The following is a 71334-nucleotide window of genomic DNA, read 5'->3' as shown; positions in this document are numbered from 1 at the left end:
CTAATATTCCCCGAAATATATTAATTTAAAACTCGGGGCATTACATTCTTCCCCCCTTCGATCGAATTCACCCTCGAATTCGCCCAATCATACTCTAGAACACGGGATATTACAATTAAGCCTAATTAATCCGCTATTAGCAAATGTTTACTGTAGCACAACATTGTCAAATCATGGCGTAATTAGGCTCAAAAGATTCGTCTCGCAATTTACATGCAAACTGTGCAATTGGTTTTTTTCGTCCACATTTAATGCTCCATTCATGTATCAAAGCATTTAATGTGACGGAATTTTTGGAAGTTTGAAGGGAGCTAAACACAGCCAGATTCTAGATATTTGAATGGAGCATCATAAAGGGAATGGTTGGCGTCATACTTTACTCAACTAGTACAACATAGACGGAGCACCTACAAATAGCATATACATATCACTTATCTTGTTTTTTTTAGCAATGATCAGTATGAAAGAAGAGATTGTTAGACATATTTACATAGTTTTTATTCAGTTGAGTACTTGAGTTTAGTGAGTTAAGGATTAAGTGAATAAGGAGATATATAGAATTAACTAGTTTATATGGGAATGGTAGGCACCAGGATAACAAAACACATTTGTTCAATAGTATTTAGTTGACAAATTCTATGATGTGTATGACCGACAGTTCAACGCAGTTTTCAAGAGTGTAGAATCTACTGCCGCTGAGGGGTTTTGTTCCAAGGGGGAACTTCGTACTTGCTATATCTCTTTGGACTTACTACTTGCTAGTATATCACTTCAAGCCTTCTCCCTTCTGGTTAGGATTTTTAAAATAAAACTCAAAAGTACCCCTTCCACTATCACATCGGTTTATACAAATGTAACAAAAGGGTTTCTTATGCCGTTCGATGGCATTCAATTAATCTTGTTCAGTTTCGAGGAAGAAACCGTTGTGAGCAGAGCCCATACAAATTGTGATCTATATCTATCCATGGACAATTTGAGCCAATTTCTAGTAAAAAAAAACAATTTCAGCCAATTCATCCATGAGCATATCTATATGTTAAGATCTTATGTGATTTATATCCTGTTTCGTTGGGCAACAATGAAAGATTAGATGGAACAAGAGTGGCTAGTTTACACAAAGAAAATCCACCATGAGATAAGATGAAAACAAACAAAGAATGCAAATGTTCCATTTCCAACAGTGTACCGCTACCTGTAATGCAAGATTAAAAAGCAGAAATCCAAGCACTCCACAACCTTGCTGGGAGAGACCAAAAAATGGTTGGATGAAGTTAAATGTGGATGGATCCTTTGATGCTGCTTCGGGTAAGAGGTATGATTCTTAGGGATAGCACTGGTAATATCATTTTCACCTCCTGTAGATCACTCGAAAGATGCAATAGTCCCTTGGAGTCAGAACTGCGTGCTTGCGTTGAAGGGCTTAATCTGGCAATCCAGTGGACAATGCTCCCACTCCAGGTGAAGACTGATTGCGCCTCGGTGGTCCAGCTTCTGTAGTGCATAGAAAGAGATCGTTTCGAGCTTGCAAACATCATTCATGAAGCAAACCTGCTCTAGGCTGGGGAGAGGGTTATCTCTGTTAATAAAATTTGTAGTAGTCAGAATATTATCAGCCATTATCTGGCAAATAAGGCTAGAGCTGAATCCTTCTCTGGGTTTTGGTTGGGGGAAAATTGTAATTTTATCTCGCATTTAATGGGGGAGAACATTATGATTGAGTAATATATTCTCTCTTCCCCACAAAAAAAAAAAAGGTACCACCATGAAGAACAATGCGTGGCCACTCGCGACAACAGGACACTAATTTTGAGCCAGAAACGGAGTTCCCTTGAAACTAAGCAAAACATACAAAATAGGAGTAAACATTTTCATCTTCACAATACATTAGATCAAGGGAGCTTGACAGCAATCATGCAAATTGTTTCCAGTTGACGAAATTGAAAAAATGTACAGATTTTCGCAGCTGTTCTGGAACAAGTTAACAATAAGGCCCCATTTAGAAAAGGATAAGTGATCTTTTTTCTTGATTCCAATTGGAATAGAACTAATTTCTTGTCAAAATCTTGCAAAATTCCACTGCGTTTCAAAGGAGACCTAACGCTGGGTTATCACAAGGGAAGACTAATAATCAGCTTACAACATCAAATGAATAACACGCACATACATGGGGACATGGTTATCAAGTCGTAAGTCGAGTTGAGATATCCCTGGACTGACTTGTCGACTAGTCCATGACTTGGTCATGCAAAAAAAAAAGGGATGCAATATAAAATCTTTACTACTATTGTACTGTGCTAAAAAATGTATTAGTATAAACTATGGACTATGGAGTAGCAAAGCAAGACAATAAGTCAGCAAGAAATAAAACTAAAGTACTAAACACAATAAGCCAATTAGCACGGTGAATTGGTGATTTGCTACAATAATCACGACTAATTTATGACCGACTTTAGCACGGTGAATTGGTGATTTGATACAATAATCACGACTAATTTACGACCGACTTTACGACTAACCACGACTTACTACGACTAATCGCATGACTTGCTATTTGATCGAGTCGTGGCTCTTTAGCCAAAGTACGACTAATCACATGACTTGCTATTTGGTCAGAGTCATGGCTCTTTAGTCAACTAATTTGACCGACTTTACGACTAATCGGCCGACTTGATAACAGTGCATGGGGAGCACACAACTGCTAAGGTTCAGCCATGCCCAACCAAACACATACAACTTTATTTTTCTATCATATCATTGTCCATCCGATTGTATCATTTACCAGCTATCGCTTACGCTGTTGTTCCATGACAATTCTATCTACTATATCTACTCTACAAAGAACAAACGCTACATCCATTACAGAAAAAGTACAGATTCGGCTTACGCCGTTTGTTTGATGTCTGTTGTCACGGCCCTTGTCATCTACCTCCAGACAACTCTATTGCTTCCTGGTTGTAGACAGAGTCCTCTCCCCAGTCGAACCGCCGCTGCATCCGCTCGTACTCCTGCCTCCTTGTCACCTCCACCTGCTGCCACTCCTCCCACCGCTCCGCCAGCCCCTCGCCTTCTAGCATCCGAACCACCTCTGACATGGATGGCCGATCCTCGGGCGATGACTGTGTGCACAGCAATGCTATCTGTATCATCATCTCAACTTCCTCGTCGTCATAATTCTGGTTCAGGTTGCGGTCCACAATGGATCCTAGCTGCCCTTCTCTTTGTAGCTTCTTTACCTAAAAGGAGAACAAGCACCATGTAAGGACACAGTTTCCAAAATTTCCCAAGGAACATGGTAGAGTGGTTAATAGTGGTAGAGTAAATAAGCTTTACATGATCGAGCAATAGAACATCGTCCTCTTCCTCCAAGCGTGAGAAGTCAATGGCACGCTGGCCAGTCACAAGCTCAAGAAGCATGATCCCGTAGCCAAAAACATCAGTTCTCTCTGATGACTTCCCTGTGGATAGATATTCAGGTGCTATGTGACCCATTGTTCCACGGACTTGAGTAGTGACAGATGTCTTCTGCACATCCACTAGCTTCGCTAGTCCAAAATCACCAACAACAGGTTCAAAGTCCTCATCAAGCAAGACATTCGCCGCTTTGACATCACGGTGTATGATCTTTGGGTTGCAGTGTTCATGCAGATATTCTAGTCCACGTGCTGTACCAATGGCCACCCGTTTTCTTTCTGGCCAGTTTAAGACAGGTTCTCCAGGCTTAAAATCTGCATCGATTTCAACACAACAAACAATATGCCATGAAGCTCACACCAAATAACTATAAAGGTTAAATTAATTTTATCAATTTTCAAGTCTATAGAAAATACAAATCAACCACATGAGTGCATGACTTGAGGTTTATTTAAAATATTAAACTGAAAAACTCAATGCCCACCATCTGTAACCGTAAATTAAGCAAATGACAAAATTCTGTTCACAGATACTCCAAATAATAATAGCAGCACATTTAAGCAAACTTTATAAGGCAATAGGGCATTAGGGATGGAGAAGTACGATATTGATACCTCGCAATCGGTAGGCAACACTCAAATTCTGCATGAATGGATATACCAGGAGGCGCTCTGTTTGTGTTGTGCAGAAGCCAATCAATTTTAGAAGATTGCGGTGAACTGCAACACTAATCAGCTCCACCTCACGCAAGAAGGCGGCCTCACCACCAGGACTTTCATAATCAGTCAATCGTTTTACAGCAATCTTAGTACCATCTGGAAGAACACCTTTGTAAACTTTACCAAAACCTCCCTGCCCGAGAACATTTCTTTCACTGAAATTATCCGTCGCGATTTGTAGTTCTCGCCATGCAAATCTCTTGAGCTGGCCAAATGCAATTCGTCGATCATCCTCACCTGTGAATCACAATTTTTTTACATTACTTCGTTCAATGCACACTGTCAAGCAAACATGAAGCTAGGTATAAATCACAGAGATACCTTCACATGTTCTATTTAGAAAAAAAGATTAAGGCATAAATCACACACTTATCAAACTGAGGTCACAAATAGGTGCACCTGCTTGTTTTGGTTGATTGAGGACATAGCTTACAATCATCGGCTTTGATCATGCGGATAAGTTACAATTTACACAAGAACATGTAGCATTTGTGTAACCAGGAGACATTAGCAAGAGAAATAATTATGCAGGAACTAATAAACCTAACCACAAAGCCACAAAAGAAGTAACCTGCCACAACCACAAAAACTGATGATAGATGCAGGTACTAAAAATAAATCAACTACAAGAACATGAAAACAAATACCTGCTACATCCACAAAAACTTCCCGCAGATGGCTTTTCCTCCTCCCTTTACAGAACAGAAAGAGAGCAGCTACAATGAGAAGTCCTATTACTCCTCCAACTGTTCCAAGTACTATGCCAATTTTTGAGCTATGGGATCCACCTGTAATATGAAAAATTCTAGAACAATTAAGAAATAGTACAGAATTATAAGGTGACATCTTTTCTAGGAGACAAACTCCGTATCAGTAAATATATAAATAAACTAATGAGGATTTAACCTACTCTGGTAGGACATGTTGGTTGAGCAAGAGTGGGGGAAGTTGGTTCCACAATTTAAGTGATTACCAGAAAAGCTATTCATGAAAATTGAACTTTCATCAGTCACTCAGGTTTTTAAAAAAATTGGATTAAACTGTTTTTAGAGAGATCTTGACATACTTGTAACGTGCTACTTGGAACAACGGACCAGGTATCTGACCAGACAGATTATTGTTTGCCAGCCGGCTGCCATAAAAAAAAAAGTTGTTTGTCAACAAATGGAAGATGAACTAGTGTTAGCAGAAACAGAAATTTTAAAAAAGAGATCATACTTAGCCAAGATGTATACTCTTACATGTCAGTCAAGCTTGAGATTTTTGCTAGACTGTCAGGAATTGATCCATTGAAATTATTATCACTAAGTATCCTGGTCAGGTGACAAAAAGGACAGAAAGCATGAAAAATGATGAATCATTTTGATTGTATGCACCAAAAGAAGAGAATGATGAAATGCAGATATACTTACAACAACTGGAGCTTAGAAAGCTGGCCAAGAGAAGCTGGTATTTCTCCCACCAAAAGGTTGTCTTCTAAATCTAAGCTTGTCAAACTAGAAAGATTACCAAATTGCTCTGGTATGCCACCGGAAATCCTATTACCAGCCAAGGACCTGCAAGATCATACACAACAGCATTTCATAATAGTTGGAGAGAATCGATAGGAGAATCATATTGCAATTAACCTAACCATCAGTTCATGCAGGACACAAAAACATACTCACACCACCTTCCAAAATCAAGAATTAGCAGTTGTAACATTGGTACAATGCATTTCTCTCAGTTAAAAATGGTTTTATGGTTACTGGTTAGCAGAAATTGATCTTTTATACTGAAAAAATCAGTTGAACTCAGACCTGTCATGAAACTACAGTTAACCCCAATCAACAAGAAAGCACAGGAAAAAAACTACCAGGAACAGAACTCCATAGAATTGACCTTAAGATTTTGTGCAGATCTTGCAGAGTTGGGTGCTTGGACTTCTTGATTTTTTTAACTTTTTTATTGCATATTTATTTTATTTTGATCCAATAATTTTCCAGTAGGGTTCTACCTTAGTGTTTGCCTTTTAAAAAGGGATTAAATAGAGGAACTGAAAGCAATATTAGCAACAGTTTCTGGGGTCAGCACAAACTTGTTGGAATTACTCATGCCACCTATTTATAGTTTTCAAATTACAGAAATACTTTCAAGTATTGAGAAAATATTTTTCTCTTAATTTAGTATAGATTGTGGTTTTCCTACCAACTTCATAACCATTTATTGAACACTCATATATTGAATTCCCAAGTATTATTAATCTACATAATAGAATAATGTACTCACAGGACAGTCAAATATTTCAGTTCTCCAATTCTTGGTGACAAAACTCCAGCAAATCCACGAGCAGCCAATGTTCTGTAGGAAAGCATTATCATAAAAAATGAAAACAAACAGGACAAAGAGCAGAGGTGGGAATCAGTATAAAATTTAAGTGTACAAGATGAGAAGGTGCATGAGCTCCAACTTACACTTGAATAACATTGTTGTTATTGTCACAAATTACAGAATTCCATGTACAAGGGTTGACTTGATTTTGGTTCCAATCCGAAAGCTGATTGCCAGTAACATTCAGTTTTTGTTTCATATCATATAAGGCATCTCCTGGTAAAACATACAAAAGGTTTTTGAGAACCAGAGGATAAATAACAAGTTACTCTATGTTCATCAACTAACTTAATACCTCAGGATTACACCAAAGTTAGTGCCAACCAAAGATTCGCCACTCATGAAAATGAGGAATAAATTTTCAAATAATAATAAGCTCGCATGATAGGGGCATCTAATATGAATATTGTTGCCCGTGTTTTCACTCTGTAGAGAAAATTCTTTTCGTTTCCCCTTACAGAAACTATAATCCCTCATTTGCCAACTCAACTTTCACTCCTCTTTTCCCCTTCCAGTTACATTCTGTTAGTATGCTATACAGTTAATCGAATATTCTTCTCACTATTTTGCTCATATAGCAGCTGTACCCCTGATCCCGGCCACTGTCAGTTTCTTCTTTTCCTTCCTCACCTTTTCCTTTTCACTCTCACTTTTTTCTCTCTCCCGTCCGATTTCTTCCATCCGGCAACAATCAGGGCACTTGCATTTTACTTGATTTCCACTATTAGGGGAAAAATGGTTAGGAATTTAGAATAGATAGATCCCATGGTTTCCGTATAGGCCTGATTTCCATGTTGATCTAATCTTCTCTATAACTCTCTCTGTAATCTGTAAATTGCAGCAAATCACATTTTTGTTTATGGCAAGAGGGCTGTGGCAGTCAAGAGATTGGTGAAAGACAGAGCAGTATGTCTGTGGCAAGATCTGATGACACCAGCCATGGATGCTGTGAGCTTGGGAAAGACTAGGTAGGGCCACAAAACTGTCGTAATCTCAACAAAGGCAGTAGGCCATGGAAGGACAGTCATGGTGTCATGAGCTCCAGTGGCCCAGTGAAAAAATGGTGTCATGAGCTCGACGAATGGTGTGGATGGCAGATTTGCATGAGACAGACAGCTTTGATGATCTCTGTTTCTCCGCTGCCTCCCTCTTCTTTGGCCAATTAGCCTCCCGTCCACGGTACCAGCAGAAGACAAGATGGGGAAATGCCGTCCAATGAAGATATATAAGATGGCAATGAAGGAATTGAGGGGGAAGAAGGGCAAAATTGACATGTTCCATCATAGTTCACAGAACAGTTACAGGAGGGTGGTGGGAGGGTCAATAATAAGGGGCATAAACTGAGTTTAAATGGTCAACAGGGGAACATTCATAGGAGCAAATAAGGTAAGTTACTAACTTGTAGGGCAAATAAAGAATATTCTCACTATATAACATATGGGGATTCAAAGAGTGTAATATGTATTGTTGCATCCACAACATGTATTTCCCAGACACAATTCCAAAAATGCAATTATCACATAACATTAATGCTGCAATGAAGCCATTGATATAAACAAAAACAGTCATTTCAGGATAAAAACCTTGACAGTTCTAAAGTTTTGAGAAAACATGTGCCTACTTTCCGCAATTTCTTAATATCTCAAAATATGCAGCATTTTCAAATCCATGCTATTTTTGGATAAACCTTTAGATTTAGACTGGTGCGCAGGCGCCCACGTCAGCCAACGAAGCATTAGTTAGCATGTTGGCGCCTTCTTTTCCCTTTGTTTGGACTAAGCAACTAGCAGTACGTTCACATTTAAGGCAAGTTTTGACCAAAAGCAGTAGTTCCAAGCTATCAAAACGAAAGCGAGCAGTAGTACCTACTGCAAGGTGTGCTATGTATTATCAATTGAAGGTAACCTAAGGTCTGTAGCGTTGGAAATCAATACAGCAATTCCACATGGCATCTGGTTACCTACTTCGCTACCATCGCGACAGTGTGCCACGGCATGTAATCCACAAGGCGTTCGGTAATCTACCATGCGAAAATTGAAGCTACAGTACTGCACTACACTACACTACACTACACAGAAGCTCGGAGGAGACAACCGGGGGGCGTCGCAGGCGAGGCGACTGGGGTCGGAGAGCAGCAAAAAGCTAAGGTACCTTGGCGGTCGGACGCGGAGAAGGACGGCAGCGAGACCGCGATGATGAGGACGGCGACGCGCAGCTCCCTCATCTCGCCTCACAACCCGACGGGGAAAGGGGGCAAGGGGATGGTCGGTCGCCGGTGCCGGGGGGCAGGAGGAGGAGGGCGCCCCGGTGGCCGTGGCGGCTGCTGGTGGTGGCCGGAATCCCGCGGCGGCGGAGGCCGCGGCGAGGGTTTTGGTGGGCGGGTGATTTGGGGCGGCGAGAGGAAGGGGAAAGAGGAGGAGAAGAACTTCTCGAGTGTTTTTTTTTTTCCTTTTTTTTTTTTTTGTTTTTGTGATGGGGATTTGATTGATTATTATTGTTTGTTGTTGAGATAATCAGATTCCCGTGCTTAGCTTAGCTTAGCTTAGCAGGGTCGATTAGCTAGCTAGCTGCTGTCTTCTCCTGATAGAGAGAACCACTTGCGTCAAAAGAAAAACTGCTTAAAAAAACAAGAGGAAAAACCACTTGCTGTGTGTGTTTGGGGGGAAAATAAAAAGAGGAAGAGAAAAAAACCACTTGCAGGTCACAGACTGATTCACAGGTTGGCAAGACCCAATAATGACCATGAGTCCATGATGATGTTTGCTAGCACCTGTGATGGATGGATAAGCCTCCTTGTTTTCCATGCCCAATCCACTGATAGAATAGGACATGTAGAAGCTTTGTTTAGTGCCACTGATGGTGACTATAATCTCGTTGTAGTATAGGATCTTTATAGTATAGGATTTATTTAGTAGAGCTTCAACTCATAAATTTAGCTTTAGGAGTTGGGTCTGGAGTGGAGTTGTAGAGCAGCCTAAACCGAGCTCCACCTCTCTAGTTTATTTTGTCAGAGCGCTCCACCCAGCTCCGCTCCCATTTTAGGTGGAACTGAAACTGTTTGGCTGTGCTCCAGCTCTAGGAGAGGTGTAGCTGAAGCTGGACTTTTGTATATTTATTTTTATCACTACTTATTTTAGTTTTGCTGTTATATATTAGACTTGTATCAATGTTGTTTGGTCACATGGTTTCTCTTCTTCCTTTTTGCTACTCAAGTGAAATAATATTTTTTGAGTTATTGAAGCATTAGAACATCCTGGTGTCGCATGTGTCGTGCTTCTTATGTTTTCCTATGCTCTACGTAAGGTAGCTTAGTTTATTCATAAACTCTGTTCAATGCCTTTGATGAAGACTATAATCTCATTCTAATACGTGCCTTTCTCTTTGTCACTACTTATTTATTATCTTTTGCTTTATTAGACTTACATCAATGTTGTTGTTTGACCATGGAAGTTTTTTTCCCTCTTTTTTGCTACTCAAGTGAAATGATATTTTTAGCAACTAAAGCATGAGAATACCAAGGTAGTTTGATCATCGGCTATGTCGCACATTTTTTATGGTGTTTCATCCTTCATTCTTAGCATCAACGATATATATGAGAACTATTGGATCGTATATAAAATATGGTAGATTAAGATGGAGATGGAAAGTGGGAGAGATATCATTCAATATGTCTGATAGTACATATGAGAACTTTCAAATTTCTCATGACAACTTTGAATGCTACATTGGCCAAAACCATAGTGCATTGTTTTGTTCTATTAGGAAATTAGGAAGAGATCCATTCAAAAAATACAAACAAATTGTTGGATTATGGCTAGTATTTTGTTTCAATTTTTAGTTGGCTATCTGGTAATTCAATAAGGAGAATAATATAAAACACATGGTACTAAATAAGAAAGCTCATGCAGTCTTTTCTGAACACATAGCCATAGAGCGCTTAGTGTTATATTGTTGTTACTTATATTTTTGCATATATCTACCTTCTATAAAATGGAATAAAGAGCTCATAGCTATATACCCTCAAGGTGAGAGGAACAAAGAGCATCTTAGCTAGCTAGCTAGCTATATATCCTTGAGGTGTGATGAACAAAGGGAGAAGATATATCCTTTCATGATTGTAGCATATCGGAGGCGAGTGATATCATCATGTAATACTCATCCTAGCAAGTTGAATTGAATGTTTCAATAGCCACATGTTGAATTCACTGGAAATGTACATGTAAATTTGGTATGCTTGTATTGTGTTCGAGATGATTTTAAAGGTTACAAATCTGGCTCAACGTACATATGAAACTAAAGAATTTTTTTCCTAAAAAAAACTACCTTTATGGTTTAATAGGCTCATGAATTATGCACTCCTAGCTAAATTTAATTGTGGACCCACTAATTAATTTAAAGAATACAATGCTGGTCTCTATACTTATGTGGTTATGTCGTCTGGGTTGCCAAACTCTCAAAATGCATATTTAGTTTCGAGAACTTGTCAAAGCATGTCATTTGGTCATTCCTGTCCCAAATTGCCAGAGTCCTTGAGATCTTATATGGCGCTAATGTGGCATGCCACATGGGTGTTGACATGTCATCACTAACTCTACACTGACAAATGGAGCCTCGGAGTATGATGGAAGAAGAAGAGAAAATGAAATAAAAAAGAAAAGGGAGAAAAAAAAGAAAACAAATTGAGTAGGCCTCACTTCAGTCGGTGTATGATTGAATATGCCACGTCAGTGTCCGTGTGGTATGTCACTCAACACCACTAGGATCTTAAAGGGGCTAAGGTAATTTGGGATTGGAATGACACACTTTGACAAGTCCTTGAACCTGAATATGTATTTTGAGAGTTTGGAGACCGAGATAATACAACATAAGTTTAGGGATCGACTGTGCACTTTACTCTAATTTAAATGATTAAAGTAAGGGGCTCTAACACCACGTGAAGGAAAATCTATTTTACTCGGTTACAGATGGGCATTTTGATATAATGTCATCTTTTTATTTTGCTATAGTCACACTATAATGAAGAGAAAAAAACTGAAACAATGAGAACCATTCCACAATAACATAATAGGAATTCCTCGAGGTCTTGTTCGGTTAATCCTTTTTCCAAGGGGACTGAACAAAAATTGGTGGGGGTTAATCGAACAAGCCTGAAAAGTAATTATTCTACGATAAATGTATTCAATTTTCCAAGCAAGGACAACATATCTCGGCCCAAACTTAATGTCCCTTTTAGTTTATAACAACGTTACAATAAAACCTATTATTTATTTAGATTATTACTCCACTGCCACCGATTACAATAGTTTCAATTCCTATCTTGACCTTGCCCTTCTCTTCATTAACGGTTTGCGTTGCCGTACCTTTAGTACCTTTAGGTACCTTGCAGACACCTTAAAAGTCCTCATCTGTTTTTATTCAACAGAGGACTTTAAAACTCAGAACTTTAGTAGTATGCACAAGTAATATACAATTAATAAATTAGAAAATAGCAGAGTTTTTTTAGACTGCAAATGACACATGGAGAACTTCATTGCGACTGAGTACACTAGTGAACAGTCCTTCACCTATCCACAATTACTAGTCACACTGTGCATGTGAAATGGCCTATATATTTACCTACATGGCCAAAGTCTCTTGATAATTTTAGTAGGGAATGGTAGGTATTGGGATTCATAGTAGCACTATTTTGTTGGAAGTTCCAAGAATACACTTTGCTAGGATGTGTTCATGCTTATTTCTTCTAACAGTGAGTACAGTACTGACCAAGAGAAAGTCAGCTGTAGACAAGCAATCCGATGTGTGAGGCAGTATTGAGAGAGCTTATGCTGCAGTAGTTACACGTTGGATTGCGAGTAACCTGTTGTTCCCCTAGCTTCCAAAGAAAAATGAATGTTGAGAAAGCAAGGTTGGCAGACAGATATTAGTGCTAAGATTTTCAGAACTCTGGATGGTGGATTATGGAGACTCATCTCTGAGCATGCGAGGTATGAGGACTACAATTGTGAGTTGAAGGGATTACATGAGTAGTATGGGGTTAAATAATATGCACTCATTACTCTATATGGCTCGATGAAGTAATCTTTGTTGCCAGGATAAAAATCCTCTGCTTATTCTGTTCGCTAGTTCTTTGGTCTGTTTAGTTTTTCAGACCACTGTAGCTCGTCCAGGAAAAGTTTAAGTCAGAGTACAGCTGAGAATCTGAGTGTAGGTCTTTAGCCAATTCACAAAATCTCTATCGCAAATCATAATGATTATAAGAATGAGTGGCTTGGGCATGTGCGATTTGATGGTGCCGAATATTCTTCTATTTTTTTTACCTAAGTAGTAATCAGATGATACAAAATTAACAATTATACTTTTACCGCATCAAAAGATGAATGAAATAGTACTACCACATCAAAAGATGAATGAAATAGTACTACAGTGCAGAGCAAAGCAGGCTGATAATATACATATAGTGCGTAGAGCTTCGTTATAACCCTTGTTACATCCAACTACTACAATAAAATGGCAGAGGGGTGCATCTGCTATAGCAAAGGAATGGCAGTACAGATAGTTCGTACATGCTTATTAAGTCTTCAATATCTCATCGTCATATGAATGGTAGGTATCAGGATCTTGCACCATTTTCTTCGGTTTATCGTTAGCCCTGCCAACTCCTCCTTGCGCATGCTTGATACATAGTATCTGGCCACAAAGCTTTGTTCTAGCTATGGCATGGTAAGTTTTTTTTTCTTACTTTTATTGAGTGGTGATGCCAAGCTTTGCAGTATATTAAGCAACATCACTAGGGGTTTAACTCTGTGATCGTCCTAGTGACTTGGTAGATTTGGAAACATAAAAAAAAGGTTGCGTCTTTAAAGGGACCTTTCATATTACCAATGTTCTTATGCAAGATACTTCCTCCGTCCCGAAATTCTTGACGTTCTGAGATTTGTCAACCAAATTAGCTTCATATTGTAATGACTAAATTACCCCTATTTATTTAATTGAGTTGTCATTTCAATAAGTCATCATACACTCAACAGGTTACCAAGAATCCCTACATACAATTAATTAATGAATTCTTTGAACACTCATTGGCAGATGACTTGATAGAATGGATAGATAGCGTATACTTTTCTAATCAAGTTCTCCACTGTAACGACATTTTTTGTGGGATATTGTTGGAGATGTAGAACGACTCATTTTCTGGGATGGAGGTAGTATTAGGGATGAGGCCAAATTATGGTGTATGCAAGGGCCAAGGATATAATTAGTTTTTTCCATAAAATTTTGTTTGGTTTCTGTGTTTAACCCTAGCCCTTAAGGGCTTTACGATTCTTTCTAGACTCCTCTCTCTTCTTCTTAATATAGTGATGCATAACTCTCCTGCGCATTCTAGATTTTTTTTTCTTACACACCAGGGTTTCAATCTGACCTAGATCGAGGGGATGCAAGAGTTCTTGCACATAGTAGGGTGCTCACACCTGTTTTATGAATTCATACTTCTATTCTGTAACTTGATAGATATTCGTCAACGCTGGTAATGCCTAACGCTTCAACTAAGTGCTAAAAATAATAGAAAAGAGTGGCGTGAGAAAACTCATCTTTTAATCCATTGCTCAAATGGATAATTGGAGATCGTGGATACGTGCAGCCCATTAAACCTAAGAAATGGACTACACATTTGCGGCCGAAGTCACAACAATCAAGTAAATTAATTTGGGTCTTTAGATCTACATTACCAGTACTAACCAATAGAGAAAATATAGGAAATGGAGATCGAGAGCCAGTCAGTCTACCGCTGCCATTGCAGTCTGCTGCTGGCTGCTGCTGGTGCATGGTTGCTCTTCGCTAGTTTTTGATCTGTAATTTTGCTAATGTTTTTCTCGTGTGTGTGGTTCTGCTTTTGTTGTATGCTGCCTGTTACTGCTGCTGACAGGGATAGCCAGAGAGCATGGAGGAAGAGAACGGAACAGGGAGTTAGAGGAGAAGGAAAAGGAGAAAAAGCAAAGATAAATTCACAAATTTTTGTGGAACTGTAGCATTCTTCTCGAAACTTGGATGTCCTTATTACTGCCAGGGCAATTGTTTTTTTACTCCCTAGAAGTTCAAATTTTCTGTGAGATTGGAACACAAATTTGAAATCTGGTATTATTGATCCATAATAATAAGGATTCAGGTTACTTACTGGTCTAGATAAAGTTTGTAGGTATCGTCATTATATACGTAACGGAGCTGTTTTGGCTCAATTTTGATTTGTTATTTTCACATGCATTTCGTGACTGAGAACCCCCCATGCATTTTTACTGGTATGTTTTGTTATTGACCGTTTGCACAAATAGCTAGAGGGGTGTCGCCGAAAATAGTTTTTTAATTAGTAGTGTCTCTACCTACATTTGATTGTGGATGGACTAGCTAATTTGAATAAATACATAAATGGGACTCTAAAACCATCGAAATAGAAACTTTGTTATCCACCATATTTTGGCCCTTCCAATACAGATAGTTCTTAATTACATGCCAAGTCTTCAATTATATAATCGGCATATGAATGGTAGGCATCAGGATTTTGAACCATTCCTTCCAAAAGTTACCCTCTACTTCAGAATGTTTGATCAAGCACAATGATGTGCCTACACTCAATATTAAAGTGCTTAGTGGGTCACTCAAACTGCGCTGGGCTGGCTCATAGTACGTACTTTAATGCATAATAGTGCTAATGAAAATGAAAGGAATTTGTCGTGGGCATGTGGATCATGGAGGTTCAATTCTACATTTTTATTGCTGAGCTAGCATCACCGTTGTTCTCTCTAGTGATTCAATGCGATGACAGTACAGAAATGTGCATATTGCTGAGCATAGGAGAGTCAATACAGCATATCCTTATATATGCGCACTATAGTTGTATAGATGAAAGAAATAGCATGGTACACGTACCAGTACAAACTCATATACTATCGGTAGAGAACTCTTAAATATGTGTCGACACATGTTACTCCTACCACTAATCAACACTTCATTATTTGTCACCTAGACATGTGAAAAACTAGACTGAAAGAAGGGTACAAATATATAACTGACCAAGAGAAAAAAAAATTAGAGTGTCAAACCTATAATCCTAGGTGAATCTAGGTTTGAAATCAAAGAGACACATAACTTTGATATCCCTTTTCTCACTCGCTCTTGTGGCTACAGGTATCACACGTCCAAATATTTGGCTATAGGTATCACACCAAGATGTAGTATGTGCATGCATGTAAGATAGAGAAGTGCGGTTGACATATGAGTAGCTTTGACTGATTCTATAAACTTCCTTTGTAAATTAACAGCTAGTTAATTAGATTGTGTGAAAAAAAGAGAGTACAGATAAAAGAAATGGTATGAGAATGGTAGGTATCAGGAAGACAAAATGCCACATACAAACTTGTGCTCGCACTAGAACTCACCTATAGCGAGATTCAGGAGATGGGCATGACTCATGAGGGAAAAGCCTAGCTCATGTCAGTACTCAGTACACAATAGAGGGTAGTGGTGCAAGCTAGCTGATCTAAGATCCCTGTGTGACCAGTGTCATCCTTTCATGATTAATTAGTATGACATATTGGATAACAAAATAGATGAGATGTTGTCTTGAGTTGAAGTCACGCACATAAGGGTTTCATATGATGATTATCAAGAGCTGGATGTTAAAACATAACATCTCCATGCGGTGAATTCCACGAAAGCTATGGTACTTGCAAATTTGGTGGGCTTTTATTCAATATGCTTTTAAAGGTTACTAGAAATATCTAGCTCGCTCAGCCTAGATTAGCTGTATTAGGGTTGTAATTTAGGCTTGTATTCTTTCTTACAAACAAATAAAGTTTAAACCGGGGGACCTGTTGTGCCCTTTTCAGCATGTGAGAAACTCGCACTGGACAACTAGGAGATAGTTCTAATGGGGGAATGACATCAGTCTGGCCCACGTGCACGGTGCATTAGCCTACCAAAAGTTTTGTACATTGAAACCTTACATATAGAAATTTTGTACACAACAAACATTGATTCGAATTGGAATCAGAAACATAAACTTTCAATGCATAAATTTTCAACATATAAATTTTTGGTGTACATACTTAGTAGAAAAGGAAAAAATACCGTGCCAGAAAAGAAAAGCTTGGGGTCTTTACGCTAGTTCAGTGCGCGTGAATGCTTGTGAATTAATTACTAGCCCTTTCGCTGGCTATATGTATGACAGAGTAGAGCGGTTGACATATATATGTGAGTACGTACGTAGCTTGTGCCTTGTATATATTGCTTGACTGATTCTGGAAACTTCATTTGCATATTAACACCTAACCTTAGATGTATTGTGTGAGAAAAGGAGTACAGAGAAAACTTGGTATGGGAATGAAAGGTACCAGGAAGACGGAATACCACTTATAAACTTGTGCTCCTACAGGATTTCTACCATAAAGAGATTCAGGAGAGGGGCATTGTGTCCCTCGTGTCAGTAAAGGGTAGTCTCAGATGCAAGCTAACCGATCTGCATGACCAATATGCATCTCCTTTCATGATCACTATGACATGTTTGGAGAAGAAAATAGATGAATTAACAGTCTTGAGTCTGAAGTCGTGCACAAATGTGTAGAGAGGAATATATACGTCATCCAATTCGTGTCAGTAGTTATCCAGAGATGAATGTTAAAAATCACTCCATGCGCACATATAGTCGTATCGATCAATGAAATAGCATGGTACACCAGTACAAACTCATATACTATCGGTGGAGAAACTCTCTTAAATATGTGTCGACTTGTTATTTGGCACCTACAAGTGTTAAAAACTGGAGCGAAAGCACTACTACCAAAAGGAAAAATCAATGGTGATCAAAACAACATTTTGCAAACGGCCGAGAATCCTGCCTGCGATTGAAGGCAAGTGAAAATCTACCATCTTCATGGGCGGGCCTTCAACACCAGCAAAAATTGATTTTTGCACACAGCTAGGTTAAGCCGGCCACTTGTGAAAATTGATTTTTAATGTGTTGAGGTTAAGCCAGCCTCCAGTGTTATAGATTTTCTGTGAAAAAAAAATCCAAAAACCTCAGGAATCCTAGCTCCGGCAGATCCATAAAATCCAGAAATTGGTGTCATTGGTGGATCCGCCTCCTCCAACATCACCGCCAATCTGCCATCGACAAGACACCCCAAGCCATGGATGAACTCGCTGGAAGCCCTCATCACCGTCACGGCGTCACTAAGCCCTCTTCACAACCCTCGTGGCTGTCACCGAGCACCGTCGCTGTTGGATCCACCTCCTCCTTTGTCGCTGCCCCTCACATTCGCCGTCGTGGAAGCGGACCCATTGGTCCTTTGCACCGCCACCGCTAGATCCACCTCCTCCACCGCCACCGCCCCTCTCCTTGCCATCACGGAGGTGGATCTAGCGGTCTTGAGCACGGCGGGCCACCCCCTCCCCTCCACCGTCACTGCTGCCGCCTCGGATCCATGTCATCAAACATCTCTGCTGCTGCGGCCTCTACCGCTGCTCCCCTTCTTCCACCATGTGATCTAGCCCCTTGGCCACCGCCACCACCCTTTTACTGTTGTTGACCACCACCGCCATCACTCCTTTGCCTCTTCCGGCCTCCTCCATTCGACTAGATTAGGAAGAGGAAATGGAGGCGGCTAGGCTGGATCAGCCTCGGATCCATGTCCTCGATTTCGTCACCACCACCCCTTTGCTGCTGCCAAAAGCCGCCACCGCCGGCCACCACCACCACCATCGAAATCGAGAGAGGGAAGAGTGAGGGAGGTGTCAGATCAGAGAGAGAGAGAGAGGTTGGAACTTGGAAGAGCTGAAGTGAGGTGAGGGAGGAAGGTGAGTTGAGGTGAGGTGAGGATAGGGAGGAAGGAGAGAGCAAGTGGGGACTGGGGGAAGATGGAACTTTCTATATATTCTTTTTTCATGTCGGCCTCTTCGACGTGTATTTTTTATGGTTGTTGTCTAAGAGAACTTATTTTCTTTAAAATTTATTTTCACATGTGTCTCTCTTAAACGTTTGCATGTAAAAATAGGGTTATTTTCACAAGCGGCTACTTTAGGACGGCCTCTTGTAAAAATCGACTTTTACAAGCAGTTACTAACCAGGGAACCCTGGTTATATTTTCACTAGCATTTTTTATTTTATCCACCTAAGAAAAAAAATATTTAACACCAAAACAAAAACCGTTTTTAGTAGTGAAGGGTGCAATATATTACTGACCAAGGGAAAAAAGTGTCAAATCTATTGTCCTTCGAGAGAAGTCACTAGTACAGTAATGATTTTTCCGTGCGGTCGGAATTGGTTTTCTCATGTGGATCTTCCACCCGTCTGGAACGAGGTGTCTACAAAAATCACAATTTTTGCGTGGGGGCGCTTAAGCCACCTGCACAGGAAAATAAAAAATCAAAACAAAAAAAAAGAACCCTAATCCAGCGGCTGCCGCCGCTGTCTCGCCGTCACCACCGTCGTCGTCGCTGCCTTGCCCGAGGCCCACCACCGTCGTCCCCGCGGTGGCCGGCGATGGATCCGGCCTCCCCGCGGTGGCAGGCGACGGATTCGGCCTCCCCGCCGTGGCCGGCGATGGATCCGGCCTCCTCGCGGTGACCGGCGACGGATCTGGCCTCCCCACGGTGGCCGGTGACGGATCCGCTCCGCCGCCACCACCCTAGCCGATGCGTGCCGCCACTGTACTCACCGATGCCGCCGCCGCCATCGATGCCGCCGCCTCCGCTGCTCTAACCGATGCCGCCGCCTCCGCTACCCTACCCGAGGCCGCCGTCGTCGCTAGGATTGGGAGATGGGAGGAGGAGGAAGAGGAGGGGGAGGAGTCGAGGGAGAAGTCGAGGTGGGAGGAGGAGGGAGATGGGAGGACATGGGAGTGGGATGGGCGGCGATGGCGACATTAAAAATGTGGGTGGGTATTTTCGTGTGCAGGTCTCTTAACATGTCCGCACGTGAAAATTGGTTTTCCCGCGCGGTTATTTTAAAGAGCGGCACGCGAAAATGGAGCTCGATTTTTGTAGACGCGACCACTTGCGATCTGTTTGCAATCTAAAATGAATCCCATCCAGGAAAATCATTCCTGTACTACTGAGTTAGATATATAAGAGTCGAATATAGGTTTGAAACCAAAGAGACACAGAACTTTGATAGCCCGTTTTACTCTTATGGCTACAGGTATCGCACGCCCAGATGTTTGGGCTATAGGTATCACACACCAAGATAGGTGCATGCATGTAAGATAGAGAAGTGCGGTTGACATATTGGTAGCTTTGACTGATTCTGAAACTTTGTAAATTAATAGCACGCTAATTAGATTGTGTGAGAAAAGGAGTACAGATAAAAAAAATGGTATGAGAATAGAAGGTACCAGGAAGACAAAATGCCACATACAAACTTGTGCTCACACTAGAACTCACCTGTAGCGAGATTCGGGAGGTGGGCATGACTCAGGAAGGCATAGCACACCTCAAGTCAGTACACAATAGAGGGCAGACTTGATTCATCCTTCCATGATTAATTAATATAGAAGCTGCGTGTTGTCTTTATAGTTAAAGTCATGCACAGTACAAGGGTAGTGAGTGACATGAGGTGTGCTAAATATTGGAGGAGAAAATAGAGAAGCTGTTGTCTTTAGTTAAAGTTATGCACAGTACAAGGGTAGTGAGTGACATCATCCAATTCATATGATGATTATCCAGAGCTGAATGTTAAAACATAACCTCTTCATGAGGCGAATTTCCAGAAATGCTAAGGTACATGAAAATTTGGTGGGCTTGTGTTCAAGATGCTTTTAAAAGTTACTAGAAATATCTAGCTCGCTCAACCTACATGAACTGTATTAGGGTTGTAATTTAGGCATGTAGCCCACCATATATAGACACGAGAATTGTAGGACCCCTCGTCCTGGAATTTATTTGCAGACAAATAAACTGAGCGATGAATTCGCCTATGAGGCCAGGCTGTGAGGTACATCAAGCTATATGGTTGAAGTAAGCACTGTGAAGATGGGCATGAATGATGAATTTGAGAGCAAAGATCAACCTAGGATGATTAAGTGATTCACTATTTGTTCATTAGGGACTTGCAATGGATCGAGAGATGCTCCTGCTTGACTCCCTCGTGACACAATACAAAATTGAACTAGGGTTTCAATTTTCAATTTTGTACTGTGTTGGCATGTTGTATTGGATTGAACTCCTTTTTGTTTGATCAAGCAATGGTGCGTGACACTCAAAAGTTAAAATGCTGAGTGGGTCACTCGAACTATGCTGGAGGCTACTCATACTAGATACTTTTTGAAATGCATGATAATGCTAGAGAAAATGAAAGGATTTTTTTTCAGGGGATCATGCATGCAGGTTCGACACTACATTTTTATTGTTGAGCTAGCGTCAGAGATGTGATCTCTCCAGTGATTCAGTACGGAAATTAATATGCATCTTAATTGCTGATCATAGGAGTCAATAAAACATATCGTTCTTATATATGTGCAGTATAAATGAGTTAATAGCATTGTACACCATTACACAACCCATATATACCGTCAGTAGAGTAACATACATGTTACTCCTACCTCCTAAGGTCCTTTGAGAGAAGTTGGATATATCATACTCGTAACTAGTTTCGAAACCAAAGGTCACACAGCTTTTGATATAGCCCTTTTCTCACTCACCAAATGTGGCTATAGGCCTTAGGTATCACATGCATACCAAGATATGTCACACATGCCAAGATAAGTCTAACAGAGAAGAGCGGTTGCACTTGCACATATATGTGGATACGTAGCTTGTATTGCTTGACCGATTCTGGAAATCTCCTCAGCAAATTAATAGGTAAGCTTAGATTATGTGAGAGAGGAGTACAGAGAAAACATGGTAAGGGAATGGTAAGTACCAGGAAGACAAATTGCCACTTATAAACTTGTGCTCGTACAACATCTCTTCGCCATGGATGTGTCCAGGTGATGGGCATTGCACGACTGTGCCAGTTGTTAGGAAACGATCGGCAAATAAACGATAAAGAACGATAGATCAATCACAGAAGAAACGAGATTTAACGTGGAAAACCATCCTAAAGCAGGAGAGGGAAAACCACGGGCGCTAGCCAGCAAATATCTTCACTATATCGGGGTGAGGTTACAACGCCGAACAGCGGCCTACAGGAAGTATATATAAATTAAAGGTGAAACCCTAAAAGCATAACAATCCATTCTGCGGGGCCCAAGCCTCCGGCGACGGGCCTCTGCTTCACTCCGTCCGAAGTTGGCCTTTATACGTGTATAAATGAATTTGGATCACAACTAAACAAACTCCACCTTGAGACAAATTCCTTCTTGTAGCATAAATCAAACCTTCACCCTAAACACAACAAAGAAAACACTTTTGGCGCCAAATAGCCTCTTGGGCTAAACCATTATACCAACTAAGCTTGAGCAAAACTCAAACTTAACAATAGGAACTGACTTTGTCATCATATCAGCATGATTATCATGAGTGCTTATCTTGCATACATTTAGCTTACCTTGTGCAACTACATCGCGAATATAATGATACTTGATATCAATATGCTTTGTCCTCTCATGGAACATTTGATCTTTAGTGAGGTATATGGCACTTTGACTGTCACAAAACAGGTTATTGTAAGAATCAACTCCTTTTCGTTTGATCAAGCAATGATGTGTTACGCTCAAAAGTTAAAATGCTTAGTGGGTCACTCGAACTATGCTGGAGGCCTCATACTAGCTAGATACTTTTTGAAATGCATGATAATGCTAAAGAAAATGAAAGGGTTTTTTTTCAGGGGCATGCATGTATATAGATCATGCATGTTCAACACTACATTTTTATTGTTGACCTAGCGTCGGAGATGTGATCTCTCCAGTGATTCAGTACAGAAATATACATATATTGCTGAGTCAATAAAACATATCGTCCTTATATATATGTGCAGTATAGATGAGTGAATAGCATGGTACACATGCATGTTACTCCTACCTCCTAAGGTTCTTTGAGAGAAGTTGGATATATCATATTTGTAACTAGTTTCGAAACCAAAGGAGACACAACTTTTGATATAGCCCTTTTCTCACTCACCAATTGTGGCTATAGGCTGGCCTTAGGTATCATATGCCAAGATATATCACACGCCAACATAGTTGTATGTCTGACAGAGAAGAGCGGTTGCACATATGTGGGTACGTACGTAGGACGTAGCTTGTATTGCTTGACTGATTCTGGAAATCTCCTTGCAAATCAACAGCTTAGCTTAGATTATGTGTGAGAGGAGTACAGAGAAAATATGGTAAGGGAATGGTAGGTACCAGGAAGATAAAATGCCACTTATAAACTTGTGCTCGTACAAGATCTCTTTCACAAATGTGTCCAGGCAATGGGCATTGCACGATTATGCCAGTAGAGGGTAGTGTCAGATGCAAGTTAGGTGATGTGTGTGAACACTGCATCCTTTCATGATCATTATTATGACATGATGGAGGAGAAAATAGATGAATTAACTGTTTTGAATTGATCCAAGTCATGCACAGGGAGACATCATCCAATTCATGTGAGTGGTTATCCAGCGACGAATTTCCAGAAAAGCTAAGGTACATGTAAATTTTGCAGAAAACTAGCTAAGTTAAGATGTAATTTTTCTAGAAGTCTAGCTCGCTCAACCTGCATGAACTGAATTAAAAAAAGGAAAATTGTTATGGCTTAATAAGTGCCTCTACCTACATCTGACTATGGACGGAGTAGCTAGCTTAAATAATTAAATAAATAGGAACCACATCGAAACAAAAGATTCATGCAACTTAGAGCAAGTTTAATAATAGCGTGCGCTGCTGACGATGATTTTCCACGTCACTTAGAGTCAAACTAACAACAGACATTTACAATAAATAGTATGTAACATATTTGCCCATCAGTTGGTAGTGATACTATTTTATTCTTTAATTAGTTATCATATTCTCTCTCTTCATTTACTTTTTCTCGACCAATGGCGACGATTATCAGCTCCTGGAGTGCACAGCAGCGGGCCCACTTCTCTTGCAGTGCGTGAGTTGCCGGCTTGTTCTATCTTTCATCTTCTCTCCGCGCCAACTTATCGTCCAAGCCAACATGGCATTTTTATCGTCGGTGTTCAAACCTTATTGCACCTGCTCTTACTGTAACTCAAGTGAAACAATCTCCATCGATTGAAAAGATTCCTGGAAAATGTAAACAATTCTCCTTAATTTTAATGCACCTCACGTCTTCAACTCACCACACCTTCGCCGATTAAACACACATTAATCGCCAACCCGTGCATTACAGGTTATTGCTATGGCTGTAGCTATACCTTAATTATAAATATTTGTATTTTAAGCACATACTAAATATATTGGTTATGAAATATTGTTTATCAAATTTGTTTTAAAAACAATTTTCTTTTATGTTTTGTTTAAAATAATAAGTAAAATTTACTCACATCCACTACTACAGAAAGCTTTTTTTGCATGTGGTCAAAACATATTTTTTCCATGCGGTTGAACCGCCCATCTGGCAAAAATAGCGATTTTCCATGTGGGTGGTGCACTGGCACGCGCTTATGTTGTCTGCGTGCGTTGCAGCCCAGCCTCCTCGAAGACCTCCGAGCCAACTATAGTCCCAGTCAAATAGGACCAACCTTTTTATACTCCTCCTTCCTCCTCTAGCCTGAGCCATTGCTGCAAATTGGAGACGGAAGGGAGAGAGGAAATGGGAAAAAAAAAGTTGGACACAGATGGAGCACAGGCACCCGATAAAAAGGGAAGGCATCGGTAACCAGACACAAAGCAATCTATCTATCTATTATATACTAAAAGTCCATTAAACTTTTTACAAACGCTCTTAAGCCGCCATGTGGGAATCCTAAAAACGCTCCTAGATCGCCACGTAGCATTCTAATATATTAGAAATATCTGGCCTTCGATTTTCACTTAAATAGATGGGTCCATTATTTTAAACCATTATATTAGCTCAGATTAAAGAAAAAGTTAATTAGTCCTCCCCTCATCTGACGAGCGCGTTCGTACGCCTCCCACCTAATGGCACGCATGTAACATACTTGAACGTGCCCCACCTTTTTTTTACTCCCCCCAAACTTTTTTATTTAATTTTGTCTGAAATACCTTACAATATAGGAGTATTTATATCATCTCATTTTTATGCCATTGATATTTTTGAGCGTATATTTATATGCATCTTAGTATTAAAAATATTTGAGAATAAAATAAAACATTCGATCCTCGATTTTCACGTTAAATCAGATGGACAAGTTATTTTATACATTAGATTAGATCTATAAAAAAATAATACCTTCCAAACCATGTACGTATAAATATATAGCACTATTCACCTGAAAAAAGCCAAAAAGAATCATCCTGTGTACGTACTTACTCCATTATTCACTGAATAAAAATATTTTTACAATGTGAGATATAAACTGGTGGGTCCATTATTTTAGATTTAGATTAGATTAAAAGAAGAGTTAGTCCCTCCCTCTCATCTCACCGTGTGTACGTACACCTACTTCATCCCGTTTGTACCCAGGTAGGTATGTGCCCTCCTTTCTTTCACTCCCCCCATTTAACCCTTTTTTACCCTACAACCTCTATTTTTTAGGATGTTTTAAATAGCGGGCTAATACATTTAGCGGTTAGCTTCTCAAATAGATATAGCAGCAGCTATAGTGGGCTAAATAGAGCTATAGAGGCTAAATTATACATGAGAGCAAATAGCTAAAACCCTTTTCAAACAACTATAGCGGGAGATTTAAAACCCTGCTTTTTTATGCTATTGACATTGTTTGAGTGAGTGTATATTTGATCATTCATCTTCGTATTAAAATTATGTAATTATAATAGAAGATTCTAGAAATTCCGACCTTCGATTATCACTTAAATTGGTGAACCAGTTATTTTATAGCATCTTCGTACAATGTAAATGCTCTAAAAACGCTCCTAAGTTGTCATATGGCGTTATAATAAATTATAAAAATTTATTTTCATTAAATCGGTGAACCCATTAATTTTAACCATTAGATCTCTCTAAAATTCAAAATTCCAGTAGCCAGCACATACTCCCTCCCTCTAGCCACCCCCAACTCTTCCCTTCTCCTTTATTTCTAACTAACATAGATCTATCTTAAGATTTTGAAATTACGCTAATCTGGAAAAAGAATCACATGTAGAAAAAGTCCTCCGAAATTCCTAATGCGCGATCGCTCACCAGGCTCGATCACCCCCTTCTCAACGTGATTTCTTTTCTTGGCACTGCATTACTTTCCTATTTTAGTAAATTTTTGAACCTAAAGTTTGTACACCTCAAGTTTACATATCTAAAGTTTATACACCTAAAGTTTAGAGACCCAAAGTTTATAAGTCAAAAGTTTATATATCCGATTCAAATTTGAATTTGAATGCAAATATTTTTTATATGTAGTATTTCTATACATTTAAAGTTTATACACCTAAAGTTTATAGACCCAAAGTTTATAAGTCAAAAGTTTACATACCCGTTTCAAATTTGAATTTAAATTCAAATATTTTTTATATATAGTATTTCTATACATAAATCTTTCTAATTTTGTTTCTTTAATTTTTTTTAAAAAATATGTTGTAGTAGGAAGAGAAGAAGGGGAGGAGGAAGCGGGAGAGGAGCTTATAGGAGGGGATGGGGGTTGATCGCTCTAGGTGATCGATCGCCCATTAGCGTCACCCAAAGTCCTCTATCTCTCCATGAACGTGCACGTACATATGTACCTACCCTCTTTGTTCTTTCCTTTTTTTCCCTTCTAGGTTAGATGAGATAGAAAATCAATATTCGTATTAAACTTAAAATATACTCTAATAAATTAGAAAAAAAAATCTAGAAAATGTGAGAAAAAACTAAAATATCTAGCCATCAATTTTTATTTAAATTGATGGATCTGTTATCTCCGACCATTAGATTAAATCCTATTTATAATCTCTCTCCTAATCTCTCTCAGCGCACCGACGAGAAAGGTACGTACTTACAACTTGTAAAAAAGCTGAAAATACATATACAACTGTAACGTACATTTAAAAAGATAAAGTGGAAAAACATAAAAATATAAATTATGTCATTAAAAAGTACATTTGCTTCCTTCCTCTTCTTTCTCTTCTACATGTATAGACAAAATTGTAATTATTAGTAGTGGTAATAAATTTGAAGAAATTATAACTTTATAAACATAGATTATATATATCATCATATATATGTCTAAATTAGCTCCACAAATGTTTGAAAATAAATTTTATAAAACTATATTATTTTACCCTTTATATTAACAATATAATTTTTTTACTTAATCCGATGCATCTATTATATAAATCATTATTTTATATGAAAATTTTAAAAACACGTTGTTTAATATAAATGTTACGCAATAATATTCTCTACCAGTAAATTGCCCATTTATGATCTATATTAACTAATATTTTACATTAATTACTCAACCCACTATTTTATACTATTTTTAATAAAAATATTTTGATATCGGTTTCACTTAAATTGATGATCTATTAATTAGACCTATTAAGGACCTATTAACAAGCATGCCATATCTATCTTTTATAAAAGTAAAATGAAACTTCTAAAGACCTCGCACATGTGTATGTTTGCCTTCTGCACGTGTGACGAAGCATCGTACCTGAGGCAGCTAAGGTGATTTGCCAAGGTGATCCGATAAAAACTATACATACAAATTAAATTTATATAATTTTGCTCTTATTTCAAACAAATATCGTTTCGAAGAAAACAATCAAACATGCGAAAAAGAAAAAAAAAAGAAAACTTCAAACAATTGCTGATATTTTGCACTACCCAACAAAGCAATTCTGCAAATGATTTGTGTCCTAACAAAAATTCTTTAAAACTTTAGAAAAGAATATGAAAATTTTGAACTTCTACGAAGGGAAAAACAATACAACCGTTAATCTATCCTAATTTGGTTGTCACTAAATCATGCATCTTCATGAGACGATTCGATCACACTAATTTTGAGTCCTTGCTATCGCAATTTTTACTTGTAGCAATATTATATGGTCTGTGTTCAAATGGTGTACATAATATTTACTTTTCGCGAATGCGTATACATCATATTTACTCACTCAGTTCAAAAATAAATTCAAATGTCATTATGACCTTGATTTATCTTCTAAGTCAATAAATGGTTTTCAGATATGCCCAACCTATAGTTTGCCCTTATAAGATATAATTTCTATAGAAATTATAATATTATAGAAATTATAATATTACGTTATGATAGCATGGATGCCCGTGCATCGCGTGGGCCACCTTCCTAGTTTCATCCAAACAGTGGTATATGCATGTATAAAAAATTAGTGAATTAGAATGATAAAGTGTAAATGGTAGATGGAGAACTTCATTGTTACTGCATGCATGCCCTGGTGATGGTCTTCCAGACTTCTGTCTGCAGTTAACATCTGCATCTATGGCATCTGTGAATTAGGTAAAATTTGCTACAGGACACTCAGAGGTTGTGGTCTTTGCTATGAGACACCCGAAGATCGTGTATTTGCTCGTGAACACTGTAAAAAAGTGGTAATTAGCTACAGGACACTCCTCCCATTATTTTATTATTTTTGATGAAAATGGTGAGAGAAACTTTGGTTAAAGATGAGTTTGCCCGTAGGCCCACTTGTCAATCTCTCTTTCTCTATTCTTCTTCCTCTCTTTCTCTGTTCTTCTTCGACAGCAACGCGAAGGTTTTGCCGGGGGGCGCGAGGCGCTCTACCTCGCTCTACTACGGCCTCCTCGACCGCGTCCACGACTCCGCGAGGCACGGTGGCAGCCGTTCGACGGGGACCAGCTGCAGCTGGCGGCGTCTGTGGCGGGGAACGCCGCGGGCGACGGGACGGCTGTCCGCGCCGCGCCCGACGGCGGCTGCTGCGTCGCGCACGGCGGCGCCGTGCGCGTGTACAACTGGGTGATGGAGGAGCGGCGGCGACCTGCGCGTGTACAACTGCCTTCCCGGCGACCTGCGCCACCTCTTCCGCGTCGCGCACGACCATGTCCGTAAACCTCCATGTCCGTTTGCTGCTGGAAAAGCAGCGGCTTCTCGCGTGGTGCTTCGATCTACCGTGGAGTCACCAGGTTGTTGTTAATCACATGAGTGCAGCAAAAATACCGCCAAATGGATCATGGAAGCATGTTTACTGAGTGATTAACTTGGTGTGTTTTCTGTCAATGTTTTCAGGCATCATCAGCACGGGAGATGGCAGGCGCGAATCGGCCGCGTCTCGGTCAACAAGGACCTTTACTTGGGGACATTCAGTGAGTGTTCTTCTTCCTCCCCAATCTCTGCAACTGCACCATGATCCACTAGTAGTCCGACGTGGCCTGGTTGTGGTCCGACGTCGGCACGCCGGCGTCGCTGGAGGACAAGCACGTGCTGCACGCCATCGCGATGGAGGACAGGCGGTGCGCGCGCCCCCTCTCCTGCCGCTCCTCACCCCCGCTGCCGTGCCGCGCGCCGCTACTCTCCGCCGCCGAGCTCGCCATCGCGCCGGCCGTCTCTCCCCCCCTCTCCAGCGCCGCCGCCCCTACTCCGCCGCCGGCCGCCTCACGCGAGTCTGCCACCGCGCCTACTCGAGAGAGGAGAGAAAGAAGAGAAAAGGAAAGGATGTGGGGCCTACACCGCCCCGCCGTGGCTGAGCCGTCCAGGCTCGGGCCAGCCGCCGTCGCACCTCTGCTCTGCTGCAAGGAAGAAGGGGAAAAAAGATTGAGAGAGAGGAAGAACAGTGTCCAGGGGTATTTTGGTACTTACACAACTCTTTCTCTCTCTATTTTAACCGGAAATAATAAAATAATGGGAGGAGTGTCCAACAGCTAATTAACACTTTTTTACAGTGTTCACGAGCAAATACACGATCTTTAGGTGTCTCACAGCAAAGACCACGATCTTTGAGTGTCCTATAGCAAATTTTGCCTGTAAATTAAATGGCCTGAATATTCACTTATATGGATGCAGAAATCTGTTGGGAATGGTAGGCATTGGGATTCATATTATCACCAGTGACCAAGATGTGTTAGTTGCTACAAGAACACATGTCACTAAGATGTGCTAATGCTAATTTCTTCTAACACCAATTTAGATATTAATCAGGAAAAGTGGTGGAGAAAAAATTCAGCTGCAGATCAGCAATCGAACATGTGAATCACGAAAGATAAACCTGCAGGAATTGGATTGTGGGTCTGATGCATCACTCGATCAGAAGTTCAGAACCATGTACAGAGGATTTGTGCAAACTATTGCGCATCCCAGAAGAGTTGCTGTCATAACATCTGATGAATGCGAAGATCCAGACATCTTTTGAATTAATGTTTCCGGGAATCCGGCTGGGTTAAGAATTTCGTTTACCAAACCATTTTTTATGTAGGGGGAAATTGTTGTTTTTCAGAAACTGAACGAGCAAAACAGAGAACATTGTTCATGCTTACATTGTGTAATTACGAGGAATTCAAATTTTCATCCATTGAGTGATGTGTATTGAATTCAAATTATTGATTAGGTAATGAGATTTATATTGGGATGTATGAACTCCTTCCTAAAATAAACTCATGATCTATAACAAGAACTGGTATGAGGTTTTTCAACTCAACCACCTAATTAACATCAAATGCATGGGGGTCTGAGGTCTTGTGCGTGAAATCTGTATATTTCCAAATTTCTCACATAAATATTTTTCTTTTGAAATTATCATTGTTTAAGGTGTGTATACGGTAAGTTTGTTACTTTACAAATGCTTTTCATCTATATAAAAAAAATACTTTCACTAATTAAACAATCAAAATTTGAATCTTTAAGGTCGATAAGGTATAGCAAAATACCAATCCTTCAACTTATCGAATAGCCACCTGATCGATTTGTTGGCCTATGAAAAGATGTATATAAAAGATTCTTCTTGTGATGATGCATAAAACGAGTGCAACCGGGTTCAACGTTATATATGATTTTTGACTTTGTTTTGGTTTGTCATTTAAATTGGCAATTTTTATCAATCGTGAAAATTATCTTCACCGGAATTTATTTTTATTGTTTTACTCACTGGCATATGGTCCCCATTTAGGTTTGTTTTTATTTTAGTGCCACGTAAGCGCTACGTTGATGTCACATAGGAGTAAGATGAAGACAAAGTCAATCCGCCACGTAAGTGCTACGTAGGATGAAACCATCTCTAAAACCGCTGGGGAGTCGATTTCTTGAGGATAAATTATACCCGGTTCTACGGTTGGAGATATGATTCACCAAGGACATCAGTTGAGGAATGTAAAATAGACTTATTCCTTTTTATAATAATTAACCTTATCAACCATATGCCAACCATTAAACAGAATGTTTTTGCTCCGGTCAGAGAAAGCTAGCCTAAATAAGAAGCGGCTGCACTATATACACGTCAGTCCATTAGTAAATACTCCTAAGGGTGTGTTAGCTAGTTAGTTAGGAACACTTGTTCTACGCACGAAAAACGGAGCGGTCCATTAACACGTGATTAAGTAAGCATTAGCAAATTTTTTTTACAGAAATAGATTAATTTGATTTTTTAAAGCAACTTTTATATAGAAATTTTTGCAAAAAAAAAATACCGTTTAGCAATTTGAAAAGCATGCACGCGGAAAACGAGAGAGGGGAGTTGGGAACATGAGCTTCCGTTCCAAAATAATTGTCGCTTTGAGTTTTTGTTTGTAATTTTTAATCATTCGTCTTATTAAAAAATATAGAATTATTATTTATTTTGTTTGTGACTTGGTTTATTATCGAAAGCACTTTAATTATGACTTATCGTTTTTATATTTGCACCAATTTTTTAAATAAGACGAATGATCAAACGTTAAAAGAAAAAAAATTAAAACGACCACTATTTTATTATGGAGGTAGTAAATGAAATAACGAATGTACCCATGAAGCAGTCAGTCAGCCCTCTCTGTTGGAGTATTATTATATTACCGAAAACACGACGCCACCAAAAGTCAAATTACACACAAAAACTCAAATTACAAGTGTACTTTATATTACTCCCAACAGCTATGGTACTCCCTCCGTCCAAAAAAAAGACAAACCCTGGTTGCCGTGTCCAACGTTTGACCGTCCGTTTTATTTGAAAAAATTATGAAAAAAATTAAAAAAGATAAGTCACACATAAAGTATTAATCATATTTTATCATCTAACAATAATGAAAATACTAATTATAAAAATATTTCATATAAGACGGACAGTCAAACGTTGGCACGGAAATTCAAGGTTTGTCTTTTTTTTTTTAAGAAGGGGGGAGTAGATGACAGCGTGGATCTGGTGGGGCCAGGTTGGCTGAGTCCGTCGCGCAAACTTAACCCCCACGGCATATGCACACCGCACCGCCTTAATTATACTACCAATCCCTCACCAAATCCAATATTAATCCAGCCGCGTCGCGCAAATCCGCGAAGCAAACAACACACACGCGAGTACGCGACGCGAAACGGTCGCTAGTGCGGCGCGGCCCACCAACACTTATAGGAGTACGTACCAACACAAGAGTAGTTTACTACTTCTACTCCGTATTAGGGCTCCCAGATTTCCTCTCCTTCCTCGCGCCGCGGCGATCGGTTTCCGGCTTCCGAACCGCCAAAAATCCCCAAATCCGCCGCGAGACGAGAGGCGGGCGGCGATGTCGTCGTCGTCGGGGAGGTCGAGCAGGATCGCGGTGGTGACGGAGGACCGGTGCCGGCCCAGCAAGTGCGGCCAGCAGTGCCGCAAGCGCTGCCCCGTCAATGCCACCGGTATACATGTTTTTTTTTTTTTTATGTGCTTGTGCCGCCCCTCGATTATTCCAATCCGTTCTTGTTGATGATATCTCTGTTTTGCGCTAGCTGCCTCGGGGGGTTTTGGGTAGAGAAGCGGCAATTGGTATGGCTGCCTTGTGATTTTAGGTTGGTTCCCCTTTGTGGTTTGCATTGGTTGAGGCTGAAGCTCGATTTAATGATGCCCGTTGAGAAAAATAGTTCTAAGGATGTGGTGTGGCCTTTTGAGGAATTAGGATGGATTGTTTGCTTATAAAATTGAAATTGCAATAGTTGAAAGGGTTTAACGATTCGTTCGTTCACCACTGCAAATCCGCAATAGGCATCTTACCTATTTTGACAAAAGTATCATATATTATATTTGTGTTTATAGAACAAATATGGTGAGACAACAATACACGCCTGTGATGATACTTGATAGAGTATCATATATTATGTGTTTATAAAACAAATGTGGTAAAACAACCATATGCGCGATCGATGTTACCTGCTAGGCTGCTAACTCTTTGGCCCTTTGTTTGGGAAGTTTGGACTACCCTCCAGCGATGTGTTAATGCTTTAATCTAAATGTGTTGCAACATCTGGAAAGAATATTCTCCCCATTTTAAAATCTAAACAAACTAAACTAGTACCAGAGACTTCACCATTATGAAATTGTTTGGCATCGATTATTTCTTGTAATATGCACGAATATATATTTCAAGTAGTCCAAATGGCATAAGGGATCCCCCTCTGTTGCAATGCCATATTTTTCTAATATCTATTTATATTCATAGATGAAATGAGCTTTATTTCATTCAAATCTGCTCCTACTTCGTGCCGGTAATAATATGCTTTGAATTAGTCATTTCGCAAAGACATCACACATGAATGAAAGCAGTGACATCCTATTACCTGCTCCCAAGAGTAAGTGGGAACTTTCAGAACAATGAAAATCTTATTTTTCATGTCAACATGCTGACCTATATGTCTACTGAAGTTATTGGTTTAGTTATGCCTTCAAGTCACACACTTTAATGCAGTTAATTATTTTGGTATTCGATCTTTTTGAGATAAATTTTGAGTTTCTCAGATAAATTCATTCGTACTCTGTACACTAGGATTTATCTTTTGTTGTTCTATATCCATTAATTTTACTGCATCTGTACATTTTCCTTTCAGACAAAGGAAAAAGGCTTTTTATTTTGTTGATAGAGAAGATACTTATTTGTGCATGTGGCTTATGATTCTTTATCTACATTGGCAGGGCGTCAGTGCATAGAAGTTACTCCATCATCGAGAGTATCCTTAATTTCTGAGGAACTATGTATTGGATGTGGTATTTGTGTGAAGGTGTAACTGCTTTTCCGCTTGGCCTTCATTTTTTTGTATTTTCTTTCCAAATGTGCAATATTCTTAGCCTTGCTTCCTTTTTGTTATTATTATTTCAGGTATGTCCCTTTGATGCTATCCAGATTATAAACTTGCCAAGTGATCTTGACAAGGAGACGACACATCGCTATGGACCAAATTCATTTAAGCTTCACAGGTACAAAATCCTATTTTTAATACTAGCCACCTAGCTTTCTTTGAGTTGTATTTGATTTTTTAACTTTTTACACTATTGTAGTAGCTTAATGTTGTTTCCATGAAACTATTACCGATACACAATGGTACGATGCTTCTCACACATAACTACCTTCCTGAAACTTGATTTGAATTTTTTTTAAGGCTGCCTGTTCCAAGACCAGGGCAAGTGTTGGGCTTGGTAGGGACAAATGGTATTGGTAAATCAACGGCACTTAAAATTTTGGCAGGGAAGGTGAAACCCAACTTGGGTAAATTCACAGTAAGCAACACAGAGCACTATTTGTTATACTTGTTAATGGAAGTAATTGTAGGTTATGAAACTATTTATTGTGTTTGCAGGATCCCCCAAATTGGGATGAAATTCTGAGGAATTTCCGTGGATCTGAACTCCAGAAATACTTTACTCGTCTGCTGGAAGACAAAATGAAGGTACATTACAGAATTTATCAGAAAATTTCCCCTGCAGATGTAAAATTACAATGTTCTGTTTTCTGGTGCATATATGGTTATTACCTGTTCCCTCATTTGATTTATCATTTATCAATCATCTATATTTGACTAAATTTGAAACGCGTTAGATGGAATTCGAATATAGATGGACTGCAGATGTAATGTAACTATTTAGGATATTTCCCTTAAACATGTTCAGTTCTAGATTTTGTTTCTTAGTCACATATCATCCAAATTATTCATTGCTCTGATGATCATGGTTCAAGTATTTAAATCTTTTCAGTTATCCAGAAGCTAAATACTGACGTGGAAGATTTAACTGCCATTTAACTTGCTTTATAGTTGTACTTACATAGTAATGGTCAGATTTGTTACTGTGACACATTCTGTCTAATGCGTTCTAATTGATTACAGGCAACTATGAAACCACAATACCTTGATCACATTCCTAAATCTGTTAAAGGGAAGGTTGGAGATCTTCTTAGCAAGAAAGATGAGAGACATATGAAAAACCTACTGTGTGATACTCTCGAATTGAATCAAGTTCTTGACCGAGATGTCTCAGCTCTATCTGGTGGTGAACTCCAGAGATTTGCAATAGCTGCCCGTGCTATGGAAGAAGCAGATGTTTATATGTTTGATGAGCCATCCTGCTATCTTGATGTGAAGCAAAGGCTGAAAGCTGCACAAGTTATTCGCTCTTTGCTTCAGCCCAAAAAGTAAGAAGAGTCCCATTTGACCAAATCAGAACATTTAAACTGCACACTTTGCATTTGGCAAGCAAGTTTTCCTTTGTTTTTTGCAGCTATGTAATTGTTGTGGAGCATGATCTTAGCATACTGGACTACCTATCAGACTATATATGCTGTCTTTATGGGACTCCTGGAGCATATGGTGTTGTTACTTTGCCCTCTTCTGTTAGAGAAGGAATCAACATTTTCCTGAATGGCTTTATAACAACAGAAAACCTACGTTTCCGCGAGGAGAAACTTACATTTAGAGTAAGGGCTATGATTATGAGCACCATAACTTCAATTCTTATGTGTTCTGACTCTAATGCAATGCTATTTGCTTCCTTAGGTTACCGAGTCTACTGAGGAAATCGTAGAGGGTCAGACATACCAATGCTACCAATATCCTACAATGACAAAGACAAGGTGTGGCTTTAAGCTATCAGTCACTGAAGGCAGCTTTAATGATTCCCAGATAATTGTAATGCTTGGTGAGAATGGTACTGGGAAGACGACATTTATCCGTATGCTGGTACACACCTTATTTTTGTCAAATATATTTTGCAGTAATACGAAGATCTCTACTTTTGATTATAACCCTCAAGATTGTTCTTATCTGAATTTCAGGCAGGACGAGTGAAGCCAGACAAAGTAGGAGACGAAGAAGTTGATGTGCCTGAATACACTGTCTCATACAAGCCTCAGGAATTGATATCTAAATATAGCTCTACAGTGAGGGATCTTCTATTCGAGAAAGTACCTGGATCATGCACTCAAGCCCAGTTCAGATCTGATGTCATGAAACCACTGAAAATTGAGCAACTCATGGACAGGCAGGTTCCAACTCTTTCTGGAGGGGAGCTGCAAAGGGTTGCGCTTTGTCTTTGTCTTGGGAAGGTAATAACTTTGGATTACCCCGCTACAGTCTCTTTTCAAATCATTGTTGTGGGTAGAAAAGTTCCTTATGTATTTTAAGCCCTTCAGATGTTAGACAAAAATACCTTGTTTGCATTAACCCAATGCTTTATTTTGAGAAGAAATCGGGACCTTATCTCAAAAATTCATTTAGGCTGTATAGTGTAGGAAAGAAGATCTGTGCACTACTACACACTCTGCAAAATCAACTATCTTTCATTCGCTACATTCTTTTTCCACATCAACAATAGGAGGGCAAGTTTACTTTGCTACTTTTATGGTGAACTTTACAGTATGTTTTAAACTTTCAAGCATAGACTCATATGTTGCACTATTTCTGTGTCCTCCTGACCAAACTATCCCACAAGCATCAGTGATGAGTTTATTATTCATCAATGTCTCTACAACTTAGGTGGGAAAATAGTTTGGCAATACTGATTCGCAATGCCTAGAACTGCAGATTACATTTTGTGGATTGTTGGTATATTTTTCTTCTCCATTTTTCTTTTGAGGAAACTAGATGAGCCATAATAATGTAATTATATTATTTTTAAACAACACTGCAGCACATTTGTCTAGGCTATGAAGCTGACACATATTTCTTAGACTATTGTAAGAACGTTCTCAAGTTTTGACAGCAGATCTAGGAGAAAAGAGAACAACTACCAGTACATTCTTTCTATTAAACATGTTTATTGTTAATGATGCATATAGATTGTAATTTAAACCATGAATCCCTAGTTAGAAAAGTTTATGCTCAAGGAATATACTCCCTCCGTCCCAAAATATAAACATTTTTAGCATAGTGACAAGTCAAATATTTTTAACTTTGACAATTAATAGCAAAAAAAAAAGATATTTATCATTAAACAAACTATCATAATATGCAACTCTTTTTATTTAAAACATATTACTTTTATAGATATTATTGGTCAAAGTAGCATCTCGAAGACCATATTAGGGTCCAAAAATGCTTATATTTTGGGACGGAGAAAGTAGTCTATATAACTATTGGTCATCTCGACAGTGCATCAATTAGTATTGATTTTTACATGGCATTTTGTTTGCAGCCTGCTGATATTTACCTCATAGATGAACCAAGTGCCCATCTTGATTCAGAGCAGCGCCTTCTTGCAACGAAGGTCATAAAAAGATTTATCCTCCATGAAAAGAAAACTGCTTTTGTCGTTGAGCACGATTTTATCATGGCAACCTACCTTGCTGACAAGGTGGTGGTTTTTGAGGGAAAACCTTCTGTTGACTGTATTGCAAATGCACCAGAACCCCTGGCCTCTGGGATGAACCGTTTTCTTTCAGTAAGTTCAAATCCCTCCTTCTACTGCCTCCTGCGTTATACCAAGTGAGGATAGTGGATAGCCCTGAAAATTTTCATGCAAAGGTTTCCTGAAAATAACATGGACATAGTCAGAATGTTGCTTTTTTAGAGGATCAAGTGATAAGTACTGAATATTTCAGACGGTATTATAAGAATTTTAGTGGGAAGTACTTGAATTTAATTTCTCTGTGTTCCACAGCATCTTGATGTCACCTTTAGGAAAGATCCTACAACCTACAGGCCTAGGATCAACAAGCTGGGTTCTATAAAGGATGCTGAGCAGAAAGCTGCAGGATGTTACTACTACCTTGAGTATTAACGTAAGATAAAATTCCCCCTCACTCTGTTAGTTATCTAACAACACTGCAATAGCATGCCGTTCATGTACTTTTCCTCGTGTTAACAGAAAGCTTTCGCAAGGGGCAACTCTACTTCAGCAAAAGCTCCTTCGGAGCAGAACAGCTCGGCTCGCGTTATCATGCACATACTTGCACGCATACATGAGTCTGCCAGTGCTCTCGGTATGTCTTTGCACTGCTTTCCAATAAGCATTATAGTAGATGCTCTTTGATGTTTAAATTGACATGCAGATTGGTCATCTATCTTTACAGGAATGTTTTGGCACGGCACCAGGGTATGCCCCGGAACTTCGTGGGCAGGATCGATTTGAAATGACATCTGAAATCTAAGCACAAGCACTATATATAGCATGGGAGGTAAGTTTCTACTCATTTGCATTAGGAACTGCATTAATTGGGATAATTTCACCAAATATCCCCTGCTCTCTGTAGGTTGGGTTGATGAAATTTTATGAAGATCGGGGTGAAGCTATTGCCTGAATTGGACGGGGTTTGAACAAGTGATCAAATCAGGGTTGAATTGTATTTTTGAAGTTGTCGAGAAAATGCAAGTTGTTATCGCAGTCTGCAGTTAAATGCACGTTTCAGTGACTTCTTATTAGTCTATTGTTGGATTAATTAGTATCGTTTATGGCTTTTATGCTAAAAATATATCTTGAATTGTGATTTTGGTATTGTGCTTGCTTGGTATTTTCGTTTCACCAAGTAGTACTCTGTTTGCGTTGTAGAACAGAGACAGACGAATAAATATCGTGCTTTGATTGGTTTTATTTTGTCCATCTGCTATCATGCCAAACTCTCAGACATGGTTATGCAAAAACAGCAGCTGGTTATCTCTTATCATCATGCGGCCGGCATATTCCTAAAATTGATCTAATAAAGTGCATTCGTGCAGAGAAATGCTACAACACTAAACTGTAACCAATGCGGATCCAGGATTTCAAAGTTGGTTATTCCCGTCTAAAAAAAAGTTCATAGTAAAAAAAAAATCAATGGTTCACAGTATGTCAATATCGATAATCGAAGAAATAAAACTATAAATTATTACATGGTACCTCTAATTTTCTATTTCGGTTACTTCATGGCTTGGAAGAGTAGTTTTAATTCTGCGTTCCTTCATGGCTTGAAAGCGGTTTATCATATCACAGTCCTTGACTTTCGAAAACATCTTACGCTCAATAAATGTGACCAAGCAATCATTCAAGTATTGATCCCCCAGCCTGTTTCTCAATTTATTCTTTACATAATTCATAGCAGAAAAGATTATTTCAACACTAGCTGTTACTAATGTAAGTTCTAGAACCAATTTAAGAAGCTTCTAAACAATCTCATGTCTATTGTGTAACTTTGTTTCAACAATCATAATGGAAAGATCAGCAAGATTTTTCACTTTCTAAACCTTTCATCTATACACATCTTAGTGAGGAAGAGTACTTGGCTAACTAATATATATACATGTGTATATGTTGAAGTATACTTGTTTCTTGATAAAAAAAAGTTAGGTATTCCTGAGAATACATAGGAATCATTGTAGCTCCGCCCCTGACTGTAACAACAATAAGATCACACTATATGTTTGCTTTCTTATCTGGCTGCCCTAAATTCTGAATTTAAACAATAATAGTCATAAGACTCGTACATGTTTTTCTTTTCATGAACATAATACATTTTTTAGGTGAATGTTAAGAGAACTGAGTTAAATCAAAATATCTTAGGACATATTCTGTTCTCTGCATCTCTCTAGCTTGACTCATCTCCCTCGTTCATACTGAACTTGGCCAGACTAAGGAAAGACATATGAAGCTGTTTGGTTGCCTGTATTGGATGAGTCTGCATATGGTTAGATGTTGTTGGTTGCAGCAAAGGTAGAGGGAAAGACATACCTGCTGACCTGCATGTAGGAGATGTTGGTTGTATTGATACATTTGGAGTGTAGATAACTTCTCTTGTGGTGGAAGGTTACACCGTGAAGTTTGTGGATGAAAATTTATCCCTAAATCAGTTTATGGGTAGTGATGTTACTCCATCATGGAGATTACATATTAGATTTTTGTTTTGAGTATGTGGCCATCTAATTTTTGCACACTCACTTTTTCACTGTTTTATTTAAAGAACACATGCATTTTGCATGTTACTGTATCTCAATGTGTTTTCTTGTCTGGCTAGCTCAAACAAAACGTTATGTGATTACTATAGCCAAATACATATACATGATCTCATTCAATATGCTTATATATTTGACAATTTAAAATAACCATATGGGTATGCATATCATTGGCAAGTTTTCCACAATAAGGAACCAATCAGATAAACATGTAGTTAAATACATATACGAGATTAAACCAACTATGTCATCTGCGTCCTGTTTATTAGCTTTGTATAGACATCTTCAAACTCATGAGCCCTGTAAGGAACAATGTATAAGTAGCATGATCTCAAATTTGTAGCAAGGTTGTGCATTACTTTATCATCACTTGCATTAGCGTACAAGGAGATACCAAAATGCAAGCTAAAACTAACTGATTTCGTTTCCTGGCCAAATCGAAATATATACCAAGATCATGTGTATATTTGTCGCTATCAATTAAAACAATGAAGGAAAAGGCAACAAGCCAACAACAGAGAAGGATGTTAAATCAGCATGGTGCAATCATCACTGGCATTTTCTCACTGGAGGAGATGTGATAAATATCTAATCATATCAGTCCACGTATCAGACTTGACCATAACATATCAGAGGAAGTGGTTGTTTAGTTGCCCAACCATAATGGAAAAAAAACAAGTGTAGTATCTAGTCACATCAGTGTAAAAGAGTTGGCACAAAGAACTATACAAAATTCAGGAAAAATGAACAGAGAGCAAGTGAATATATGTTCATACCATCGCAAACAGAGAGCAAGCTTAATGGGTATTTTGAACCTTGAGTTTTCAGTGCATCCTCCGACAATATCAACGTTATTATACCAGACATCATAGTTGCAATGGCTATTAATCCCACGAATCGCGATATAGCAAGAAGTATCTTGTAGAGAAATATCTTTCCGATGCCACCTGAACCATCGATAAAAAAAAACCTAGCTCTTCTTATTAACTACATGATCTCATCAAATTTTGTACATTGCTCATCATTATGTTCTTGAAAAATTTACTTGATTGACAAGAACAAATAAATGCATTAAGAAATTATTGGTAAATAGGATAATAAAATTTAATAAAAAATAAACATACCGGTATAAAAATAATCTCACCTCGGAAAGGCCATAATGTATGATATACTTCCCTATTGAATGAAGCAAATGATGTACTTCCTCCATCCTAAAATATAGCTACCTAGTACCAGATGTGACATTACCTATTACTACGAATCTGGACAGACAGACTGTCCAGATTCGTAGTAATAGGTAATGTCACATCCTGTATTTTGGGACAGAGGTACGTAGTATGTCTCTAAGCACTATCTGCTATACTAGGTTGGTGTTATTGTAGTTGTAATCTCAAGATATTAAATCCTTGTGCTTGTCCCATAGTGCACGAATATTTGTGGTCTCATAAAATACTTGTGTAGTCGCAAATAACCAACGTAGAGCAACTAGCATTTTGGCAGTCATGTCCGTCTTCATAAGCTCGCTCTTCTTGCATGCATTCCTAAAGGTAAAGTATGTGAAACCAGATATTGTTCTCAAATCCTCATATGAGGTTGCACCTCTCACATGTTCAAAAGCACTCCTAATTAAGTAGTTCTCTCTCCTTTTATAGGGTACACATACACAATCAAGTCCAACATTACCTTTCTTATTTTTCTTTTTATCCATACTTTTTTACCTTGGTCCACCAATATTCTTCTGGGAAACTCCTTGGATAATAAGGAAACTTACATCCGGATCTATGCGATTCATTTCGAAATACTTAATAAGTGTTGTTATAGGAGATGGCCTGCTGACAACATTCTCAAGATTACCAAAACCATCATAGGTAACATAATGCATGTTAGGCAAATGAAGTTGGAGCTGAGAAACAACTAGATAGATACCGAACAGGGGGAAACTAATAATATTGTACATACTTATAGTTCACATTGGTGATACGCCTCTAGCATCCCTATATTGATGAATTTCATAGATTCCCTTAGCCGAGTCGACCGAGAACAATATATAGTCATGACCTTTATATACATACTTATATAACTTCATAGATTTTATTCTTGAGCAAGCTTTAACATTGATATGACAATTGTATCACATAAGCAGTCAAGGATTGTATGGGACCACCCACTTGTTGTCTAACCTTGCACCTCTGATCTTAACACAATGTCCATCATCTCTCCTCGTGTATAAAGTGTATGTGTTGTTTCCTTGTGTTGCTTGATAGAATTGTCAATGATAGTGAAAGCAACGCTCTTCGTCGACCATGCAAGCACACTTTTTATTTAGTTCATCACATGGTAATGTGCATATGCTTGATGACTAGATGATGCAATATAGGGTTATTATCTTTGTATGTTATCTCTGCGCAAATTACTTTATCATATCTATCTAGGAGTATTAACTATTGTCTGGCTTCATGATCAATATGATATGTTAATATGGTAAGGCCCTCTTTTAAAACTCGGTAACATGAGCGTACGCTTAAACTTCTCCGAAATATATTTTTTGCCCAAGTGTCATATCTGTGAAGTACCTATACAAGTTCGTACATAAAGGCCATGATAATGCGTCACCCGTCGATCCTAAATAGCAAATCAATTAAAATTCGTTAGTACGAGCATGCTAGATACATATCACCACTATGTATATGTATATGTATATAGGGATGCACTAAACCGCGCCTGGGGTGCGCGATAACTAAAATGCTCCCCTCACATAGACCCCCCCTCCCCCAGGCACGCCACACACAAACACAACCAACGCAGAAGTTGCAACGCGGTAACAGTGATAGGTTACATAGAGCAACTATATTACATTCAATATTAGTAGGTTCGATGAGTAACTCAATTACTCTATTTTGATTGGCCCCGCACAAAAAAATGCGGTACAGTTGAAGCTGCAGTTATACTTTTGAAGGTGCAGTTGAGTAATTGAATTACTATGAGTATGCCTAGTTTCGATACGAGCAACAAAGTTACTAATTGTTGTTTGTAACATATAGGATGTTAAAATATAAAAGTAATGTGTGTGAGAGCAATCATAGGATGTTGTGCATTTTTTTCTGAATTTTTTTCCATGAAATAAAGGGATATCGTGAGCGGTAGTTAAGCCCTAGGTATTGATCGATTGATCACGTGTACTCCTGGATCCGGAATAACCACCTTCCGTACTGTGTAGAGGAGGAAGGTGGTTCCACACAGTGGACTTACCTTTGCATACCTAAAATCTATCACGTCTAGCGCAAATGCATCGCCGGTAATCCCAAGAATGGAGTCGCTGATACCATCTTTTGCTTCTTCCCCATTATCCAGATCAAGAGTTGGCGGTGATCATCCTGGGAGTCATCATGCAAATGTCAGGAATCCTAGCAGTACATCAGCGTCGCCAGGATCCCCAACTGGAGTGGTTTAGCTTCCATGCGTTGACTCATGACGCCTGACAAGGATGTTCTGTACACACATGTAAGTTTTCCTGAACAACAAATGAATTACTTTGAACTACTTTTCCATGTTTAACTGATTAATGATGTATTGGACAATAGTTGGCGTTGTATTACGGAAGATTACAATTTTATACTTTCTAAATTTTCTATATGTCCAATTTCCAATTATGGTCATGTTGATGGAAGAAAAAAAATTGATTAGAGGGTCCCCATGTTAGAGAGGAAATGGTCCCAAAAGTAGGAATGGTTTTTGGGTCGTATGAAAAGATGTGTACTTTTTGGGTCGTATAAAAAGGCATATAATTGTTACGAGAGATACTCCTACCATGCTGGTTTTGATTTGAAAAATAAGCCACAAGAAACCTAGTTTCAGAGAGATTTGCTGCACCCGCGACAGGAAGAACAAATATGTTGAGATGAATCAAAGAGTGAGCGTAGGTGGGTTTCAGTTAGGTTTTTTTTTTTTGCATATGTTAAGGTGATGAATTTTATTTAATGACATCTTCATTACAATTCATCTAAAAAAATTCCTCACCTTAACATATGCCTACGCTGAAAAAAAATCCTAACTGAAACCCGCCTACGCTCACTTTTTGATTCTTCTCAACATATTTGTTCTTCCCCTCACGGGTGCAACAAATCTCTCTGTAACTAGGTTTCATGCGGCTTTTTTTCAAATCAAAACCAGCATGGTAGGAGTATCTATCGTAAAAATTGTACGTCTCTCCATACGACCCAAAAACCATTCCTACTTTTGGGACCATTTCCTCTCTAACATGGGGACCCTCTAATCAACTTTTTTCTTCCATTAACATGACCATAATTGGAAATTGCGGACAAAGAAAATTTGGAAAGTATAAAATTGTAATCTTCTGCAATACAACGTCAACTACTGTCCGATACATCATTCATTAGTTAAACATGGAAAAGTAGTTCAAAGTAATTCACTCATCGTTCAGGAATACATACACGAGTGTACGGAACATCCTTATCAGGCGTATTCATGACACATGAGTCAACGCACGGAGGCCGAACCCCTCTAATTGGGGATCCTGGCGATGCTGATGTACTTCCAGGCTGCTCGACAGTCGCATGATGACTCCCGGGATGATCACCGCCAACTCTTAATCTGGATGATGAGGAAGAAGAAGAAGATGGTATCGGCGACTCCATTCTTCGGGTTACCGGCGATGCATTTGCACTAGAAAGGGTGGATTTCAGATATGCAAAGTTGAGTCCACTGTGTGGAAGGAACCACCCTCCTCCTCTACATAGTACGGAAGCCGGTTATTCCGGATCCAGGAGTACACTTTATCAATCGATCAATACCTAGACCTGAACTACCACCCATGATATCCCTTTACTTCAGGGGAAAAAAATCCACAAAAAAAAGGCACTACATCCTATGACTAGGGATGGCAGTTTTGCTTGTTTGCCTGTTTACCCACGGGTAAAAACCCTAATAGAGTTGGGTTTGTTCTCCATTTAGTATCCATGGGTTTTTTATTGGGTTAAAACCTGTACCCAGCGGGCACACAGGCACGAGCATGGGTAGTCAGCTTCGCCCGTTTACCCGCGAAACCAACTTACATGTGGGCCCTCAGTCAACTTAGTATAAAAATCACCATCTAAAATCTTTAGGGTTTCTCTCCCTCCTCCCACTCCCAGCCACCTCTCCTCGCATCTCCTCGACTCCTCCTCCCAGCCGCCTCGGTCTCCGCCGGTGCCCCCACCCCAGCCAGCCAGTCGTCGCCGTGAGAGGACGGGAGAGGCTCACCGCATGGCCGCAGGAGGGGACGGGAGGGGCTAGCCAGTGGCCGGAGGGGACAGGAGGGGCTTCACCTCCGGGAGGAAGCTGCGGCCGCCGTCTGCGCCGAGCTCCCCACCGGTCGGTCGTCGACTTCCTCTAGCCGGGCCCGCTCTGTCTGCGGCCGCTGTCGCCACCGCCTCCTGCCTCCACTGCGCCGAGCCACGGAGGTCCCCCCTCCCCCCCGGTCGCCACCGCCTCCGGACCTCCAGCCCTCCGGTCGTCGGCAAGGGGTATTGCCCTTCTTTTCCCCATCTATTCCCCTTCTCTCCTCTGGATTTAGGTATCTATTTTCTCGATCTAGTCTCTCTTGATTTTGTTCTGTTATTTGTGATTTGATTGCTAGTGATTTGAACTAATGGTAACTCCGGCAAGCAGCAGCAAGCATGCAAGTACTCCGGCCAGTAGCAGCCGGCGTTTGAAGTTTGTTTATTGTGCTAAACTATGTCATTTGAAGTTGTGATTGATGAACTTGGAATGCTTGTATTGAACTTGGTACAACTGTACCCTTTCTTTAAATTGTAACATTGTCTTTACTTGTGGGAATTATGGTTGAACTGATATAATTGGACGGGTAAACGGGCATGCCCGCGGTCACATGGCACCCGCGGGCAATGGGCATAGGAAGTACTCCTTGCCCGTCATGTAGTAACGGGCATAAATTACCTTGCGGGCACGGGCATGGGCAGTCACTACCCGTGCCCGTCGTGCCCGACTGCCATCCCTACCTATGACTGCTCTCACACACGTTACTTTTATATTTTAGTAAAATAATTATTTAGAATACAAACTACTATCTTTATCTTTAATCGTAGTTTAGCGCATCCCTATCTTTATCTTTACCTACTTAAAAGATTCGTAGTGTTTCTACCGTCCCACCTAGCATACCTGTTTTCGTCGTCCCACCTAACATAACACGTGACGTCCCTTCCGTGCAACATCAATCAAGCCCAAGTCTTGTTACATGTGATAGCACAGAAATATAAAATCAGAAATATAATCTAACTTCTCGCCTAGCCAAAGACACAAAACTTCCTATTTCTATTTATAGAGCCACAGTGCGATCTGTACCAGACCGATTAGAGTCCCTTGCATGCTCAATTATTCTCAAATCGTGTTTGATTCGTGTCGGACTCTTCATGCAAGAGCGGGAAGGAGAGATAGCAAGCATGTGTCCTTGCATCGAATCGAATGATCATGCATGATGTGACCTTGTGTTACATGCATACGAGAGATCAGAGGTGAACAATAGCAGTGAAAATTAAGAGATGCTAAATTCCGGTATATTGCTTTCTTACTTTTTTCCCTCTAATTCTAATAGAGTTTTTTTTCTTCATTTCATTTTCCGGATCATCGAGTTTTTTTTCCAAAGAAAAATTGTTTGTATGAATATTAATTTTATGTGATATTTGTTCTATTTGATTTAGTAGATTTTACAAGCCTCTCTCCCACTAACCTCTCTCCCGTCCACTCTCCCTCACGATGCCGGCGGCGGGCTCGTGTGATGGCGGCGCGCTCGGGTGAAGATTCGGAGTAGAAAAGTAGTGTTTTGTAATTTTCTACCTACTATCTATTGTAAGATATTCGAATGATTAATTGATTATGTTCTAACTTTTGTAACTTCAAACTTAAATGTTGGTTTTAAGCAAGCTGTGATGTTGTGAGATATGTTGCTACATTTCAATTATATTTTTTTACTTTTTTTTGGCACATTTGGCTTGAATATGCGATATTTGGCTTGAATTCACAACTGAAGACGCCCGCTCCTGATCAAATTACAGGAGACAGATCGAGCAGCGACGACCGAACGATTGTCATACCGGAGGGAAACAAAGGGGTTCATATGAGGTATGAAGTGTGAGGAATAGTTTAGTTCTGGGAGATAGCATAACAAAAGAGAATTATAATTTTGTACTACTTTATTCACTAAAAGTGGAATGGAATAGAGTTCTCTCTTCTTAAATACTGTCTCCCTACAGGCTAAAGAGTAAAGACTAGATTGAAGTAGCACATCAGAGAAAGGCAACCTTTTATTCACACGAATCTCGCGATAAACCGGTTCGTCGAGTGGTTCCTCGATCCTCCGCCGCCGTGACGCCGTCGCCGCGCACGTGCTGCTCCTTCCTCCGCCAAGGATCGCGATTTGCCGGTGGGAGTTGGGACGGCACTCGCGGCTCAATCAGGCGAGGCGGTGAGGGCTTTTCATGGGGAGAGGGGGATGACCTGTGCGTCGTTGGATCCAAAACGTAGATGGTTTTTGGACCGTCGGATTATTTCTTCGCGACTTGGGCCAACGTCGGATTGCTTAACTTACTTGGGCCGTCCCGTCATATCCGAGCCCAACCCGAATCGTCACCTACTTCAACCGCGTCGAGGAGTCCGTCGTCGCCGCCGAGGGGAATAAGTTCACCGGCCGTGTGTCAACTTTACACCGAGATTTTTAAGATAATATGTATCCCTAAATTATGTAAAATCGTGCATAAAATATCCCAAGACAATATATATGGGTGGTTTCACTGATTTGGGCATCCTAGTCAGAAAAAAAATATATATGTGTGGGGCCCACATGTAAGTGAGAGAAAACGGTGTGGGCCCCACATCTCTCCTTTCTTCTCTTTTTCTCTTATCATCTCTCCTTGTTCTCTCCGGCGCAGCTGCAGATGAGGGAGAGGCGGCCTGCCAGTGGCGATAGAGGGGGAGAGAGGGGACCGACGGCGGAGCGGGCACGGAGGCGGCGGGAGAGGGAGAGAGAGACGTCCAGCGATGGAGCGGGGGCGGCGGGAGAGGGGGAGATAGGCGGCCGGCGCGACGGCGACGGAAGGAGCTGCTCGCCGATGCACTGTCGCGTCGGCAATGGTGGGTCGTTGGATTCCAGCCGTCCGGCGTGTCGTCGCCATCGATGGGGTCGTCGTCGGTGTCGTGAGCAGGTGGTTCGCACATCCTCATCGTCGATGGGGTCATCGTCGGCCCGACAGCGGCGCCGGTCGTCGGCGCTGCCGACTCCGCCCTACGCGCCACGACGACTCCGCCCCACCACGCCGCCTCCGACTCCGCCTCATCGCGTCGCCGTCGACTCCGCACCACCACGCTGCCGACTCCGCCCCACCACCCATCGCCTCCGCTCCTCTTCACCATGCCAGATCCGGTGGGCCACGTCAACTCTGCCCCATGGCACCGCTGACGACTCCGGTGGGCTGCGCCATGGACTCTGCCCCAGGCACATCACGACTGCTAACCGCGTGCACGTGCTCGCGGGCGGCGTCGGCGTCCATGGACGTGGAGCCGTGCCTGGACGACGCTCTCGGCCACTCCTTCTGCTACGCCGCCGCCGCCATAGCCAATGCGCACTCCTTGTCGTTCCGCCACGCATCTCCGGCGCCACGCTCTCCGCCGACCGCCTCTCCCCCATCTGCAGTTGCGCCGGAGAGAACAAGGAGAGAAGAGAAGAGAAAAAGAAAAGAGACATTTTCTCTCCCTGTGGGCCCACGTGCTTTTTTAATTTCTTTTTGCTGAGGTGGCGTCCTAGTTTAGGGGTTTAGAGGTTTTAATATTTTTTACTGCCTTGGGACCTTTTATGCACGGTTTTAAAATAGCTTAGGAGTACACATTTCTGATTTTGTAGTTTAGGGACATTAAAAAAAATCTTGTGTAAAGTTGAGGGACGGCCAGTGAACTTATTCCCAGTCGAGGGTGCCGCCGCGCGGGGACCCGATCCTCGACCGGCGGACGCCTCCTCGACACCGAGCAGCTCTTCCGCCGCGGCGGGGAGAAGACAAAGAAGTGGCCCGTACTCATCCCCGAGGAGGAGCTCGCCATGTCGTTCCCGGGCATCAAGGTTCGCTACTTGTCTTCTTTTGCTTATGTGTTCCTTTCGTCGAACACCTTGCCTGCGTGCGCGTTTCCTGCTACTTTGGGTTCATTAACCAAATATTGCGGCTCCGGGTCCCGTTGTTTTTCTTGATCAGTCGTGCATCTTGTGCATGTTAGCAATGTGCCTTTACGGTGATAATATAGTTTTTTTTTAATTACTGCTCATTTCATCTAACACCTTGTGGTGTTCTTTTCTCCTGAGATGAAAATGAAAATTAAGTTTTTTTTACGTAAAACGAGGTTGTATTAACGTATGGCTGATTGAGTTTTAATTATTATGAACTTGAAAAATAGATTAATATGATCTTTTAGAGTAACTTTCGTATAGAAAGTTTTCGCACGAAACATACCGTTTAACAGTTTGAAAAGCAGGCCATGAAAATACAAAATTTCATCCAATTCTTATGGAGAAATGAACTTTCACAACTCACCACCCCATAAGGCTCATAGAGCAGTATACAGCGAATCAGTGCAGAATATACATTTAGACTCACCTACGTCATGAAACATTCACTTTGGAGACATGTATAAACTTTTTTTCATCCAAGGCTTGTAGATGAGAGGTCTGTTAAGGTATGGGATTCCCTTATTTTCATCCAAATGCCGATAATACGACGTATTATGAAAATAATAATAATTTATAGGTAAAATTTGTATATAGGTCGTTCCTGACGATTAAATCTTAATATAAAAAATAAAATTTGATGAAAAAAAAATCAAAATCAACTTTAAAATTTGTAAAATTATAAATTTTGAAAATTAGAATTTGGGTGCGGCTGTCGCTGTACAGAGGGAATGTTGGTGGCCTGACATAATTTCAGGGTACCCCACTTTGTGGAGTGTCTGTGTCTCCCCGAAATCCCCATCCCCGGCCGCGGCCGTCTCTCCCCGCTGCTGTACTTCGCCGCCGCCGCCGTGCCAACTCTGACTGCGTTTCCGAGACGGTGAGGAGGCTGCTGCTGCTGCTGCTGTTCTCGCGACCGACCGAGAGGCTTCTCCTCCTCCTCCTCTGCCCTACGCCGCCACGCGCTCGCTCGATCGAGCCGCTCCACGCCGCCGTCGTCGGCAGCGGCCCCGCCGCCGTTGGGTTCGACATGGCCGTAAGGTGCGTGCCCCATGGTTAATTAAACTCTCGTTGTAACCTTGTAGTTATAGGGTGTGTAATAATGGAGTAGTTGCGAAAAAACTGAAGTGAAAATCCGCATCTAGTCTCCTTTTGAAGAGACGGACGTGATTGTGGAATCATTTAGTTTGATTGTGCACGCATATGTTAAATGTCAAATGCGATGCGAATCTGGTGGAAATATAATATTTTGTGCGACTTAAGGATCAAATGCTCAATCATGTTCTGTTATCAATACACCTGAAATCTTCCATTGCATATGTTACAACTGATTAAGGGGAAAAAAACATGAACAAGCAATAAAATTGGTACGAATTAATGCTTATCTTGGAAAGCTATTTGTTCCTTTCCACATTTCCGTTGTGCTTATCGGGTGTTCGTTTGGTGGATTCTGCAGATGCTTAATTTAAGGTTCATGAAGGAGCACAAGTCGATACTATTAGTGATAAGCTGCCAACACATTCCAGCTTAGTCCGTTCTGAAGTGGCTCCATATCATCCATAAATAAATGTGAGCATTCTCATTAGTTTTTTTATCATCAAACGTCAGCCATAAAGAAAACAACAGTCTCCATGTGTTGAGATCCACCAGGTGGAGTTTATACCAAATCCAGTGGATCCACATGCACGTATGTATATATGCTCCTAGAATTTCAATGTGTTTTTGACAAGTTTGCTATATGTTCCTTTGGAGCCAAAGGAAGCTAAGAATGCACCCAAGAACACCTTACCCAAGTACATCCCATAGAATTTAGGGACCATTCACTTATTAGTCAAACTGATATACTGAAAGGTGAATAACTAACGTGTAGAAAAAAAAAGGCAAAGGAGCACAGCAAAATGACACAGATCATACGCTTTTACTACCAAAAAAAAAACATAGAGCATATATTGTCACTCGAAGGTTCTAGTATGAGCTTAACAAGATCGCATCCAAAAACATCACAAATGAAATTGTAATTTATACAACCTTTTGAGCACAATCAAATCATGCACACATCTTAACAGAGAGGTTCTCATGGTATGTATCTCTCTCCCCACTTATTTGGCACAAAAACAGGAATTTCCAACACACTTGTCGCATAATCAAGTGCAATACCTTTCAGACGCATTATGCCTGCCCAGTAAATTTCTTGATAAGAAGAAGTCATCTTATGCGGAAACAGGACAACAGAGTATAAGAAAATATGGATGGCGAGATTCTGCTATAGAAGTGCCGGTAGCTCTCCAACAGTCATGCATCTATTAGCTCCATCTCGCCAGTTGCTCCATCCTCCATTATTAAAAAGATAACTTTAATCAGTACAGTGCACTCAATAGAAAAAAATAGAATGTTTTAAACTTCACAATATATTCTGGCAGCAGTTGGGTAGAGTGTAAGTAAGTCTTATTTGCTGTTTAAATTTTAATCTATGTCAGGATACAAGTTCTTTTGCTTATTAAATTTTAAACTGTCTAAAGCATATGTAATTACTACAGGTTAAGGATGTACTGTAACCGGCTAAGGTTTGGAAGCAACTAATTAATGGAAACAGTATGTACAGAAAGTTGTGCTTGTGCAGGTAGCTGATGATGATATATACTCATATAGGATGCAAACTAGTTCAGGACACAATGGTTTCTTCTAGGTCAGGTAGAAAAAGAAAATCTTGGTAAGAGCTGGAAGGGAAATTTTCGGATTTATCACATACATACCATAAAGACTCAGAGACTGAATCCTTTAACTTTCATATCACATACATATCATGAAATCTACAGGCCACCTCTGCTCATTGGTTGCTCTATTTCCTGCAACTTTGGACAGTATTCTATCTTCACCTTGTTTATTTTCACAATTGCATCTGCTCCACCAATTGATACAAGGTCACCACAATTGAAAATACGCAAATCCTGGAGTGATGAGAGATTGCTGCTCCATAGTGAACTGGGAATGTATTGTACATGTTGGCAAGAGTTAATCACCAGGCGCACCAAGGAGGCAAGGTTCTCCAGGCAACTGGGAACCCAGGGAGAGATATCCCCACAATTACTTAAGCAGAGGCTTTGGAGGGTCGATGGTAAAACAAGTCCCTTCCATTTGAGTTTTCCACAATTAAAAATTTCCAGATGCTTTAGAGCTGAGAAATTCCCAAATCTTTCACCTGGTAGGGACGATAGCTTGACACAAGAGCTAACATCAATTTTCTCAATAGCAGGAAGATACTCAGGCGTTACGAGGTCATCAATGCTTGTCAGCTTTTCGCAGCCACAAATTTCTAGGGAAGTAAGGGATGCGAATGTTGTAGTGCTGCAACTGTCTCTTTGAGGACGATTGCCAGTGAAGACTGATTCCCCAATAAATTCAAGGTTCGCACAGCTATAAATTTTTAATCGAAGTAGAGCTGGAAGGTTACTGCACCACACTCGTAGTGGAATGGACGTTACAGGCAAGACGGCTAAGAACATGTTGGTAAGGGAGGGGAACTCAAAAAAGCATGGGAGGTCCCCAGAATCCCATAGCTTGAGCTCCTTGAGAGTGCGCATGGACAGACTTTCTGAAGCATTGAATATCTGGTAACCAGTCACGTGCAATTCTTCGAGGCAATCAAATTTACCAATTGGTAGAGGCAATACCTTTGTCTTTGTGTATGTTAATCTTTGTAATGTGATTCGCTTGATAGCCGGTATACAAGCTGGTTGTATAAATTTGTCGAGGTTTGGTAAGTAACCGCACTTCACAATCTTTAGGTCGACCAGGGATGAGAATACGCCAATGCTACCCATACCGTTCTCAATTGGAACCTCGGGTGCCTCATTTAGGTTGATGCACGGTGGTGATATACCACAAAATGGTAAGCTACAAAGTCTATGACAATCATGAAACTCAAGGGATTTTAAGCTTGGCAGATTATGAGGATGAAACCAATTTGGAAGAGATTGACCTAGATAACCATTGAGGGTCAGACACTTGAGACTGGTAGGAGGAATTAGGACTTGAAGAACCTCGATGTCATTATGGTCTTGCGATCTCACAGAAGACCATTTCAAGTTCAGTCTGTCAAGATTTTTCTTGTTCTTTATCGCACTTTCTGCTGCAATATCCTTGCTTATTGCATCAAGATTATTTATCGTCACTCCTCCACAAATTTGGTTCACGTTCTTCATCAATGTAAGTCCGACTCCCTGCCCAGTGGATGCATCAAAATGACTTTCTCCATTTGGGAGACAGTTAAATCCACATGATTCGAACCTCTGTAAATTGCATAGCTTACTGAAGTCACCGGGCAAGCTTTCTAATTTGCATTTTCGAGCTGAAAAAATCTGCAAATTATGTAGGTGACATAACTCCGAGGGAAGGCTTTTGAAAGGACAAGCTCCGGAGATTTCCAGGTACCGTAGATGCTTCAATTTCCCAATACTCTTCGGTAGCTCCTTTGTGTGGGCACACAAAACCACGCGCATATGCTGAAGTTTACTACACCAATGGTCCATAACAGAAGCTAGACTTTGCTTCCGTAAAGACCTGTAGCACAGTAGAGTGCGCAACTTTGTGTGCTTACATAGGCTCAGCAACTGAGTACAATCAAAGGCTATGCTAGGGAGTACGAACAGATGACGAACACTCTGAGGAACCTTCTCAAAATCATCCTTGTCTTTTAAAATGAAGCAGTCATCCTTTGAAACTAGTTGTGCCATGTCATGCAACAGATCATGGATTACATATTTATTACCACCAACACTCTGAAAGAAAGACCGGTTTACAAGGTCTTCAAAGTACTGTTTGCCAGTATCTAGAATTGGAGTGTTACCTTCAGGTTGCACAAAGCCTTCTGCAATCCAAATTTCAGCTAAATTATCCTCTTCGAATTTGTGATCTTTTGGGTAAACAGCACAGAATGAGAAGCATCTCTTCAAGTGGCTTGGTAAATACAGGTAGCTCAATCTAAGCGCTGGCAAAATTTCAGTATTATTTTGTTTCAGCTCCCATAGTTCACTTTTTAGTATCCTATTCCAGTATTCAGTGTCAAGGCTCGTTCTTAATAGGCGTCCTAGAGTTTTGGCGGCCAAAGGTACACCCTTCAACTTTTGGACTATGCTTTTACCGATGTGCACTAACTCTGGGTAATTTTCAGAATTCTTAGATCCAAATGCACATAATTTGAAGAAATCCCAAAAGACATCATCCTGCAATCCTTCTAATCGGATGGGCTCCATTGTTTGCACCTCACGAGCAACATCTGGAGATCTAGTGGTGACTAACATCATACTTCCTTGTAGCGCATTCGTCAAAGGTGCACAAAACCTCTTCCAACAGTGTCCACTCTCCCTCAAGACATCACCCCACATGTCATCAAGTATGATCAATAACCTTTTGTTCATCACTTCTTCTGAAAGAGCACGCTGAAGATAATCCAAATTATCAGCTTCTTTTGTAGAACAGGATTGTATGGCTTCTTTAGTTAACCTCTTCACATCAAAGTCATCTGAAACACAAATCCAAATAATCGGGTCAAAGTGAGACATGACCCGTGAATCGTGGCAGATATGCTGGGCCAAAGTGGTCTTTCCAACACCCCCAATTCCATATATAGGCAGAACAGGAATACATGTGATTCCTGATTCATCACTCATTTGTGTACCGTTATGTTGTTTTGTTTTTGATGTGCTTGGTAATGCATTAATTGCACTGCTTGGTTTCTTGCGTTTGGAAAGGACCCGGCTACCTTTAGCAGGTACTCCAAGCGATTGCATCACCTGCTCCAATTCATTGTCACGACCAAACATTTCTGTTTCAGTTAGGAAAGAGGTAGTCTCGGGCCTGAAGGATTTGTCAAAGTGTTGTGTAACTTCATGTAACCCCATCTTCTCCAGCAGACTAGAAACATTATTCAGTTTTTCATAGGTACCACTCACTTTGTTGAAACTACCTTGAATGACACTATCAAGGAAGTCAATAAGAGGAGATTTGTTTGCGGAGTCCTCCATGGCCACCTTCAGTTCATGCCATTTCAACTCATCAAGAAGGTCCTCAGCATCATAAACTGCATCCTTGAGTTTCAGAAGAAGCTCTGGCACATGGTCTCTGTGGATCGTCCATTCCGCTCGATCAATGAGGTTGTACATTGCAGGAAGAATATCTCTGAGACGTTCCAAGTCATTCTCCAACTTCATTACTTTGTCTTGCAGCTCCTGCTCCCGTATGCCACTCCAGCAAGATTTAATGATATCTTTGACCATTTTACATAAAGTGGAAATCTCATTGATGCCATTAATAGCCCCCACAATCTTCGAAAAGTCCATTTTGGATTTTTTTTTTCGTCCTATGGAGGGAAAACAATGAACACACTTACTATCACTTGAAGTATATATCCATTCCAAATTAATTAGTGCTGAATTTATAAGTACGGAATGTATTTTCAGAACATAGCTTTATTAAGACAAAATTAATGTTTTCTAATTTCTCCTTTTTATTCTTACCTGATATTACTTGTAGCAGCTAAAATAAAGATGATGTTGCTTGGGAAGTTTGACATAATACAGGATTGTTGCAGAAAAAATGATTAACTTTTTGCATGCTGCCTTTGGTTTTCAGGCTCATAGCAAGGTGTCATGATGTTTGTTTTTTTGCAGTGTCATCATTTTGTATGAATCATCTCTTGATTTGCTACCACTAAAAATTCATTCTGAATCACCCCTTAATTTGATCCCAATATAATTCAATCACTCTTAAGGGTTTTCAAGTTCAATACAGTGCCATCTACATCTTCAGTTGAATATTAGTTCTAGGTAAGTTCCTAAGAGAAGTGCTGACCACACACCACCATGATTTCTGTCCAGGAGAACAGAGATACACTGAATAGCCATGTTAAGTGAGCTCATGCCATCATATTAATTGATGTGCCTTTTAATCATGTTCTTCATATATTTGCCTTTACAAGCAGTGCAGCAGGTGTTCACTTTTCAGACTGGACTGCAGGGGTAATGGGTTCAATGCCGCAACTTGCTGACTCCTCAAACTTATGAGTGAGTAGAAGGTGAACATACTATCTTTCCATGACTTGCAATCTACCGGTGCAACTCTTCGCTTCCCAAATTTGATTCCATGCGTTGCATAATTTTGCAGGTGCAGAAATCAAATGCTTTTAATGTTGTATGTGCAGACGGTCTGAAGCTCCACCTTCCCCTCCCTTCTTCTAAACTTGCGCGTCTCCCCCCGCTCCCCCATCCCTCTTCTCTCCGGTGCGGCGAAGGAGGTGGCGCAGGGGTCGATCCGGTGGCCTCGATGAAGGCATTGGAGCTGGAAGGGCGCGCTGGAGAGGGAGGGGCGGTGCCAAAGAAAAAAGCACCGGAGCCGGAGGGGCCATGCTGAAGGGCCGCGGCACACAGAGGAAACATCAATATGAATATGAGAAATTCTAAAATGATTTACATTGTGAAACGGAGGGAGTATAACTATAAGGTGATGGTCTTTTTAAAAGGATTCTTTTTAAGATACCAAATTTAAGTGGATGGATCTAACGCACCAGAATTAAACACACGATACTATGCGTGACAGTAAATTTGGTGGATGGGTATAATTGGAAAAAATACAGGATCTTCGTCTCAACCGAATTTCTGTTTCTACCTCCCATTTTTCCCGGACAGCATGTGCATGCATGTCGACGAGGATATTTTCCCCGATTTCTTGTTTTATTAGTTGATATATTTTATGAAAGTGATTTATCTGTTTGTTATTTAATTGCTGCTTATTCGTTTGAAAGATAATTATCCAAATTACAACACGCATGCATGCATGTTTCTTCTTTCTTCCTTCTTCGGCCATGCTACCCAAGCATGCGCAGGCAGCCACTGCCCTGTTAATTTCTTTTTCCTCCTCCTTTGGTGGAACACAAGATTTGCATAATCATGCCAAGTGTAAATCAATCGATTATCCTAAACAGGTAAACAACACAGTTGCATTTATATTCGTTCTTTCATACTCAGAAGCAAAATCTGGCTCCACGGCCCACGGGTAGAGATGTTATCGATGCTTGCGATCGCTATAGCAGCGAGCCTGTCGACGACGCTGGCTGATCAAGTCGTCAGTAATGACATGCAGCGAGGACAATGACGAGAGATACTCATTGTATGATTGGTTTAGAAAAGTCAAATGCCACATTACTGATCTGATTTAACGAAAAGTCTAAAGTACCCATATAAATCAATGGTCCGATGGTCCGATTTAATGATACTGTAAAAGATACCGTAAAAGCCACATTACTACATTTGGCAGCAAAAGATACCGTAAAAGCATCCTTTTAAAAGATCGGCACCAATAGTATTTTATGTTTCCTTTTAAAAGACCGGCACCTTTTAAAAGATACCATAAAAGCGCCCTTTTAAAAGATCGCTAATTATGTCTACAAAGGCTTAGAGGAATAGAGCCAAAGAATGTTTTGAGGTCGAGTCAGGGGACCACTCGGGCTTGTTCTCGGCAACGACAAGTACGAGGTCAAGTTTGTCTTTCTGAAGATAGAGCCACCTTGACCTCCACGAGCTCTGAGATGAGGAGCATTGGAATGGGATATATTCTGCCTTCATACCATCTCGGAGACGGAACCCGCAGCATTTGGAGATCCTATTGGACTCCATCATATCCATCGGAGCTTGTAAAAATAGCGGAAGAGATCAAGGAACGGCACTACACCGATGTAGGCCTCACAAAGATGAGCAAAGATGCTCAAAAAAACAATAGAGTTAGGGTTCAAGTGAAGGTGGAGGCCGTAGAAATTTACAATCAAGAGGAGAAATTCAGAAGGAGGAGGTAGGAAACCGCATCGAATAAAATCCTCTAACACCACAACTTGCCCTCGGGCGGGTTTGGGTTTCTGTACCTCCTTCCGATCGCTCCAGATCCTGGTGGCCAGGCAGCGACTCTTCCATCCGCAGCTTCATCCTGGCGGTGTCGATGGATGAGGCTCCAAGATCCATTGATACGACGGAGATGGCCAGAGAAGAATTGGGGAAGTTAGGGTTTTCTGGGAGCCAGAGGAACCAAGGTTTTGTGCGCAAGGGAGGCGAAAGGTGTTGAGTTGTGATCCAAATTCATTTGCACTTAATAAAGGCCATATTCTGCCGTAGTGGAGCGGAGGCCCGTCGCCGGGAGGCTTGGGCCGGAGCGTCATCCCTTTTAGGGTTCCACCATATATATACCTCTTGTAAGCCGCCGTGCGGCGTTGTAACCTCACCTCAGATATAGTGAAGATATTTTGCTGGCTGGCGCCCGTGGTTTTTTCTCTCCTGCTTTGGGAGAGTTTTCCACGTTAAATCTCGTGTCTTCTGTGATTGATCTATTGTTCTTCATTGTTTGTTTGCTTATCGTTTCCTAACAAGTGGTATTAGAGCTTGTTTTCCACATTAGGGTTTCGCGATGGTGTCGATGAAGTATGATCTACCGCTGCTAGACTACAAGACGAGATTCTCGCTGTGGCAAGTCAAGATGCGGGCTGTTCTGGCGCAAACTTCGGATCTTGATGAGGCGCTAGAAAGCTTCGGGAAGAAGAAATTGACTAAATGGACCGCTGAGGAGAAGCGGAAAGATCGTAAGGCTCTGTCGCTGATCCAACCTCATCTATCTAATGATATTTTGCAAGAAGTGTTGCAGGAAAAGACTACTGCAAAACTTTGGCTCAAACTGGAATCGATCTGCATGTCTAAAGATCTAGCCAGTAAGATGCATATCAAGATGAAGTTGTTCTCGCACAAGTTGCAGGAGAGTGGTTCTGTGTTGAACCACATATCGGTCTTCAAGGAGATCGTTACCAACCTAGTGTCGATGGAGGTACAATTTGATGATGAAGATTTAGGTCTTTTACTGTTATGCTCACTGTCTAGTTTATATGCAAATTTTCATGACACCATACTTTTAAGCCGTGATGAACTAACCCTAGCGGAAGTTTATGAGGCGCTCCAAAACAGGGAGAAGATGAAAGGTATGGTTCAGTCTAATGTGTCGTCCTCTAAGAGCGAAGCATTGCAGGTCTGAGGCAGATCTGAGCAGAGAGCCTACAACGACAGCAATGATCGTGACAAGAGCCAAAGTAGAGGTCGTTCTAAGTCCAGAGGTAAAAAGTTCTGTAAGTATTGCAAAAAGAAAATTCACTTCATTGAAGAATGTTGGAAGCTGCAGAATAAGGAGAAAAGGAAATCTGATGGTAAGGCCTCTGTTGTTACCAGTGCTGAAAACTCTGATTTAGGAGATTGTCTTGTCGTTTTTGCTGGTTGTGTTGCTAGTCATGATGAATGGATACTTGATACTACATGTTTGTTTCATATCTGCATTAACAAAGATTGGTTTAGTTCTTACAAGTCTATGCAGAATGGAGATGTTGTGCGCATGGGAGATGATAACCCATGTGAGATCGTGGGCATTGGCTCCGTTCAGATCAAGACACATGATGGCATGACATGCACGCTGAAAGATGTGAGACACATACCAGGGATGGCGAGAAATCTCATATCTCTCAGCACACTTGATGCAGAAGGATACAAATACTCCGGTTCAGGTGGAGTTGTAAAGGTATCGAAAGGTTCTCTTGTTTATATGATTGGTGATATGAATTCTGCAAACTTATATGTTCTTAGAGGAAGTACATTACATGGTTCTATTACCGTTGCTGTTGTTTCTAAAGATGAACCTAGTAAGACTAACCTGTGGCATATGCGTCTTGGACATATGAGTGAACTTGGTATGGCAGAATTGATGAAGAGGAACCTGCTGGATGGCTGCACTCAGGGTAACATGAAGTTTTGTGAGCACTGTGTTTTTGGTAAGCATAAGAGGGTAAAATTCAATACCTCAGTTCATCGCACCAAAGGTATACTTGATTATGTACACGCTGATTTGTGGGGGGCCTTCTTGTAAGCCCTCCCTTGGTGGTGCTCGTTATATGCTTGCCATTATTGATGATTACTCTAGAAAAGTGTGGCCTTATTTCCTGAAACATAAAGATGATACATTTGCTGCTTTTAAAGAGTGGAAAGTCATGATAGAAAGGCAAACTAAAAAGGAGGTAAAAGTACTTCGCACTGACAATGGTGGTGAATTTTGTTCGGATGCTTTTGATGATTACTGCAGGAAGGAAGGTATCGTTAGGCATCACACCATCCCGTACACTCCACAGCAGAATGGTGTGGCTGAGCGCATGAACAGAACCATCATCTCCAAGGCTCGTTGTATGCTGTCCAACGCTCGCATGAACAAGCGTTTTTGGGCAGAGGCTGCTAACACCGCCTGCTACTTGATCAACAGGTCGCCTTCTATCCCACTTAATAAGAAAACTCCCATTGAGGTATGGTCTGGTATGCCTGCTGATTATTCACAGTTGAGAGTTTTTGGATGCACTGCTTATGCTCATGTTGATAATGGAAAATTAGAGCCTAGAGCTATTAAGTGTCTGTTTCTTGGTTATGGTTCAGGAGTAAAAGGACATAAGTTATGGAATCCTGAAACTAATAAGATGTTCATGAGTAGGAGTGTTGTTTTCAATGAATCTGTTATGTTTAATGACAGCTTGCCCACAGATGTCATACCAGGTGGTTCTGATGAGGAGCAGCAATATGTTAGCGTGCAGGTGGAGCACATGGATGATCAGGAAACTGAAATTGTTGGTAATGATGTTAATGATATTGTTCAGCACTCATCTCCTGTTTTGCAGCCACAAGATGAACCTATTGCACATCACAGAACAAAGAGGAGTTGTGGAGCTCCAGTCCGCCTTATTGAGGAATGTGATATGGTTTATTATGCTTTTAGTTGTGCTGAACAGGTAGAGAATACTCTTGAGCCAGCCACATACACTAAAGCTGTTGTTTCTGGAGATCGTGAGAAGTGGATCTCAGCTATGCAGGAGGAGATGCGGTCTCTTAAGAAGAATGGCACATGGGAGCTTGTGCACTTGCCAAAACAGAAGAAGCCTGTTCGTTGTAAATGGATCTTCAAGAGAAAGGAGGGTTTATCTCCTAGCGAGCCTCCGAGGTTTAAGGCAAGGTTTTAGGCCGGTAAATTTTCGAAACCCAAAGCTTAAATTTAATGATTTTGTTTGGATTTGATTCGTGATTTAGGGCATTGGGTCTTACAATCGAATTAGGGTTCTTAATTTTGGAGATTTCGGGGAAATTTCAATATGATTTATTCCCTCTTCCCAAATTCCTTACTTCTTCCCGGCAAGGTCGTGCGGTGGACTTCCCTCTCTGATTTCCCTACCTAAGCCCAGTTGGATGAGGAACGAAGGAAGCCAAGTCCTGGCTATCACGTCTTGCGGACGACGCAAGCGACGAACGAAAATTGAAGTGAAGATTGGAAAATTACGAATCTTTTAATTAGTTAAGATATATATACTAGCAAAAGTGTCCATGCGTTGCAATGGGAAATGTAAAGACCAGAAAATTGAGGAAAAGTTAAGAAAAAAATTACATTATGTAATTAATTAAAATACAAAATTGCTGAAATATTTGGTATTTTTAAGTGGGTAGGTGTATAATTAAATCAATTTACAAGTAAAGCAAGTGTGAGAAATAAAATGACATGGTTAAATTTAATTTTATTAAATTCTCCATGATTTGTTACGCTCTTTGAAATTTTATTGGAATTTCCAGAGTTTAATTGCTAATTTTAATAATACAAACATCATTTAACAATTATTTAATTGAAAAAAGAATCAAAATCCTCCCTTTTAGGTTTGGGGCAAATATGGAAAAGTCCATATGCCCTCCCTTTTGTCTATTCTATTTGTCTGGACTGTTTCCTTTCTCAATTGAAGTCCATTTTGCGTCCTCCTGCAATCGACCTTCTAGGACACGCGCTTCGGCGACCCAATAGTGCAGCGGCCCAATAGTCCGGTGGCCCGACGCGGGAGAAGCTGGAGTCGTCCGATCGAATGGATGGTCCAGATTGATCCTATCCTAAATAAATAATGGGCACCCAAAACCTAACCCTAGAATTCTTTTCCCACCCCTCCTCTCTCGCTCTCTCTCGAAATGGTGCCCTTCCCCCGAGCGGCGGCGGTGCCTCTCCTCCCGAGCGGCGGCGCCGCCGTCCTCCCCCCTCTCTCGGCGAGTGGCGGCGCCTCCCCTACCCGAGCAGCGGCGGCGGTGCCCAACCCAATCCCGAGCGGCGGCAGCGGACACAATGTATTTGGTGTTTTGGGGTGACTTGTTGAAGTTTGGGTTTCTCTCATCTTTATTTTTTTTTGCAACTTTTTCCATCGTTCACAAAATCTAAATCAGATTCGGATTGGGATAGGACGGAAGGATGAAAATACGGACGAAAAGAGGGGTGACGAACGGAAAATTACGAATCTTTTAATTAGTTAAGACTAGCAAAAGTGCCCGTGCGTTGCAACGAGAAGTGTAAAGACCAGAAAAGTGCCCGTGCGTTGTTACGAATCTTTTAATTATATGTAATTAATTGAAATACAAATTTCCTGAAATATTTGGTATTTTTAAGTAGGTAGGTGTATAATTAAATCAATTTACAAGTAAAGTAACTGTGAGAAATAAAATGATATGGTTAAATTTAATTTTATTAAATTATCCATTATTAGTTGCACTCTTTGGAATTTTATTGGAATTTCAAGAGCTTAATTGCTAATTTTAATAATACAAACATCATTTAACAATTATATTTAATTGGGTTTGGGCCAAATATACAAAAGTTCATATTCCCTCCCATCAGTCTATTATATGTCTCTGGCATGTTTCCTTTCTCCGTTGAAGTCCATTTTGCGCCCTCCTATCGAGCCTAGGAAATGATGTCCCAGCATAAGTCTATTTTACTTCCCAGTCACTACAGTAGCATCTTCAAGCTCCAGCTAGCCAAAACCCTGCCTACACCCGACGTCACCCGAATCCCGCGTCCGATTCAACCAAAACCGTGTAGATAATCTCAAATTAGTTGAGGGCTTTTGTTCTATATCTTCTACTCCATCTTTCCCCTCAAGAAATTGAAGGAAATCCCGTAGAAATCGCTCTCGTATTAAGCTCGAACTCGAGTTTATCTCTCCGACAAACCCTTGCTTTTTCTCTCTAGCGAACTCGAGTCCGATTCAACCGAATTAGCGCATTGACGGACAAAAACACGGACAAAAAACAATGTGATGAACGGAAAGTTACAAATTTTTTAATTACTTAAGAATAGCAATAGTGCCTGTGCGTTGCAACGAGAAAAACTACAAGCCTAAAATATCGGACCGACCCATTTAGCGTGGGTGCACGGCGAGCGTGCACGCCCATATATCGGCGACGGCCCGACGCAGGGCAAACTAAGCGCGGCCCAAAGATTGCATGGTCTAGCAGTGTTGGCGGCCCAACGCGGGGCTGATCTGAGCTGTCCGATCGCTCCCGTGCCGATGAAATCGCCGGCCGAATGGGGGAGGGGTGCGAAAACCCTAACCCTAATCCCTTTTCTCCCCTACTCTCCCCGATCCAAACTCCGGCGACACGAGAGAGTGGATGGTGGCGACGGTGGTGACGGCGGTCCGTCGAGGTGGAGCACGCAAGCGGCTATGGCTTCACCGGCTGGGAGGCGCGCCTGAGGGTGGCACCATGCGAAGACATGGTGTCGGCGGTCCGATGAAGCGGGCGCACAAGCTGCGATGGGCTCCGAGAGCAGTCGGGCTTCGAGAGCAGTGCATCATGAACCCTAATTTAATCATATTAACTTTAATTGAACATGAACATGAGCTAATCTTTACTAAGCAGTAAAGATAAGAAGCTAAACAAATTATATTAAACTTATTGGACTCAAAATTGTTCATGTCGAACCAAGATGGCACTGATGGCTTCTAATCATCGAGATGATGTGAATAAGGAATTGAGTAGGCTAAAGTTAAGCTCTAATACCACAATGTTGAAGTTCTAATTCAAGACCTTATTGTTTTAACCTATAAACAATCACCTTCCATTAATTGAAGCCGATGTCTGGTTTAGAAATAATTTCATTTAGAGGCTAAAATAATTTTTCATCAACTCTATTTGCCTAAAAAGGCTTATAAATGATTTTCTTAACTTTTGGCCCAGGTCTTCCAAAGCCAGCCCAAACTTGGGCCAACCCGTCTTCGTGCGAGCCGAGTCAGTTCAACGGCCCACAAGCCGAGAAGCTGAGCGTGGCCCACATTCGCGGCGATGGCCCGATGCAGTTCCGTGGCCCATTGAGCAGAGTAATCAGCAGCGGCGGCCCGACGCGGGGCAAATATGAGACGTCCTATCTGATGGACGGCTCCGATCATCCCCGCGTCAGATGAAGCGCCAACCGAGAGAGAGGGACAAAACCCTAGCTCCCATATCCTTCTCTCCCGATCCCCTTTCTCTCCGGTGACGAGCGAGCGGAATGAAGGCGGTCCGGCCAGCGCGCACGTGCGGTGATGACCGTCGAGCGGCTCCTGCTTCGCCGGCTAGGGGGCACACCCGAGGGCGGCGCGCAAACGGCAATGAGCGCCGAGCGGCCCGGACCTCATCGGTGGCGGGCGTGGGGGGGGGGGGGAGGCACCAAGCCTACTCTTGCCATCTCCGGCAAGGGACGGTGGAGGGGTGCTCTAGGATAGTGTGCGCACGAGGAACCCGATGCGACTGCGAGGAGGTGAAGGTGCGGTGGTGCCGCTCCGGTGAGCTTAGGGGCTTCAAATCCGGTATATGTAATCCGAACCCTTACCTTAATTGATTTGGATTTTGACTCTTGGGGTTCTTATCTGAAATTAGGGTTCTTCGAATTTGGGAAATTTTGTTGGCAAATTTCAATTGTGGCTTTAGAAATAGAAATATATGGGACTCAGCGTCATTGAATCAGACTTTCCTTTTTTTTTCTTTTTATGTTTTTTCGCCTTTTTTCGTTATCACGGATGATGGAAACGTTTTTAATTTTTTAAGTAGTAGATATGGAGATATATAGGTATAGATGTGAATTGGATGAATTATATGATTGCGTACATGTGAATATATGGAGACATACCGTAGAGGGGAGATCGAGTGTAAAGTGCGACCAGATTTGGCTTTGATCAACTTGGGCGAGGCCCCCGGCGGCCAACAAAATAATCGGTCCTGCCTCTCACATGTGAAGATCAGATTAACCAAGGACCAGCAAGTCCTGTTTCACATCGAACATTTCAGATTAATCAGTTAAAAAGAAACAGATTTAAAGGGAGAGACGTCTTTCCAAATATTTTTTAAGAAAAAATTATGAACGTGTTGAGAATTGAACACGAGAACTGGATCAAAGTTAAAACCACACAACTCTTACCACTCCACTTGAGTCAAGTGTATCTTCAGATTAATTCAGTAGGAGTATCGATCTACACACAAGAGAGGGATCAGGACTTGATCGCATAGAGGAGAATCGATCTTACCGTGGCCGGAGACGATCGATCGTTCGGCCAAGTCAATACTATCGATCTGGACTGGAGTATCTTCTTGCTTGGAGTGGATGCTCTTATTATTCTTTGTCGCTCGTAGGCAACCGCGACGTGGGCGCTCCAAGCTAGCCAATATATGTGAGGAAGAGAAGAAAGCGCGAGAAAGCTTCCGCGAAGAAACGACCTGACCTGACTAGGGTTGCCTACGGGGGCGCTCCAAGTTAGCAAGGTAAAAGGGGATATGTGAAAAAGCAAGGTAAAGGGGAGAGGCGCCGCAGCGTGGGCGCGAGGAAGCTTCCGCGAAGAAACGACCTGACTTAAGTTTCATTTTTTTTAGACTACCCGACTTTCCGTTGTGCACTGCTTTTAACCATTAATCGATAAAATATAGAAATCTTGATTTATTGTTTTAGAAAAATAATATTTAGCTACATTTTTTCTTGATCTGAGAACTTCAGTTTAAGGGTTTTTTATATTTCGATAAATATCCAACCGTATTTGCTCCGATTCATATTCGCTCCGTTCTTGTATTCGATAATATACGATTTTGTTTTCGTATTCAGGGTTATTTCAATTCCGATTCCGATTTCGAAAAAATATGAAAACGAAAACGATAAAAGTGGTTCCATCCGTTTCCGTACCGTTTTCATCCCTACTAACAAGTGCTAGATGAAACCGTAAGCCTCAATGAGGGAACATGAAACCCTCTCCACTTTCCGACCAGCCCACCCTCTTCTCTCCCTTACGGATGCGGCTTCTTCCAATTCCATGTTCTCATCCCAGTTCCCTGCATATGTCAATCGTTTATTAGTTTAGTATTTTCTAGTGGGCCTTCACACCTTGCGCCTTCGTCTCACGCACGGTGTTATGCCTCCGTTTAATAATTGGAAAGAACGTCATTAACTTTAATAACAATTTTTAGGCACCAAATAGATAGAATTGCTGGCAGGAAAAAGAATTATGGCACCATTTATCTCAGTTCTCCCGTCAAAACCTCCAACATCTAAACAACTCACGTCTAAACATGTATTAGCATCTTGGTAAATTAAGCTCTCATATCAAGCACCGGCATCGACGCCAACTCTTGGTGCTATGCCAAACAACAGCATGATTCCTCCATGAGAGGCATCACAACTGCATGATGCAGGAGCAAGTTCTATGTTCTTGGAAGATGCATCTGCCGCCACTACTAAAAAACACCCATAGGTGTCGTTCACAAAGGTGCTGGTTAGCCAACAACCGACACCTATAAGTCATTTCCCCGTCAATGTAGCGAAAAACCGGCACCTATAACGATTAATAGGTGTCGGTTTTTGTTGGGAAGGTCATTGGTACCGGTTTTTATCAAAAACCGGCACTAAAAATACTCCCGCCAACGGTCCGAAAATCGCATAGGTGGCAGTCGTGGACAAAAACACACCTATACGAACGGTGGCGGTTATTTAAACGAACCAACACCTATATGATGCAAACATCAAAACCGGCACCTATTTCCCTCGCCGGCCAATATGATGCAAACATATATATGTCGGTTTTTAAAAAAAAACCAACACCTATATTATGGAAGTGCCGGTTTTCTAATAAAAAGCCGGCACCTTTTATCTCTGTAGGTATCGGTTCTACCACACAAACCGACACCTATGTGGCTAGTATATACTCCCCCAGCCTTATCCGCCCACCCGCTCCTCACAATCGCGGTCGTCGCCATCGTCGTCCATCGCCGTCGTCGCCACTTGCCGCCACCGCCACCGCCCACCGCCACCGCTCCCTCTGCTCTCCGCCCAGACCGCCCGCCACCCTACCTCCCCCTACCGCCCCCACCGCTGCCGCCACTGCCGCCGCCACCGCCACCGCCCGCCGCCGCTCCCTCGGCTCTCCCTCGGCTCTCCTCCACCGCCACCGCGCCCTCGGCTCTCCTCCACCGCCGCCGCCGTGGATCGACGCCAAGAGGTTCCCCTCTCCTCTTTACTATAATTATCTTGGTTGATAGTGTTTTAGACCGCAGCTGTCACTAATTTTGGATCACATTAGTCTCTTCTACCTGTCACTAATTTTGTACTACTAAATAAGTTCAATCACAAAAATTTTGGCTAAATAGTGTAAATGTTTCAGCTAAGTACTGTACATTAGTTATGATATTTTTCATGTAGACTTTTCAAAGAACAAGCCATAAGCACCTAATTAATCAAGTGCATGCAGTTCGACCTGAGAAAACTATAAAATCACACTATAATTATCATGGAGACACACTCTAATCAAGGTTGCAGAGATCTAGGGACAGTTACACAGTGGTTAGAGGAAATCTCGGGTATGTGTGTCTTGGGTTGGTTAGTTGCTGGAATTGTTGTTGTCCTTGTAATGGAAGAATTGTTGGTGAGTTTCTTGTTAATAGAATCTGAGCTGAAGTGTCCTGTATCATGTTTGTGTCCTGAAGTGTTGTCCTTTCTTGCAAGTTATTCTCAAGATCTCTTAGCTGAAATGTGGAGAGGTTAAAGTCCACATTATTTTCACCCATTTACTGTAAGAATGGGCACAATCCAGAAGTTCTGAGAAAAGAGCTTACCTTTGCAAGCATAGCCTCTGTTCTCTGTGTTTCCAGGAGCTCCTGTCCTATTTCCATTGCCTACAAAAAAAATTTCAGGATGATACAAGTGTCAGCTAGGTTAGGAAACATGGACCCTTTCCATTAATAGCCACTAACAGTTTAATGTTAAATTTCATACCGTCTGCTTAAGAACTGCAACCTCAGCTTCTGATTGCTATCAATCTCTGCTTAGACACTAGAAACATGTATCACCTGCACACTAGTTTCTTGGAAGCTAACACGGTGGCTATCCCTTCAGAGTTAATCTTAGTGTCCTTTGAAATAGATTTGATCATATATCCTCTCTTTAGATAAAAATGAGTTTTAAACCAAGTGATAAAAATGAGTACTAATTATATATTCTCTGCAGTGATGAAGATGCTTTATTGAAGACCAAGTGTCCAAAACATGTAGAGCTGAGATGGCAGACTGAAGTTAGTTCCAGCATTTATGCAACTCCGTTGATCGCTGATATCAACAGGTAAAAGATCTGGGGAAATGATTTGGCTCTTTTTGGCTTTAGGACATGTACTGAGGAGGAACCAATATTTGTAATTTCTGTCCCTTCACCTTTTATTGTAATTTCTATGCTTTTTTGCATCATCATTGTATCCTACAACAAATTTCTATGCTTTTTGATTCACAGTGATAATGTTCACAGGGATCACGATAATTGTTTGCCAGCGCCGATGCCGTCCTCCTCCTGCTGTCCCCCCCCCCCCCTCCTGGTCGACTCTGTCATCAACACAAGGTGATCGATCTTGCCTGATGATTACACGCTTAATTAAACCTTAGTGTCTTGTCACATAATACTGGAAAAGAATGTTTATCTTGTCAACAAAAATATGGAACAATTAGGGCACTGCAGTATTTGTGAATAATAACGTATAGGTCTTCAACTTTGAGGTTGCCGTATTATCTCCCTTAGCCACCTGTGTATAGTGTGTACTAATTAACCTAGTTCTCTGGTAGTGTATAATATGGAGACGTCTCATTCAGCTAGAGTAGTAGTGCAGGCCGGGCCCATGTACTATATAGCTGCACACAATCTTTGTCCATAGGGAATGGCTTTTGGTATACATTGGGAATGGAATACTTTTGGTTAACATTGTTTTTTTTGCTCCAATAAAAAGCTTTTTTATTTCTGGATCAAATTTTATTCCTGTGTATAGTGTGTACTAATTAACCTAGTTCTCTGGTTGATTACACATCTGCATGCAGTCACTTGGTGAGCAACCTCTCTGAAAAAAATTATTGACAGCCTACCTACTTAGTTTGTTTCATGTACTGTTTGCCACCATTTTCGATGGTAGTGCTGACTGCTGACATAAATGCATGGATGTACAGTTGTTAGATTATGGTAGAGCTGACCTGGTAAGTCTCAAACTCAGAAAATCCCATCACCTCCTATCTTTGCCTTCCCAGACTGTAGCCGGGAAAACATATAGGGTTAATAAAGAACAGTAGTGTGATCCTTATTTGCCCTTGACATTCCACTACCAGCTTCTTTTTCTTCTTCTGCCTTTTGGAGCTTCTCTTCAAACAGCAGAGCTCACTCAGCTGGCCAACCCTACAATATACTCGTACTAATAATAGATAATCCTCCTCTCAAGGAAAATTCCTTTCTACAAATACAGATACAAGTCACTGAAAATTACAAATCTTCTTCATCTTCTCATTCTTCTTCAGTGTCAACTTCACCAATGCTGGCATTGACCCTGCAAATCAGAACTATGGAGTATACAAATATCACAACTCTTTAGTTTAATAAATTCAACCGGGAGGATTAATTAGAGACTAATATGACATATCTGCACTGATGGTTCAAAAATGGCTGGAAATCAGTAACACTTTTGTCAAAATAATCCTGTTCACTTTAATATTTTCCCTTTTGAGTTCTGAAGCTGAAAGCCAAGCAAACAGCTCATGGTCACCATGTTATTGGTCCTCTGGTGTGTCCATGAGGCCTGAGGGCACCTTAACCTTAACCTGTTAATTAACAACAAAATTTTAGTTCTACTCTACATTTAGCCTATGTAATTACTACAACACTAGGTACTGAATGCTACAGTTTCTAACTCTGCATTTACTTTTGCTATTGCCATGTGTTTATCCTTCACTTTTGCCGCGTGTTTATCCTTCTCTTTTCAATTTTTAGCAATAACATATCTACTGTAAATGAAGTTTTATCGTTTTTGTTATTTAATCATCAATCTTTAGAAAATGTCACCGGAAGAAGATGTGAATGATACGAATTGTTGTGGGATTTTAAAATGAGACTTCTTGGAAATGTGAATGATGTGGATGTGCAAGATGTGAATGTAATATTCTGTGATTTTGGTGGACGATGCAAATATTATTGTGTCATTTTTGTTCCATATTGTATTTCTGTGGATGATGTGGATGTGGAGGATGTGGATGTGCATATGTGAATGTAATATTCTGTGATTTGTGTGGATGCATATACGAATGCATATGTGAACGTCTATATTTGTGTGAATGCATATGTGAATCTGCGAATGCATATGTGAATGTCCATATTTGTGTGAATGCATATGTGAATCTGCGAATATAATATTGTGTAATTTTTGTGATTTCTGTGTTTCAGGATGTTGTATTTCACAATATATTTTTTATGGCTTTTAGAATTATAGGTGCCGATTCTTATAAAAAAACCGATACCTATAATCAATATAGGTGTCGGTTCTAGGGTACAACCGGCACCTATAATAAATATAGGTGTCGGTTCTTGGTGTATAACCGGCACCTATAATATTATAGGTGCCGGTTATAATAAATAGGTGTCGGTTCTAGATTACAACCGGCACCTACAATCAATATAGGTGTCGGTTCTTGGTGTATAACCGGCACCTATAATATTATAGGTGCCGGTTCTGGAACCGGCACCAATAACTTTGATCACTGGTGCCGACCAAAAGGTGTCGGGCCCGAAACCGACACCTGTTAGGCCTTAAGAACCGGCACTAATGGGTATTTTTTGTAGTAGTGCGCAACGATGTCCCAGCCCAATCACTGCACAACCTGTAGAGATGCAAGCGCAACCACATCCACATACCACAGTAATGGTATTACTGATCACATAATCATTTTTCTTAAAAGAAACTGCTTGCCTTGATTATTGTCGCTGATTTTTTTCCATTACTTTTTCTTGTGTTAGGATCATCTAGAGGTTCCCAATAACCACACTTTTTTTACACGTATCAGAGTATAGCGCTGCTCTGATGCATAGACACATACTTCATTTCATACTCCTATTCATTT

The 71334-nt window shown here is 40.8% G+C and overlaps 3 protein-coding genes and 3 long non-coding RNA genes across 9 annotated transcripts; 4 read left to right on the top strand and 2 right to left on the bottom strand.

Annotated features, from left to right (window-relative positions):
* Nucleotides 1–2712: 2712 nt before the first annotated feature.
* LOC127763239 (LRR receptor kinase SERK2) lies at nucleotides 2713–9027 on the bottom strand. The gene is made up of 11 exons (XM_052287883.1): nucleotides 8652–9027; nucleotides 6584–6716; nucleotides 6399–6470; nucleotides 5543–5686; nucleotides 5372–5443; nucleotides 5197–5262; nucleotides 5041–5111; nucleotides 4778–4918; nucleotides 4026–4367; nucleotides 3331–3725; nucleotides 2713–3233 (listed from the first exon to the last, which is right to left on the bottom strand). The coding sequence occupies exons 1-11, from the start codon at nucleotides 8722–8724 to the stop codon at nucleotides 2919–2921; spliced, it is 1824 nt and encodes a 607-aa protein (XP_052143843.1). The 5' UTR covers nucleotides 8725–9027; the 3' UTR covers nucleotides 2713–2918.
* A 23062-nt stretch (nucleotides 9028–32089) lies between these two features.
* Nucleotides 32090–38845, top strand: LOC127761079 (ABC transporter E family member 2-like). The gene is made up of 14 exons (XM_052285298.1): nucleotides 32090–32337; nucleotides 33605–33690; nucleotides 33789–33886; nucleotides 34069–34186; nucleotides 34267–34356; nucleotides 34792–35096; nucleotides 35183–35378; nucleotides 35458–35640; nucleotides 35736–36005; nucleotides 37094–37339; nucleotides 37559–37679; nucleotides 37766–37880; nucleotides 37971–38075; nucleotides 38151–38845. Exons 1-11 carry the CDS (start codon nucleotides 32226–32228, stop codon nucleotides 37676–37678), a joined length of 1824 nt encoding a protein of 607 aa, XP_052141258.1. The 5' UTR covers nucleotides 32090–32225; the 3' UTR covers nucleotide 37679; nucleotides 37766–37880; nucleotides 37971–38075; nucleotides 38151–38845.
* A 10853-nt stretch (nucleotides 38846–49698) lies between these two features.
* LOC127764123 (uncharacterized) lies at nucleotides 49699–52437 on the top strand. Of its 3 annotated transcripts, XR_008015812.1 has the most exons (4): nucleotides 49706–50086; nucleotides 50502–50614; nucleotides 51583–52160; nucleotides 52299–52437. It is a non-coding gene; the product is annotated as an uncharacterized LOC127764123 (long non-coding RNA). The 3 variants fall into 3 exon arrangements; XR_008015811.1 differs by having other exon boundaries at nucleotides 49699–50086; nucleotides 50502–52160; nucleotides 52296–52426; XR_008015810.1 differs by having other exon boundaries at nucleotides 49700–50086; nucleotides 50502–52160.
* On the bottom strand, nucleotides 51856–65756 carry LOC127764121 (putative disease resistance protein RGA1). Of its 2 annotated transcripts, XR_008015808.1 has the most exons (8): nucleotides 65463–65756; nucleotides 65069–65203; nucleotides 60156–60429; nucleotides 59920–60059; nucleotides 59774–59847; nucleotides 59559–59684; nucleotides 59296–59397; nucleotides 56327–56448 (listed from the first exon to the last, which is right to left on the bottom strand). XR_008015808.1 is itself a non-coding variant. In XM_052288954.1 (4 exons), exons 3-4 carry the CDS (start codon nucleotides 55381–55383, stop codon nucleotides 51856–51858), a joined length of 2958 nt encoding a protein of 985 aa, XP_052144914.1. In that variant the 5' UTR covers nucleotides 55384–55403; nucleotides 65069–65203; nucleotides 65463–65756. The 2 variants fall into 2 exon arrangements, 1 of the variants encoding a protein (XP_052144914.1); XM_052288954.1 differs by lacking the exons at nucleotides 56327–56448; nucleotides 59296–59397; nucleotides 59559–59684; ... (1 more) ...; nucleotides 59920–60059; nucleotides 60156–60429 and adding exons at nucleotides 51856–52396; nucleotides 52967–55403.
* On the top strand, nucleotides 53134–56871 carry LOC127764125 (uncharacterized). Its single transcript, XR_008015814.1, has 3 exons — nucleotides 53134–53251; nucleotides 53419–53472; nucleotides 56025–56871. It is a non-coding gene; the product is annotated as an uncharacterized LOC127764125 (long non-coding RNA).
* A 1415-nt stretch (nucleotides 65757–67171) lies between the features above and the next one.
* LOC127764122 (uncharacterized) lies at nucleotides 67172–70704 on the top strand. Its single transcript, XR_008015809.1, has 3 exons — nucleotides 67172–67418; nucleotides 68423–68533; nucleotides 68714–70704. It is a non-coding gene; the product is annotated as an uncharacterized LOC127764122 (long non-coding RNA).
* Nucleotides 70705–71334: the final 630 nt, after the last annotated feature.

Source organism: Oryza glaberrima, chromosome 2 (assembly GCF_000147395.1).
Source record: "Oryza glaberrima chromosome 2, OglaRS2, whole genome shotgun sequence".
NCBI classification, from domain to species: domain Eukaryota; kingdom Viridiplantae; phylum Streptophyta; class Magnoliopsida; order Poales; family Poaceae; genus Oryza; species Oryza glaberrima.
This window is presented reverse-complemented; position numbering and strand designations above follow the sequence as displayed.

Excerpts from the sequence above, each read along its gene's own strand:
- LOC127763239 (XM_052287883.1), bottom strand. The coding sequence starts at position 8,724 with ATGAGGGAGCTGCGCGTCGCCGTCCTCATCATCGCGGTCTCGCTGCCG. Across the intron at positions 6,471-6,583 it reads AACAACAATGTTATTCAAGT|AACATTGGCTGCTCGTGGAT; the intron begins GTAAGTTGGAGC and ends GCTTTCCTACAG. Across the intron at positions 5,112-5,196 it reads TTCCAAGTAGCACGTTACAA|CTTTTCTGGTAATCACTTAA; the intron begins GTATGTCAAGAT and ends TTTCATGAATAG.
- LOC127764121 (XM_052288954.1), bottom strand. The coding sequence starts at position 55,383 with ATGGACTTTTCGAAGATTGTGGGGGCTATTAATGGCATCAATGAGATT. Across the intron at positions 52,397-52,966 it reads CCAAGCTTAAAATCCCTTGA|TTGCAGCACTACAACATTCG; the intron begins GTTTCATGATTG and ends TCAAAGAGACAG.
- LOC127761079 (XM_052285298.1), top strand. The coding sequence starts at position 32,226 with ATGTCGTCGTCGTCGGGGAGGTCGAGCAGGATCGCGGTGGTGACGGAG. Across the intron at positions 35,097-35,182 it reads TCTTTGCTTCAGCCCAAAAA|CTATGTAATTGTTGTGGAGC; the intron begins GTAAGAAGAGTC and ends TGTTTTTTGCAG. Across the intron at positions 35,379-35,457 it reads AGGAGAAACTTACATTTAGA|GTTACCGAGTCTACTGAGGA; the intron begins GTAAGGGCTATG and ends TTGCTTCCTTAG.